The sequence below is a fragment of the Photinus pyralis genome, unplaced genomic scaffold, assembly GCF_008802855.1.
Source record: "Photinus pyralis isolate 1611_PpyrPB1 unplaced genomic scaffold, Ppyr1.3 Ppyr1.4_LG2, whole genome shotgun sequence".
Classification (NCBI taxonomy): domain Eukaryota; kingdom Metazoa; phylum Arthropoda; class Insecta; order Coleoptera; family Lampyridae; genus Photinus; species Photinus pyralis.
The window spans coordinates 39,459,754-39,524,224 of record NW_022170403.1 but is presented as its reverse complement, the minus strand read 5'-3'; the positions used below and the strand labels follow the sequence as shown (position 1 = coordinate 39,524,224).

Here is a 64,471-nt window from a genome sequence, read left to right as displayed (position 1 = left end):
GGCTGGTTGAAATAGAACTCACGGCGTTGGGAAAAGTTCAATGAATATCTAAATCAGTCCGACTTTTTTGAATAACCGTAGAAAACTAGATAGTCAATTTATGATAGCATTGGTCTGAATCGATACGTATTATTGAACATTGCATCATAGCATACAAATATAAACACAGGTAGGTAAGGGAGCGGCCCCAAATATTCTCTCCGAGCAGCCGCAGAATGACAAAAGATTCAAAATTATCTATTGTTGCATATGTTCACGTTTTAAGCAATTTCAACTCCCAGTTTTGTCATCTGCGTTTATTTCCACGTATATGCTAATACATAGAAACACAACCTCTCACTTACATCAGTAATCACAATCGTGAAACTGCGAAAGAACTAAAATTTGTTTTGATATCAATCCCTCCTCACTATTGATTTAGGGCGACTGCGTAATTATTTAGAAATGTGACTTTTTGAAATATGTATTAAAAATTTGCTTTCTTTTAACCAGTTCGTTTTTTCATTGCCCTTCTTGTAAATGGCCGAACGTATGGCGAAAATTTTACTCGATAGGTGTTTCAATGCTCGGAGCAAAACCGTGTCGAAATGTTCGTTTTTAGCGCATTTTCTAAGCAAAGTTGGGTGGCTATGGGCAGCACTTTCTTGTCCGTCCGTCTGTCGTCTGTCTGTCTGTCCCAGGCTTAACTACTCCTACAGTGTTTAAGATATTTTAGTTCGTTCTTTTTCCATTCGGTAGTGGTATAGCTCTGGCATTTGAGCCAAGGAAAAATTTGAACGACTAAACTGGCGTATGTCGCAGGCTGCGCAACGTCAACTTTCTTATTTTGTGGGATATTTGTCTGATAATCTTACCTCACAGATGCTTTTTAAGTAAAAGCTAAAAGCAAACGTATTCATATTGTAATTAATAATAACAATGTATATACGTGCTTTGCAAAACAAAATATACTTGCATTAGTCCAAAAACAACAAAACCATCAAAACATTTAAAGATAACTATTAGATAAGTATTGCATGCCCAGAATGCCAATTATCAACTGTCTTATTTACCAAAAGATATCTTTTGAAATTTGAATGAACAGAATGTTTCTGTTAAAGGAGACATATATGATATTGCCAAATTAGATTGCGCATGCGCAGTCAGTGCTATCATTCTATTCATGAAGAATATTTCTTTGGAAATTTAACCAGAAATGCCTTCCAGTATATAAAAACATATCAACATGTAGTAAAAGTCAAGAACTACAAATTCATTAGCAAAGCAAACACATCGCCATAGTAAAAATAAATGAATGCATAGCACTGTAAATGTCAACTTTTTCAACTTATGACTCTCTCTCTAAAGTTTAGGCATAGAAGGCTTCTAGTAAAAACAAGCATCGCATATAAATAGCATGCGCGAAACTGCGCACGTCACAATTTTTTATTTATGGAGATATTCCTTTGAAATTTTAACGTATATGTGCGTTTAGTAAAGAAAAAACATAGTGCCATACATATGGCCTATGTTTTCTAACAAACTACTGGTCCTTCTTTCCTGTCCCTCTTAATGCAAGTACGGGTGGAGGGGAGGGGGAGTAGTTTTATCGGTATATCCTCTTATACGTCAAGAACGGATCGTCGAAAAGAGAGTATCACAAAGGGCGATGAGAGGTCTGCAAGAAATATATGGCATTTGGTGAGTCAAAACAAAAGCTATTTCGGTTTAAAAAAGCGCTTTATCTGCACAAGATTGTGCACGCAACAATTATACTTTGTTATTAATCTTAAAAAAACGCTAAAAATTATATTTGTCATGTTGTCTTTGCCATTTGGATATAATGGATTTATATAAATAGATGCTGATACAATAATTTTCAACGTGAAATTAAGCTTTTTGCAGACATGTGGTCCCTAAATTCTTTACACAATTTTCAGTCCACAAATTGAGGTCCTGGTTTACGGCCATGCCATTTAGCCGTAGGAGTTGCTTCCTAAACCTGTTTGCGAATGAAGAGAATTGCAAGATGTTTCCTGGAAGGCAGTTCCTTTGAGAATTTATATTAGTTTTATAAATCGTAGTTTATTGTCAGCAATCGCCTGCAAATCCCAATCGGACGCAAACGATAAGTATCACTTGCGTTATCGTCTATATAAATTGTGGAATTTGCATGGGATAATAGACATACAATGCATAAAAAGAGGTCCATATGGACCCTCTGAGGACATCCAAAGTTCAATTCTCTAAACTAGCAACACTCCTGTCCATGTGTTGACCGCCCTGCATTCGAATTTGAAAAGATAATTATGGAAGAGGTCTACAGCTCGTTGTGACAATCTATAAAAATGCAACATCTCTAATTTTTAGAAAGCCTTAACTAAAACCAAGTAAGAATCAAAAATGTCATCGGCTTTCAATTGACCTCATCTGTGACTTCAGTAGTCTGTTTGGATTGCTCATGGGAAGTATAATTAAACTTGTTTAAATGCGAACGAAGTTGCTCATATCCATATCCTCGTCCAGTCCTTTGAAATGTGGGCCATTCTTTCCACAGGGTTTATCAACTTTGGGAATAGGGGTGATAAACGCCACAAATCCGAACACAAATCTCGTAAATGCAGAAGTTGTATATGGAGTGATTTATTTTTGGCAGAATTTTGTTTGAAAGTTTGTGTTTTGGGTTCATCAGCGTAAAAGTACATGTATGTACATTTAGGTGGTTGTCCTAATTGTGGATGATTTGAACTCATTTAAATTAGGGCGGCGTATTTCTTCCCACAAAACTGTTTTCCTTTGAAACGTTGAACCTCAAGTTTTCAGTGCGTCAGTGCATTAATAGTGTTTTCTCTTGTTTTAATGGGCAGAGGTCGCCCCTATTGGTCAGGAAGGTATCTTCTGATAACACTCATTTTAACGACTGGTTTATCTTACAAATCTGATTTCCCCTGTGGGGAAAAAGAAAAATTATCGTTTGTGAACACCCCTATCAATTGCTTCATTATGACGGGTGCAGTTTTAATATAACCAATCAGTCAATTAATGTCCAGACATCTTAAGTTCCCATTCGCGGGCGTGTCTTCTTAGGAATCCAGAGGAAGGGGAAGATTTGAAAAAAGAGGGATCGCGGTTTGTACGTGGAGCTGATAGCACGTACATCGAGAGATTCGCGGTTTGCTACGTCGTGAGTTGCGCACGGCCTTTAGAAAAAATAGAATTCGCGGGTGTATGCACGGTTGTTAAAGGGTAGTTTACAACCACAATCAAAATAATTGTAGAGAAAATCTAAGATCAAAATTTCAAAACCGGATGTTTACACGATGGAGTAGTTTTCAAATTTATTAACGTGAAAGTTGAAAGCAGGAACATGTGACGTTGCATCCCGACGTCGTGTGCGGCGGCCGGATACCAGCAGTCCAACGCTGTCAGTCTTTCATATTGTTGTCGCTTCCTTTGAAAAAAAACAAGAAAACCTTACTGAAGTATCATCGAACATATTCCTCATATAAATTTGAATATTTGTAAAAATATTCGTACCCAGCTCAGATTGGCATACCTAGTCTTCAGAGGGTTTGGTGATTTGATTGTTCTTCTTGATTGTTGCATATGTTTGATGTTGAACGTGTTTCTCCATACGAAATTGATCGTTTACAAGCACAGATAAGCAATCAGACACAAATCTTACTTTCTATAGATAAGTGATGGCGTTTTGTAGCTTTTAATTAGGGCCTTTTTTCCTGTGAGATGTAAAGAAGGGATTGGCATAAGTTACCTTCTCTAAACTTTATCTGATAGGTACAGGGTTCCTTTCCTTCTTGTATCTTCAATAAAAATTCATATTTAAAGTGACAACTGCAACACGACGTGACTTATGACCTACTATATCAAGCGTTTTTCTAATTTTCCAGACTTTATTTCTGACACGGGTCCTTCTTTTCTAGGGAAAATGCAATGGAAACATTGCTATTTTCAAAATTATTTGCAGGGGAAAACAACAAATGTAGATACTGGTGATCTAAACATCTAACAATTTAGTAACGACATAAATACTAATGAAACCCTTTGACTTAATTCATTCATTCAAATGTATCAGATATATAATACTACCCAAACTAGAAGTTTTCACCAACAATTAATTACACCAGCAGTTCTCAATAGGATTATGTTATCAGCAAGCGTACCTCATATTTAAAACAAAAATTTTGACCCGGAATATCTGACTCATTCATTGTCAAACTCGTTAATAGTCGTTGCTTCTTGCGGATTAATTAAGAACACACCAACGACTATTACCTCACTACGTATAGAATAATAGAGAACGGTTCTCTTCTAGATTTCAAGGAACTGCTTCGCAGAATTCCAATTTAAAAATCAATAATCTAACGTCAATCGCCTATTTGACAAGATTGTCTAGGAACGTTGCTTTGTGCGTGTCGATATTGCGATGTCCAGAAGAAAAAGGAATATTCCAACTCTAATAAAGGTGATAGAATTCCTTCTCTATTAGATTTGATCAAAAAAGGCAAACTTTTGCAGAATTTAAATTTGCTAAAGATATACGACGAATCTTATTAAACGATAACCAAACCTTAAAAAAGAGAATAAAACATCAATAATATTGGAAAAAGAAAAATTATTACAAAAATTTAATCAACAATCTCATCTAAAAAAAAAAAAACTAATGCTGGACTTAGTTAACAAGTCAATGTAAACAAACGAATACAAAATAAAAAAATAAATTATAAGAATAAACTTTAACTGTTCGAATTGATATGGCTGCAGCTTTTGGCCAATATTATCAAACAGAATTTCAATAAAATTATGATCATTTTGGGTTAGTAATTTAATAAGAAATGTACGAATAAGTGAATCTGCACTCAATCAATGTTTTTTACATCAGTCTCAAAGTGACGAAGTTTAATCGAATAATAGTTAGTCTGCCAAATAAAACTAACTGGTTAGAACGGTTACCTGTAAGCGCAATCAAGTATGTAAAGAATTGATTGCCCTCATATTACGAACATCATATTAAATTGTTCAATTAAGGAGGGCCAATTTCCCATCAGCCTTTAAAATTGGCCTCCGTGAACTTTACTACAATAAAAAAGTGGAACCCTAGCGATGTCGCAAATATCGCCGATTGCTTTTTATAGTACAGTTTCTCAAAAATAATAGAAAAGGTCGGTGGCAAAACGGATTTATCGTATTAAACAAATTTCAACTAATAACAATGGTCAGCAACGGTTTAAAATGGCTTGTTCAACAGAATCAAGTATTGCGAATACATACAGTTCTGTGACACAGTAAATTAGATGTCGTAGTGAATACGTGTGTCTATCTTTTCATTATATCTTCGAGCTTTGACAACTGTAAATAAAGCATTGTATCCGACAGATTATAACCTTGGAATCGAGGATCCATTAAACAACTGGTTCGTTGTCATTTTTGAGAAAACGAAGAATTATGTAGCTGTCAACAAGCTTTCGGATGAATTAAGTTAGATTTAGAAACTCCACAAGGTAGCGTTTTGGGACCACTTATCTTTCTCTTATACATCAATGATCTTCCTAATTTTATTACACATGGTAAATTGCTCATATATGCTGACGATACGTGTATGATCATATTTGACCCTACAACGGCTAATCTAATAAAGAAAATTAACGCATGTTGGAGTGCATTTTCAAATTGGTGCTTTAGGAATTATCTAATAATTAATCCTGCAAAAACATTGATTATTGAACATCACAGCATGCGAAAAAAATCATCTTTTCACCAGTTTTCTTTTGACAAGAGTATAGTCTATACGTCTACATCAGTAGAGTTTCTGGGAATTACATGCGATAGTGGGCTCTCCTGGGACACTCATATCAACAACGTCTGCAACAAATTAATTACTTATTGACCACGTTAAAATCAATGCTGGATACTGAAACACTTTTAAATGTTTATTATGCATATGGATATTCAGCTATAGCGTATAGAATTATAGTATGGTGGCAGGGTCGAGATGTTCAAAGGGTTTTTGTATTACAAAAAAGGATAGTAAAATTGATCTTTGGTCTTAGTGGGAGAACATCGTGCCGTGAATTCTTCAAAAGCAAAAAAATATTGACCGTGGCATCTATATACCTCCTCAAACTACTATGTCACATTCACTTAAATAAGCACAACCTTCTGAGGAATTCTGACATTCATAGTTATAACACCAGACACAAAACCGATTTTGTAAACTTTAAAGTGAAGAACAGTTATTGTACTAAATCACCAAATCACGCCGGTGTAAATTTCTTTAATAAGCTTCCAAGTGATCTGAAGACTATTCAAAATAAATTTATATTTAAGCGAAAGTTAAAAACGTTGCTATTCAATCATTGCTTCTACACTGTGAAAGAATTCCTCACTCTTACTGCACATCCTTAGTCTTAGTGTTCTTGTGTTTGTGTTTAATATTGTTCCATAGTGATCATTAATGGCTTTAATTTTTATGTATATTTTAATAGTTGTTTGTTTGTTTCATGTTATGTTTATATATACACATACACACACATTGTAAGTACCAAAGTAATTTTAAGACGAGTGCAAAAATTACTATGTAATTACTTAGCACAATAAATAAAATGAAAAAAATGAAATGCATGTTTGAAAATAATGCAGATCACTGACTACCAGTCTCAAATTAACACGTCAAACGTCATCGAATCCATATACGTCACAACGACCGTTTTTTACGTTCGACACCTTACCAAATGGTACCGCAAGTCGCTACGCCGTTTCGTTATTAAATAATAACGAAACGGCGTAGCGACTTGCGGTTTTCACCTTTACTCTTAGATATTTTCAATCTATCTTTAGACGAAAACATGAAATTTGGGTATACTGCCCCTTTAACACATGCCTCAAAAAACGGGTCGTTTTTTAGGCGAACAGATTTTTGTTTAGTATTTGAAATTAGTGAAGTGAAGTCGCGGTTTTGCATAGCCCATTTTCGTTTCCAATCTCGTGCCTTTGTGCACCCCAAGTTTAGACAGTGTCTTTCCAGAAGAAGGATAATTTTGGATATCAGTGTTCCTATTTTGGATGCAGTATTATTTTGGATGCAGTGCCATTTTGGATATCAGTGCTGCAATTTTTGGATTACTGTGCCCGAATAAAGTTTATTAGTTCACGATCACTCGACAGATAGGAATTGAATCGAGGAAATTATTATTTAGCTCATCTACGTTAGTTAAATGTTCAGGCTTTAGATTTACTAATATTAAGCTTTTTGATTTCAGATCATGCAAGATTTGAACTCATATTTGGGAATTTAATTTTGTAGTAAGTCTTTCCACGAATGACACTAATGACAGCACTATTTATAGCATTTCGTAGCTGTTTATATAATGCCAATGAACAGGGTAACTTGCTTATAGCGATGCATTGCGAAGAAACTATGAGTATGGTAAATCAAGGTTTACGTTAACGAGTGAGGTTAACTGCCGAAGCGTAGCTGAGGCAGGAATTTGAAACAAGTAACTTAAACTGATTTAACATACAAATATAATGTAAAACATTTTATTTGTTACTCAGTTGTAAACGTTGATTAACAAGACAAAAGCAAAAGGGTAAACGTCATCTTTAAACGCTACTGACTTGTAAAACTGACAGCTGACGTGTAAAAATTTGACAAGTTAGTAATCTAGTAATTTATAATAATAATAATAATAATAATAGTCATTTATTGGATAACGTACAGAGAAACAATACATAATTCTAGTGAATATTAAACTCATTTTATTATACGTTATACCAAAAGGGCGAAGTTCAGATATGTAGTACAAACTACAATCTGTTCTACCACTTAACCCTTTTAATAATTTATTGTGCTAAGTCAGATAATGGCAAATAATTATTCAACATAGAACCTAGTGAGTGTACTTATCCGAATATGGAAAGAAAAAAAAATGACAGTGATAATATTTTTTTTTTTTTTAACACAGAATAAAACTGAAAATACCGAAACTGAAAATAAAAAATAAAATTAAACATATTATCTCAAGTGTGTTTGTTGCTGCTCAAGAAGTTTTAATCTAAGGTTTTCTCTGAAGCGTTTTTGGGAACAGGAGTGTAAATGACAGGAAAGGGAGTTGTAGATTTTCGGGACATTGTAGCTAAAAGACCTTTGATAAAGGACAGTTTGATGTTTAGGAATTGATATAAGGTGCTTTGTTCTAGTATTAAGATTATGTAAATTATGTCTAAATTGAATTTTTTCGTACAGATAGGGAGGAAATTTATTGGAAATAATTTTATGAATAAAACATGCGTGGTTTAGCTTTCTACGATTGGACATATTGAGCCACTTAATTTCGACCAATTTATGCGATATTCTATTGTATTTTCTCAGGCCAAATATTAGCCGAAGACAGGAATTTTGCACACGCTGAACTCTTCCGACGTCAAAGGCATCCAAACATGGGCCATATACATTGTCGCAGTAAGTAAATTGAGACAAAACTAGAGATTCGCATAGCATAATCTTAAGTTTACGGTTTAAAACATGCCTATTGTTAAATATAGTTTTTAACTTTAAGTATGCTATGCGTAAAAGTTCCGACACATGCTTCTTAAATCGTAATGTACTGTCAATTGTCAAGCCCAGGTTTTTGACGCTATCAACATTCGGAAGGAGCGACTCCCCAATTTTTACATTAAGCTGTGGCGCATTCACGTTACGTGCTTTAGTTCTACCAAACAACATCACGAAGCTTTTGTGCGAATTTATTTTTAGCCCGTGCCTCTCCGAAACAACTATCAAATTTTCTAGATCTGCATTCACATTGGTACATGCCTTTTCTAATGCGTGTGCCGGAAATTCGTAAAATAATTGCGTGTCGTCAGCATATAGGTGATACCCACAGTGTTGCAGTACACTCACCATATCCAAGGTGTAGATAATGTATAGAAGAGGCCCTAGAATAGATCCCTGAGGGACACCAAGTACCACCGGACGGGTGTCAGAGGCATCGCCATCCAGCATAACATATTGACTTCGGCCCGATATACAGGGTGTCCCTAAAAGGTCTGTACAACGCGCTACCAGGGGTTCTTGGTATCAAAATAGGACGATTTAAACCAACTTACCTCTATCCAAAAGTGCCTCGGTAAGGCGCTATCTGCCGCCAAAGATTTAAAAAAAAAATCGTTATTTTTATTTTATCGGAAAATGGTTTTGCCGATTAAAATGAAATTCGGGATGTGAATGTCTAATGTAAAAAGGGTCTTTGTGATATCATCGTTTTGATTGTAGTTGCTATGTAGGTGGTAAAATACTGACCATCCACATCTGAAGAGGTCTAAAACTTTTTAACTACATTTTGACGGTTCTGAATTTTTAGACACTGATAGACAGTTTACTTGCAAGCATTTTTTGTCTCTTGATGAATATCGCTATCTGTGATGGTTTACGAAAAAAAAAAAAATTTAGGCATGATGAATGGCATGCACCATACATGCGATTGTTTCTAAAAAAAATCAGAAGATGGCTGTGAAACCTGAGAGTGGCGTAACGTTTGTTTGTTGTTTCTTAAACTTGAACAATTTACGTTTTGCTTGAAGACTTAAAATTTCATTGTTAAAATTGTAATATGAGCTTTCAATACAGTAACGCAGAGTTAACTGATATGCTATTAGTGTTTGGATACTGTCGTGGAAATGGTCGCCAATGCGTTAGGGAGTATACTCACAGGTTTCCAAATCGTCATAGCCTACTTCTTGCTTGCACTTATGGTTTTTGAGGAACAATCGCATGTATGGTGCATGCCATTCATCATGCCTAAATTTTTTTTTTTCGTAAACCATCACAGATAGCGATATTCATCAAGAGACAAAAAATGCTTGCAAGTAAACTGTCTATCAGTGTCTAAAAATTCAGAACCGTCAAAATAGTAGTTAAAAAGTTTTAGACCTCTTCAGATGTGGATGGTCAGTATTTTACCACCTACATAGCAACTACAATCAAAACGATGATATCACAAAGACCCTTTTTACATTAGACATTCACATCCCGAATTTCATTTTAATCGGCAAAACCATTTTCCGATAAAATAAAAATAACGATTTTTTTTTTAAATCTTTGGCGGTAGATAGCGCCTTACCGAAGCACTTTTGGATAGAGGTAAGTTGGGTTAAATCGTCCTATTTTGATACCAAGAACCCCTGGTAGCGCGTTGTACAGACCTTTTAGGGACACCCTGTATAGTTATTAATTAAACTAGATGCGCTGCCACTAAAACCTATGTGCTTTAAAATAGCTATAAGTATATTGTGTGAAATCCTGTCAAAAGCTTTTGAGTAATCCAAAAGAACAAGTACAGCCAGGTTGTTGTTATCAATGGCTCTCATAATGGCATCAGTAATATACGCAAGGGCGGTATTGCAACTATATCCGGGCCTGAAACCAGACTGCATTCGTGGAAGTATATTTCATAGTCCAAATAAGTTCTTATTTGAGACGCCATAATCTTTTCTACTACCTTGGACAGGCAAGGTAAGATGCTTATTGGACGGATGTCTTTAAATTCTCTAGGATCGTTTATCTTGGCTAATGGTATAACTTTGGCGACTTTCCAGCAATTAGGAAAAATGCCATCAACTAAACAGGAATTCACAATATGCGTAATAATGGGAGCCAAGTAAGGTAAGTATAACTTCCACATACACAGACTAATACCATCCCATCCGACGGAATTACTCTTAAGATTTAAGAACGTTTTTAAAACATCTACTTCAGTAACGAGACTAAAATTAAATTGAGTGGATGATGTTCTGAAAGCATTACTTGTATAATATTGAATAAGTGCGTTTTCATCAGATGTAACCGTCTCAGCTAAATTTATAAAAAAATCATTAATTTTATTTGCATCCCGAAGTTCATTGGGAAGTTCACGTTTGTGTGAGGAACTGATGCCAAGTTGCTTTAATTTTTTCCACATAGCCTTGGGAGTGTCGTGTCCTTGTTGCAGCTCGTACTCGAGGTACGCTTTTTTACCCAATCGGATTGCATTAGTGGTGAAATTGCGTAGCTGTTTATAATAACTCCAATGAGCGGGGTTTTTTGTCCTTTTAAATTTCGTTAAAGCTTTGTTTCGAAGGGATATCATTAGTTTAATGTTGTCTGTCAGCCAAGGTGCCGGGGGCTTAGTAATTTTTATTCTTCTACATTCAGCATGCTTATCGAATAGAGCTAATATATTATCGTTTAAAAAGTCTACCTTATCGTTAATATTAGGTAGAGTGTATGCACATTCCCAATCGATAAATTTAAGATCGTTGTCAAACTCAGTCAAATTAAAATTCCGAAAGTTTCGATAGGTATAGTAGAAAGGCTTATCAATTTTAGAATCATTTATAAGAAGTGTGCAGTAAACTAAATGATGGTCAGAGTAGTTATGCATGCTTAAAGTGCCCCATCTACTTACTTTAATGTCTGAGGAGATCACAATATAGTCAATTAGTGTACTGCTCTTTTGCATACACGTGTAGGTTCATTAATTATCTGTTTGTGATCAAAAATATGGAATAACGACAACATTTGCAAAGTTTGTGAGTCAGTACTCTTCAGATAATCAATATTGAAATCTCCTGTATAGAGTATATGGTTACCGTGGGTCATTAAAAGCGAGAGGGACTCCTCCAAGGCCTCAAAAAATCCAGCGTACGCACACTCCTGCCTTCTGTATATCACTCCCGTGACCAGTGTGAAATTATGTAACTTTAATACAATCCAAAGTTGCTCAAGGGCAATATGTAAGTTACTAGATACTGATTCTACAATTGAAAATGTTATCCCCTTTCTTATGTACATACCTACCCCTCCACCTCGTTTCTCACACACACGATCAGAACGTACAAAGGTGTAACCAAGAATATCGACGGCAATTGTGGATATTCGGGATGTCAACCACGTTTCTGTCACAGCAAGAACATCATATTTTTTAAAAATTAGCATCTCCTTCAGATCTGAAAAATTTGCCATTAGTGATCTTGTATTTAAATGAGCAATATCTAAACATCGAGTCATATCAAATCAATATCAAATCAATATACCCAATATAATAAACAGAACAAGAATCAGATCAGTAATGTTACAAACAGAATAATGTGCATAACAATTGAAATATTGATACATAAAATAAAGCAAGATTTCAATGTGCATTAAATGTTGGTTGGATACCTATATAAAATAAAAATAAAAAAAACTCTAATATTACAATATTAATACTTATTCTACAGACAAAAACAACAGAAGAGTAAACACGATCGTAGTCCATTTTTAAAGCGCACCAGATTTAACGCGAGCGATGTCACTATCCGAAGTGATTTCCGCAACTGGGCACTTTTCGTCCTTTCTCGCATAAATGTTTCCGTTTTTAGTCCACAGAAACTTAAATTTTAGATCTTTTTGTAACTGTCGCATTTTATACAGAAGTTGACGACGTTTCGGAGTAAGATTTTCGTTGATGTATATTACATCAGCAACGGTGAATCCAATATCTATAGCTGATAAATTCCGCATTACCTTGCGTTTGATTATTAAGTCATCTTTGGTGTATCGGTTCACAAATTTGCAAATTATCGGCTGGGACGTGTTAGACGATCTAGTGGGGAGTCTGTGACAGATGTCGATAGCATTCTTAGGAATATGCATGGATAAGGCTGTCCCTATTTGCTGTACTAATCCATAGACGTCTTCTCCTTTAACGAGGGGTACACCATGTATCTCGATAGTGTTGCGCCGTGTGTATTGTTCTAGCTTATCTATCTCAAAAACGCAAGAGGAAAGATTTTTGCGCAAATTACAGTTTTCATTTTTGAGCTGCTCAAGCGAATCGGAGTAAGCGTTAAGACGTAGGTTAATTTTGTTTAATTCATCACTGTTGGCGTCTAGTTTCTCATGACAGTAGTTAATTGATTTATTTAAATCATCTTCTCTCACTTGTTGTTTTTGGATAAAGTCTTTAAGTAAGTTCATTATATCGGAATTGGATGGGTCACCTGGGTTTTTACTTGCCATTTCTAACCTCTCACCTTGAGAACAAGTTGCGTACGCCATATCTGCGTATGAACTGTTTACGCCGTGTTTCGAGTTAGATTAATTTTAATTTTAGGCCTTTTGAAACTGCTTGCAGCCTTCTCTGTTGAGAGTAGATCCCAAATTTGAAGTTCAAAACACTTTAATTAATTAAATATAAACTGGATACAGGCCTTATCACACAAATTTTACGACGTACACACTTCACAAACAACTACTCGCGCGCCATATTTGATGATGACAATGATGATGACAATGATGACAATTTCATTGGCCAGAATTAATGCGAAGTCTCTGTTACATGGATAATATAATATTTTAGACATTTCTTCAAGATCAATTTAAGAACTAATTATTTACGTTTACAAATGAGTAACAAATAAAATATTGTACATTATACGCCAGGTAATAGTTTTTACTGGCTCTAGGAGATGACAGGCTCGCCTAACGGCTCGCCAGTTAACTTCTCCTATCGCCAGTAAAAACTCACTTACCTGGCTAATAATGTAAAATACTATTATTTCATATTGCGTTTTTTTCTATTAATACGATGAAATTGGAAATCAATTTTGATTAGAATGTTGTACACATTCAAACAAAAGCAAAAGTGATTTGTTTGATGAGATGTAGGGTACATATGGTCTTTCCAACTAACAGAGGTTTTAATGTAGGTAACAACCAAGGAGTTTACTTACATTAAGCAACTTGTTTTATAGTGGTGTTTGAAGATTTAAGTAAAAGTCCAGTAATATGCTCTATCATGAAACTGCTTGGAAGAGGTTTTTTGACGGTTTAAAGCTAAGTCATTTTTGGACAAAAACTGTTGCGTTGGGTCCAGTACCTGTGGTAACTTATTCGACATTACACTTGTTTCTGTCTATACAAAGAAAAGTGAAGTATCTACAATATCATCAATATCATTAATATAAAGTGAAAACAAAATTTGCCCTAAAACACTTCCTTGGGTTACACCTTTTGATATACTTAACTCATAGTAACATATTGTCTCCTATTATGCAAAAACGATTTTATGAGACATAACGTTTAGCACATTCGGGAAGATGTCACTCTTTGGTATCTTTGCTAGCACAGTATTTGTTCCATTCTGAGATTTAACCTCGGATTTAACCTTAATTATTTGACTGGGATGCATTGGAGTACATACTGTGGGACTGTAAACTAAAAGACAAGTTTAGATTCAAAATTCTCTATTTTTACATGGACGATTCCCAGCCGCCTTTTTGGATTTTGTGTAGGAGTGACATTTCTTAAACAATTTTTAATGCATGTTAAAGTATTTCCCAATCACATCATTCACATTCACAGTGATCCAACAGATTGATTCCGTCTGACAGCATTAGGCATTCCAGTGGGATGTACCTGTTTGGCTAGTCGCAATTTCTGCAAAACGTCTTCATACCGATACGTATTGATTGCGGTGCCACACTCAAGGAGATCAAAAGGCACAGGATCTCTGAAGTTATCGATGACTCCACCCGAAGTTGTGTGAACAGCTTTCACTTAGGCTTTCTGTGATTGAGAAGATTTGAGACGTTTTCATTGCAGACTTCCGTTTGATCTTGCGCTTGAAACGACGGCACCTAGTTCGTTTTACTTAATTTTCCCGTTTATGAAATATCGATTTACAGATTCCGTGTTACCCAATTATCAACACCCAAAGTTTAACTAACAAGCTATCTGGGATATTGTTCAATAAAGGCCTATTACAGGCGTTTTTATAACCCGATCACTTAATTGACGTATAAAAATGCATCCAAGCTAGTCGCGGCCATGTAATTAATAGTAGGTATAATACCTAATATGATGTGGGCTATAAAATGTAGTTAGATGACGTGCATCTACTAAACTACTAATTGCATTCAGGCACGCAATTATGCCAATTCGTTTTAATTTAATAATTGCCAATGCCACTTATTTGACACAGTGTATAGAGCTTTCGTATTTAGTAGTAGGTGTTCGGAAGTAGTCAGCCTAAAATTTGGTAGCTCTGCTGTTTTATGATAATTGATACAGTTTTAGATGTCGACATTTGAGGTGCTTAAATAATTGAAACTTCGCTTCAGTTCGAATGCAACCAAAAGATTGGTACCACTACGATTGCTTTTTTACTTTATTTTTAACTGCTAATGTCTAAAATTAGGTTAATAAAGCTATTAGAAGATAGCTTCAGTATACAAAGTAGTTATGTAACAGTTTAGTCCGATTCCGTTGCGTATGTACAACGTTGTTAAGGGATTTTAAATATTGATGAGTTTTGCTAAAAAGGTCAACATTTAGAGCACATTAAAGTACTTTAAAAATATGCAGGTCTATGTATTACACGTTAATGAAAAATGAAAACAAAAGTTTATTAGGGCTTCATGCTCGTCTGCCGCGTTGAATATTTAACGTTGTCCGTTCACCCAACCGTAAAGTTGTCCGTCAAACTTCGAGTTTCTAGTTTAAAAGAAAATACCATCTCGTTGGAAGGGAAAACGTGATGAAGGTTGAACTAAGATTTTTTGTGTAATTTATAGAAAAAAAGAAACCTTTCTACTTCGTCGCTGAAACGCAATTTACTTCAAAACGTAATTAATATCTAGTTATTTTTTGATCGAAATGATGGCCAATACAATTTACAAAGGAACTACCAACTACTTAGATATATGCATGGTAGTTTCTTTAAGTCAGTATACAGGGCGTTCAAAGTTAAGGCGGTAGGTACCTATAGGTAGGTACTATGGCTAACTTGCCACTTAGTTATTATAAGAGATTAAGAGATACCAGGGCGGTTAAATTTGAGAGCTAGTGTGTTTTTTACGCTAATTACAATGGTGAAAACAGAAAAACATTGACAGCCGCATTCTCAAAATATCGACCAAATCGCACTTTTTTCTAATCCAGTTGTAGGCTCGAATAGAATGAGCACTGCTGTGTCTCGTAACTTTTATGAGTTGCTCTTCGCCGACGTCCTGCTTTGCTAAATTGTTAGACCGCACTTGCTCTAATCGAATGATTGGTAACTTTAACTTTCTTTATGTCAATTCCAATCTAGCGGAAGCAGACATCCAGGATCCTCTCATTCCGTCCCACAGGCAAGTTTTCATACCATCCTCTAGAATTCTCATTTTACCAATTAGGATTTGATGTCAAATCAAAAGCAATTTTTTGCTTGGAATTAACTTCGTTCTTCTCTCCCGGAGTTTTCTAAATATTCTATGTACAAAAAAGAAAGAACTTGCTGCTTTATTAATATTATCAAAAAGATTTCAGTTACTTACCTAACTGGACAAATTTCACCCAATTTCTCCTTGGTTGTTGACTCTTCCAGCTTGTACTTCTATTCTTCGCAAAAGCTCGAAAACTGGCTCCATACCAAGCATTTACTTCGCTTCGTATTGGCAGGGACGGTATGGTCTATTGCTTCGTCTAGATTTTGAAAAGATTCAGTACTAAAACGTGATCTCAGATTTATTTTTATTTAACTACTTTGTTTATAAACAGGTTTCCTTGGATTTTTTTCAACATCAACTTGATAATTTCAAGCACATAGTTTGCTAAATATTTAAGAACAATTAATCAAAACTACTCATTTTCCAACTTTCCTCCCCCCTCTCAACGAAACCCGACGCTTGAAATGGTGTAACTTTTTACCAAACAATTTGTGGACTGTATAGAACAATTTGCAGTTGGAGGCAAACTTTTACTTAGGATGTTGAGGTTTGGGTCTAATTGCACTGTACTCTCGACTCGACTATCATTTCAAAATCTATGAGCGAGTTATTTTTAACAGACTTCTTTTTTTTTGGGACATTTTGTTGAAATTTATGGAAAAACTTTTCTTCTTTCCTTATTTTACAAGATTGTGATATTCTATTTTTAACGTATTAGTCAATGCCGTTTGTCTGTTTTGAAGAACGTGTTTCGCCTACTAGCGTCTGTCGAAGGAATCGAAAAATAATTTCCAGTATTTTCTCGTGGCAACATTTATAAAAAAAATTACCCCAACGCTTTATACATTAGATTATAGATTATAATAAATAATCAGTAATTATTTATGCATGTTACTCTTGGTGCGTGAACGCCGAAACGCCATCTGCTTTGACCCCAACAGAAAATGAATCGTAGCTTGTAAGCATTCCCATAAATTAAACATGCTCATTTTTATTAGGTAGGTAGGTACTATTATGGTCTGACTGAATCTTCCAAAATAAACTAAATGTAAAACCTAGAATAACGTTGTTCGCATGTTTCGTAGTGCACTGAAACTTAAATCAAGCTACGGATGTTGTTGCACGTTTGAGCTTTCGAGTCCATGACTCTGGAATTATTTAGTTAGCCTCATCTGCTTGTTTGTCATATCATAATTTGAAAGATAATTTGAAACTTGCTTTAAAGTTTAAAAGTTTTGGGGCAGAGTTGTGTAGGAGTAGATTATTACGTATAAGCGTCAAGATAAATTCGTGAATTATGAAAGTAAATCGTGTAAGCGCAACAAAGTAATTATCTGGCAGTTATTTACTATTGATAAATATGTGTGTTTTAGATAGGTTCTGAATTTCGCATTGCAAACGCGTTTGTTTCAGTTTCATGTACTTCACACAGAAACCAGAGAAAAATCGAAGTAGCTAACCTAGTTGTATAAATAGTGAATATTTTGGTAAAATATCTTTATTTAAAAATCCGCAAAGCCATTCATGGAGGCTTCTAAATGTATACAGCGAAACGATGGTTGCCAAATTGCCAAATTACTAGGACGATATTGTTATCAAATATGCAAAAAGCCTCCAGTGTCTCTATAGTAAGACAAAATAGAATTTAAAAACAAAGTAAATCATAAGTTGTATTTGTATGGTTTACTTTTGAAAGTAAAACATGCATTAATATGTACAGAGTGAGTCAACGATTGCGTGGAGTTACTTAATGCCTTGAAGATAAGATTTTTCGATAGAGTGCTTTTGTATTATGATATGGTTGAATATTCTCTACATTTTTAAAATATTTGGAATTATACAGGGTGCGCCCACAAAGTGGGGCGCCAAAATGGTACATTTTTTAAATAGAACCCCCTGTATTTGAATGCATTTTTGAATTTTACGTATAATTGTACGCCTTTTTTATTATATGGTTAATATCCGAAAAACTAGTAGTTTTAAAGATAATTCGATTTGTAAGAAAAATTGAGCATTTGCAAGCGTCAGTATATTGTCAAAATTATTACTTAAATTTTGATTCCAGGTGTTATATCTTTTATCCTGGGTTAAGTAAAAGTAAAATAAATACAAATAAATAAATTAAATAAGTTATATGTAATTTACATAATAGTGAGGTGACCATGCAAAAAAAGGAAATTTTTATCTGCATCGTTCAAAGCTAAAATCATATTTATTAATGCATTTTTCTAACAATTCATTTAAGTCTATAAAAACTGGAGAATAAATTTGATAGTAAAAACATAAACAAATATCTTTTTACTTTTTATATTTTACTCTGAAATAAGTTCTAATTTACATAATAACGAGGTGAATATGAAAAAAAATCTAATATCACTGACTGGATAACATTAGGAGTTAAATTAAATTTGCTTTGTAGTCAAATGTGTTTACTTATTCTCCGGTTTTTGGATTTAAAATAAATTGTTTGAATAATAAATTAATTGATATGATTTTCGTTTTGGACGAGATAGATAAAAACTGCCTTTTTTGCATGCCCAAAAGTTGAAGGTTTTTGGAGGAGCTAAATGATGACAGAAAAATATGCAGGGTGTTCCATTTAAATAAGTGAGATTTTTTAATATGAAGTTTTGCAACTTTGGACCTACCAAAAAAACACCCTGTAAGCTGTATTTTTAATGTTTCATAGTAGATGTATTTATTTGACTTTTACTTAATCCAGGACAGGACCCAGGATAAGATATAAAACCTGGAATCAAAATTTAAGTAATAATTTTGACAATATATAATGACGCTTGCAAACGCCCAATTTTTCTTAAAAATCGAATTATCTTTAAAACTACTAGTTTTCCGGATATTAACCATATAAGAAAAAAGACGTACAATTACACATAGAATTCAAAAATGCATTCAAATACAGGGAGTTCTATTTAAAAAAATGTACCATTTGGGCGCCCTACTGTGTGGGCGCACCCTGTATAATTCCAAATATTTTTAAAATGTGGAGAATATTTAACCATATCATAATACAAAAGCATTCTATCGAAAAATCTTATTCTCAAGGCATTAAGTTACTCCGCCCAATCGTTGACTCACCCTGTACATCAGTAAGTATAGGTTCTTCCCAAATTCGGCATGTTATTTTCTTAGTTTTGGGCCAATGTATACGAAAAGTTAATTTAAAGCTTTTTGGTGATAAATTAGGAAATGACTATACGAGGGGCAATTTTTTCCACCTTCGCAGAGTATAAAAGACAGCAATGTATATATACCAAAATAAACTTACTTATTACCAAAAGATACATGCATTTCAGGTTACTTTTCAACATAAAGTGTTTTTCAATATGGACGATCGAACTTTGACAGCGCATAGCAGTCATCTTGGTAAAAGCGGATTTTGTGCAGAAACTTTGGTTTTCATCCATATAAAGTTCAGTTCCCTAGTCTACGCAGACAAACCACAGTCAATTGCTGCCCTAAAGCGCAACATAACTCGCGTTCTTCGTGAAATTGAGCCCAGTTTATGCGAAGATGTCCAAAATTGGTACCAGAATGCAACATCTACAGCGGAGTCGCGGCCGCCATTTGGCTGAAATCATTTTCCATACATAATGCGATCGAATATCCTTTAAAATACGTAAAAAATTGTGGTAATATCACTTAAACATCAGTTTGTTTTATTTAATTTCAAAGTTCTAGTGCTCCCTTTACTTACTGTTTTGATTGATTTGTAATACCGGTGCAAAAGCATTCCAATGGCCTCTTCAAGGAACGTGCTCGCTAGTGCGTTGTGAAGATGTGCCTTCACAGCGTTTTGAAGCTCGTATACGAATACGAAAGTCACCCCAGGTTTCAGTGGGAGATTTTATATCATCAGCTTATTGGCGCGACAGAGCGTTGAGTAACTTTCACTTTTACCAGAGCTAAAGAAGTAAGCTAGAAGAACAGACATTCTAAACCGACACGAGCCTCAAGATGCCGTGAAAACCCATTTCAGTTACTGGCAGCAACTTTCTTTTGAAGAGGATATTGCAAAGCTTGTTCACTAGTATAACAAATACCCAATCAAAACGGTAATTATGCTCAAAATTAATTGAGGGTGTATGTAATTTTGGGTAATAATTTTATTTTATTTTACACATTATTTTAATTTTTATAGCTTACCTATCGGAGGTAGAAAAAAAAGGACCCTCGTATATTATTAATATGGTCGTAAAATTGTTGGATTGCAAGGTGTTGGGAATTATCTCTGAGAAGAATTCATATTGTTTCGAAGAATTTACACCAAATAGGATTTAAACCTCATAAGTTTAATTGTAACAGTTTAGGTAAATTGGTTCCATTACTTCCAATGAAGCGAAACATGTAGTTTATAGAGAAACAATAAATCACTGTAGTTACGTGAATGGATTCATTATTTGTCACAAATAGGTACATAAATAACCTCTTAAAATCAGAAAACATACAATGACTTAAACTTTGTGCAAATGTGATAAACTTGTTTAACTCTGAGGATAACCACAAGACCACCAGAATCATGAAATTAATAAAAATTATTTCGACCCACACCTGAAAAACTCCATTATTATTATTATTATCGTAGTAATTGTTACACCTAAGCGATTGAAAACCGAAAAAACCATTTTCCACATATACCTACCGACAAAGTGAGTTCATACCGTGTTTGCAAGAACCACTATGTATTCTTGTGCTGGGCTAACTACAACTGACTAGCATAGACCAGATGTATCCTGGACCTGCACTGATTGCACAAACATGAGACTAGCTATAACTGGACTGAAAGCTGTTATTGTACGACTGAAGGAGGAAGTTGCTAACGTTAAGGCTAATTTTGGTGTAAATCCATCGATAGTTACGCATTTGAAGATATTTTACAAGAATTAGATGACCAACATAGACGCAAACGAAAGTTTTTGGAGTAGGTTCCGACCTGCACAGGACTGATCGTGCGGTTAAAGACACCGCAACAGTAAATTCCATTATAACTCTCCTGTGCCCAACTCCAAGTTCCTACACCAAAGAGATAAAAATTATTTCGTCTTGGTAAGTTGGATGTTGGAAGATCTCGTTCTAAATCGATACAGAATGTTTTTTTTCTAATGAACTGCTTGTAAGTTGTAATAGCATACGTAATTCCATTGTCAATGTCAACATTTCGTCAGATAAAACTCCCAAGCAACTTGACTATTATAGACTGCTTAAATAGTTATTTATATAACAAGAGCGCGAAGTTCAATTTCGCGCATTGAGACTGAAGGTATTTTGACGAGGCGAAGCCGAGTCAAAATATCAGTCAAATGCGCGAAATAACTTCGCGCTAGCGTTATATACAATATTTTTTCTACAACTGAACCGATTGTTAATTAAATTTGCTGTTTAAGTTCAACTTTGTCACGTGCGCGAAATACTTTTTTCACTGTTGACGATTTCGCGCACGTTGTCAATAGCAACCTTACTTATTAATTAACCGTTTAAAAATCTAGTACTTCGCGTTTCGAAATCCGTCAGAAAATGACAGGTTTTTTTGACAGTTGTAGAAAAAAATAATTGAATGAATGAATTATGAATGAATTCTCAAAGGAGAACCCAATCTGAGAATAATAGTATATTATATACCGCGGGACTGAAGTAGTATTTTTAATCCCGAAGGTAAAGTTTTAATTTACCTGAGGGATTAAGACCACTACTTCAGTCGCAAGGTATATACGATATTTTTTCTATTTCGATGTGGAAACAATACCGAAACCGTACTTGATTGGCCCAGTTTGCGTGCGTTTCTAGACAGAAATGATGCCGAAAGAAATAGAAACGCATTATTTTTTTTATTTTGTTGGATTGGTACCCCTCGCTTTTTTGCTGTCAACGGTATCCGTCAAATCAAAACTAAACATAACCTGTAAAAAGATACATACACGTCAATATTTGTCGACCAAACGAAAGCGTTTGATTTAGTGCCTCATAATGTACTGTTAGGAAAACTACAACTTTATAATTTTTCTCGTCAAAGCACACAGTTAATAGGGTCATATTTAAATAATCGTAAACAGTTTGTGCAATATAATAACATAAAATCAAATTGTCGAAATATCACATTAGGGGTTCCGCAAGGTTCCATAATTGGACCTCTTTTATTTTTAATTTATGTAAATGACATCTACATGTCAGACCGGAATAGTATCTTCACGCTGTATGCCGATGATACAACCATCACAGTTACATCCACTGATCCTACTAAAAGTGAGGAACAAATTAATAATGCACTAACCGCGGTAAAAATGTGGACTACTGCCAATCGATTGGTAATAAACGATAGTAAGACACAAAAAATTCAATTTTCCTTAAGAAATATTGGTAGAAAAGACATAGCCTCCATTAATTTTCTAGGGGTGCAGATCGATGCCAGGCTTTCCTGGAGACAGCACGAAAATAAAGTTTGTGCAAAATTGGCATCTGTTGCGTATATGCTAAAACATTTGTCAAATTCAGTTTCTGTGAAGGTTCTAAAGTGCGTTTATTATAGCTTTGCACATTCTATCATTAGTTACGCCATCATTGCCTGGGGTCATTCTACAGCAATGAAAAGAACGTTTGCCATGCAAAGGCGCTGTGTGCGGAATATTGTAAATGCTGGCTACAGGGAGGACTGTCGCAATATCTTTAAATCGTTGCAAATTCTAACAGCTCCATCACAATACATTTTTGACTCAGTTTTGTCCGTTCATAGAAATAAATCAAATTATATAACGCATAAAAATGTTCATTCTTACAATACTCGGAACAAAAATCAAATATATAATGATAGATTACGATTAAAAACGTCGCAAGCGGCACATAATTATTGGGGCCCTGTGTTGTATAACCGTTTACCTTCTTGTTTCCAATCTCTAAATGAACAACTCTTTTCCAAGAAACTTAAAACTTTTTTACGCGAAAATCCAATATATAACATCCAAGAGTTTTTAGATAACGACCTCAAGACTTTAACGCCTTAAGTTTTTTTTTTGTTGTTCATATTTTTTTTTGTATTTTTTTTTGTTTGTTTGTTTGGTTTAATTGTTTTATTTCTAAATGATTTTTCATGTTATTTAATATTGTTCTATATGTCTCATGTATTTTATGTGTTTTATGTGTTATACGATTTCGACGGACGAGTGTAAGCATTTTTTAAATGTATTAACACAATAAATTACTTACTTACTTACTTACTTACATACGAGGAACTTGACCGATTGTATTAATTCCGATTAATTTTGACTATATACTCCAAAGGGTAGAACTTTTTTTATTTTTACTTAGCGTAGTAAATATGCCAACAGTACATTCTTGCTTACTTTTTGAACTCCCCTTCTCGGCCAGCCAGTTTTCAAAAATTTTGTACTCCTCGTACTTTACTTTCGATTTTACAGGTAGTAAATTTAACGTCGCTTCATTGGCAATCTCTTGGATCTCTGGTGGGGTACAAGAGACGTGTTTGTCATCCGTATTCATCATAATTCATAACTGCCGCAAAATGGAATTATGACCAAATAATTAAAAGTTTGAAGTTTGAAAATACAGGAATCAGGTTAGCCAACGTGAAAATAAATGAATTGTGTCTATTACCAACATACACTGAATGATAGTTTAAAATTACCTATCAACGCCTAAAGGCAATATTTATAATTTGTTTAATTTATTATTTAAAATAAAAGTCGAAATAGAAAAAATAGTATAAAGCACACGTGTCATTTGTCTACTTGTCGCACTCGGCTTTTGCCGCATTCGCCGCTACGCGGCTTATGCGGCAAACTACCTCGTGCGACAATCTTCGTCAAATGACACTTGTACTTTAATATACTATTTCGTACTTCCTAAACTGAAACACTTAATATGTATTGAGTTAGAGAACGCGTTCTTTCAAAAAATCGCTGCTTAACACGTTACTATAGGAACGTTGCGTCAGTACACCAAACCCTATGCTATGGTAACAAAAATAATTTGGAAACTGTCATTGCTAGTGTCATAATTTTGGTGGTGGGTGACAAAGGTGTATTTGATATTGATAAAAAGCAGCCAAAGTAGGTAGGTAAAGAATTGATACCACCGAAATCCAAAAAACTATATGAGCAGCAGTACGATGCGTTTAAGAAGTAGTGCCGCATACAAAATGTGAAACAACGTACTGAAATTGCCTTGTTAGTAATTTCATCCTGCCAGGATTTTCGTCCAAATTTAATCCCGGCGGGACAAAAAGTGACACTTCAGTACTTGTCATAATGGAGTGAAGTTGTCACTTTAGTCTCGGAAGTACGAAAAATATGTAAACGATAGTGCGATTATTGTATCGGAAAACTAGTATAATCAGTGTTATGTTATGTACAAAATTTCCATAGTCTGAGATCTGAAGTTATTAGTTGTTATCCAGAAATTGTTGATGCAGATTATGACATTATGTGCTTTATTGAATCGAGCAGTGAATTTTTTCCCAGTACTTATAGTGCATCATAATGACCGTAAATTTGATGAAGTGGTGGTAGCGTTTTGGTAGCAATTAATGACACTGTTAATTATGTGGGAGTTAACTTTGTTACAGATCATGTCTAATTTGTATATCTTTTGAATGCCCCTCGTATAGCTTGAAATTGTTTGTCGTAAATAGGTAGACTGGTTTGCAAGATTATAGCGGGACCTTGGGGATATTGTAATCATTTGTGGGTTTTCGAAAGGACATTTTAATTTTGCTGTGCGCATCGTACCGATTATGTCGAGTACCTATAGTATTTAATACGAAATTAAATTCGTTTTAATTATTAACAACGTCATAAGCCGTTTAAAATAAAAAATCGGTAGGCAGGCCGCTGTTTGTGCGGTAAGTTGGTTCAAACCAAAATGAGGGGGGGTATTAATAATTCGAGGGTTTAATTTCCGTTTTATTTTAGGCCGTAAAGTTTGAAATAATTATTGCCTAATTCAGTTTGGGAAGCATCGGGCGTGATTTCGCGGTTTGCCAAACAACCGTAGTTCTTTGAAGGTTTGCCGCCAGTCACTGTCAGTTGGGGTTTGTAGAAACTAAGCACGGAATTGGGAACCAGGAAAAGCCGTAGTCGCCGGAAGGATTAAAAGTATTAAAACCCATCAGGGGACTGTCAAGTCGCTCACGTGACGATTCGGGGTCTCGTCCATTCACTTCCAACGGAAATCTACACCTTGGGTTCTGGTCACCACCACTCTCAAACCACATACGAGAGTAGCACCTTTAACGATATCTACTGATGGAGAGATACCATTAAGTTACAGACAGCTCGGTATTGTAAAAGCCTGCATATTTAGACTTTTTGTTACATTGAAAATAACCGCCAAATAGTTTTGGGGCGATATAATTCTTGAATAATTTTCTTTGAATGTGGGTCACTTGGTGTTTTGCATGCAAGGGAAGGGTGAATTGGTGAGTGTGGTATCGTATTTTTTTATGCATTGTCTTTTGTGTACTAGAAATAAGTATAGTTATATTTTTTCACAGTTATCTATATATATAAATTGTATCTGGAGGAATGTATCGTTAGGCCTTATATTGAAAACGCTAAAATCTATTAAACATAATTAAACATTTCGTGTACCGAAATTTATGCGTTATCACCAGGTCGGTGATAATACATAACAACTTAACATGTTTCTCTGATTCGCTATTAATTGACATCGTTGGATGCAAATTAATCCTTATCCTCTCTCTTATAAGAAAACTTGACATTTTAGGACTGAGTGATCTTTTGATAGTTATATAAGTTAGTCACATCGTATTTGTCTAATCGTCCACAGCGGGTCATATACAATCAGGTATACAATGGACACTTATCCGAAAGTGTTATTGTCACCTCTGGAGTTCCCCAAGGTTCTAATATTGGACCATTTTTATTCATAGTGTTTGTGAATGATCTTCTGGACACTTACTGAAAAAAATTTTATAAATGCAAATGACCTTAAGATATGTGCACCAGTTCCATTGATCATAAGGATTGTATTTTATTACACTCACAACTAAATTTTAGTCACATGGTGTAATAACAAACCTTCACATGAATGTTGGGAAAATGTGTTTTATCGTTCACCCGAGTAAAAGAGGTGTGAGGATTTAGGGGTTAATTCAGTTAACACGCTATAGAATTTCATAACAAACATGTATTAAAATGCATTTTTTTAAGATTTGTGAGACACACTTCCCTTTTTTTGTATTCAATTGAAGCATTTATTTTCAACAGAAGACTAATACAGTGTGTAGCAATTGTGTTTGATTTTGATAGCTCCTTATTGCTCTGGGAGGTTTGCGGAATCATTACATCCTCCACTGCTGATAGCATTTTGCGATCAATCATGTATACCTACGTATACGTATACATATGCTCAATACTCCGTTAATAAGAGCTAAAACAGTGTGATTCCGTTCATCTCTATAGGACGAGTGACTTATAGTAACACAGATTTAAATATCTGTGGTAGTAAGTACGTATATACCTAACCATTATTTTACATATATAAAATGCTCCAAAAACTTACAAATCGATTTATAATGTGATTAGAAATGAACTCATATTGCAATGTGTTGAAAGAAGGGGAACGTCGTATTTAGGGTAGAAAGTGTTACATTCGTGCACCTCAACATGCATGAATTTAGTTTATTGCACGCAAGCAATAAGTACTAATTTTTTCTTGGCACTCGAAATGTATCACATTATGTAATACTAAATATTTGGAATAACTCCATAGCCGTTCTCTTTGCGTTTCCAGTCTTTCTTTCTAAAAATTCATACAACGATGGATCGGTTTAAATGTTTCAACTGAGTTTGGTATACGCGAGAGTATTTTATATCCCCATTTTTGAATATTTAAAATAATAGGTTCCGTTTATTTTATGTGTATTGAGCTAAAAAAGTATAACAAGCGCGTGGTAACGCAGACGGTAGCTGTATAAAAAGCGGAACGTCTCCTACGGGAGTCATGCGGGTCCCCTCAGTACAGGCTCAGCTTCTGGGACGTCGCCCTCGGATTTTGTATGCAAATAAATCATTGTCAGTTGTAAATCACTTTTGAAATATACTCGTTTCTTTCTGCCATCTGCAGAGCTGTTTAGCCTTATATCTGTGTAATAAAGTTACAAGCCAAATTATGGAATTTGCTTCATACCTATTATTCATTCTTTAACGCCGCGACTGCTTCACGGGAGAATAGAATATACTTTGCATAATATTTCCCAAGTTGTTATTAAACAAAGCTGTTCCACAAAGCATATCTTATGAGTAGTTTCCATAACAAATTATTCCACTTCTAGCTAGGGTAGGCAGAATAGATAGGTACTTTTAAAAATGGATGTAATATCGCAGAATACGTAATATAACTGCATAGTGGTGGTCTAACTATCTACCGTTAACCGTAATAATCTCCACTATTTACAGACGATATCGTGTTATCGAAGTCAAACAATGGTAAATCGGTAGAGTAACAAAAAATATTATGTTCGTGCTTGCTGCAACATTTGCTTGTAATCGTATTTTATTGAATTTTGGTTCCTTTCTAATGTTTTATGATGCAATGTTTGACAAAGTGCCTTTAATACACATGTAGGTATAATTTTTATTTCGATTTGTTATAATGGATACGTTCACATGAAACTGCCCTAGAAGAAAGTAGGTAGCTCATTTCAACACAAAACCGACATTGATCACCGGAAATGTTGATTATCATTGTTTGTAGTCATATTAGAACAGTGGAATCCATTAATTTGTACTCCCATTACAGTCTCTTCAGTCAATTCCCGTGACTGTCTAGCTCTAGGACGTTATGCTCTCTTCTTAAAATTAAATTACTATGTTGTACTTATGAACTTCGATCGATTTGCGCATCTTTGGATTAGAGCATTTTCCAATTCATTTTGAAAGGCGCTATTATGACCACTTTCTCCGTCCGCTCAAACAGTTTTCAATACGTTTAGTATGGGCAAAATAAGGTTTTCTACAGATAAGTGATAGGTACATCACTTCACAAGGCTGAATACAAGTGTCACACAATAAAACTACTGTTGAATTCACGAAAGGTGGGCCCCGTGTCAACTTTGTGAACCAATTTTCAACTATTCCAAGTTGTTACCTTCTCTTTCAACTTGTAAACTTGTCTTTGTATAATCATAATGTATTATCTTTGAACAACTACAACGCTTCATTACACTTCATTTCAGTTGATCAAACAATAATAATAGTACAACAATTATTCAATTAGTTTGAACAATGATACATTTTTACTAACAGTTTCCATGACAGTACGTGGAATTTACCAGTTGCTATAATTACGACGACGCCAAAATTACTTACCGATCTAAAATCAGAACAGCAATAGTTATTTACATTCAAGAAAAGACATATTACTGGCGAGGAAATATACATGAAATACAAGGCCCCTTTGGGGCCGAGTACTTTAATTTCAGAGTCAAGTAATCAACCCGTCCTGCTCATCCAACAGTGCTTTTCTATAATTAAACTTAAAATTTTGAAATTTTCGAGGTGATATTAAGCTTGCAAATGAACTACTATAGGTACATTTTTGTACCACCTATACGATATTTCTAATTATAAGTGGAATAAACAAAGGAAATCACGAATGCTATGTGTAAGCAAAAGTACAAACTATTTTCGTTTTCGGGATGAAGAAGTTTCATAGGAAGCAATTTGGTTTAGCGTGGACAATCTAAAACTGAACTATAATGATCTTTTACGCGTTTATGCATGTCGTTCCTAGGTGGTATGATTTTCATTCAGACGGCGTCGTCTTCCTTTTCTTTCGTTTAGAGCACATTACTTTCCTATGCGTCACGCTTTCAATATATTTCATGCATTATGAAATCAGTCATCAACTAAGAAGTAGAATATTCAATTCGGTAACTAGACTTGATATTCTCATACCTTATCTCATGATTTCTATTATTTAGCCACTAATAATGAGCCACCAATAAATTCTAGCATTCTATCGACGCGAGTGGCTTTTTGAAATTCCATTAGGTGATAGTAGTAATACTAAGTAGTTAAGATGAAATATAAAAGTTTATGGTTACTTTCAACAACTTGTTTTTATTGGAAGATAATAGAAGTATAAGAGGATTATTAAAACGTCACAAAAGTATTAAAAGAGTAAGTTTTGTGAGATAATAAGTAAAGGTTTTATACAAAATTCTTTCATCTTTGAAAACAATGATAAATGTGCCTCCATGCTCCGTTGAGTCTAATCAGTTCATAGAATCTTAATTGGAAATAAAGTTCTAATCTAGATAGAGGCAAAGTTTTATTCATATTTTTATCTTTTTTATGGAACCATTCTGAATCTATAAAAATTGCGATGCTTAATACGTCATAGGTTACATTTTATTCGCTTCATTAGGTAATTCTTTTTGAAGTCACATTCAGTGGAAAGTACTGCGTTTACACAGTGTATACGACATTTTAATTAAAATGTGTAGGCAGACGGATTGAATCGCTTAATACCACATCGTTACTCGGAATTTTATATAACGAAATTATTCATAAACTTCATTTAGTGGGGTTTCAAGTTAGTTTTGAGAAAATAACAAAGAGTTTCAGTATGCCCTTGCTTCATGAAATGGAATGTTCGCCGGAGTACGAGTAGGTAAACATTCATACCTACTTCTATATTAAGTACCTAGCTTTTATGGAAACTATTATCTGTACATCCAACACATGCAGTTAAGCTCCTCTCAAAAAAATCCCGGCAAATTTAAATGAACATTTTTAATTGGCCGAATTTTCAAACTGTATGAATTTAAGTAAAATAGAAAAATTATGTCAATGAATTTAATTAGTGTGAGAGAGATAAAGATACCACCAGTCGTCTGAATTCACTAATAATATGCTTGTTTCCCTTCCAGTTAAGAGTATATAGTTCAATGCTTGCAATCCATGTTGTATTTAAAGCACCCCAATTCTGTTAAGACTCGCTGCACATCCGCCCTTGACCTGTGATGTAATCTTTTTTGACTACTTAATAAAATTTTTACCTAGTGACATAATTGGTACCAATTGTCTGTTTAGAAGCTGCCACCATTATTTTAACATAATTTCTTACAAACTATCACTAGCCCTAACCCCATTTAATTAGAAATAGCTTCACTAGCGCCTGTAAGTCTAACGGGGTTCTACTTTCGGGTAACTCGAGCCGGATGACCAGAGATCGAAATTCGGAGTAATTTAAGACTGTTTAATTAAATAAAAAAATTATAACAATTTTTATACGTTGATGCATCCCACGCCACGGATTGTCGCTATCAAATTGAATGGCGTCAAAATAAACGAAATTTTCCTCGTGTTTTATTTCCGGAACGTGGTGTTGAACGGGCGGCTAATTAGCTGTAATTATAGAGATATTCAATACTAAAAGGAATTGTTAACGCCGTCTTATTTTGAATTATTAGTATGTAATAAGTTAGATCATAGAGTAAATTTACTCTATGGTTAGATGGAGTAAGTGTGGCGTTGTTAATGTTTTGAGAATTTGATTGCGAAGAGTGGAGTAACGAACGACAGAATTTTGAGCAATCTGCATCGAACCGTAGTTTGAAGTAAGTTAATTTTTGTGTATTCGGTGGTGCTGGACAATAACAAAAACCATTCCTTCTTGCCCCCCTTATTACCTCATTCCACTAGTGTGTTACGAGTTGGCGCCCAGTACAGCCAGGTGCCTATAACACAGACCCTAATTTACTTAGACGGAATAGAATATTGCCTCTGGTTCCTAAATAAGATCGAGATCGGCAAGGATTTACCTATAGCGACGGCTCGTAAAAGAAACTTCCATACGGTTGAAGCGACTCCTCAAAGTGAGTTGAATAGGACGGCAATCACGAAGATTATGATACTTGGGTTCAAGTCTCATCTATCGACCGAATTCATGAACGCAAGATACCAGTGCTGTATCAAGTAGTGTAAAACCCGAAGGGTTTTAACCCTACAATGATTAAGGATACTATCAGTAACACTACCAAATTCCCAGGTTTCGGGAGTAATAATGAAATAAAAAGCAAAGCTCTCTGTAAATGAAAACAATAAAAGGAATTCTGGGATGTAATATAATGCTGGGGTACGGAATCTGGTTCTGGTTTCTGGTTGGTAAGAGGTGCAGGAATTAAGCTTAAACGTTCAAGGCGGTGTTTTAGTAGCTATACGCACAAACTCTCCTCGTCAACTCCACCTTGAACGAAATTCTGCTAATCATAACTGAAAACACAAAAAATATGGAAAATTAAATACTTATATAGTGAAAATTTATCCATTTTATTTATTATTTCATAACCGCGAAATTAGCTCACCTTCAATTATGGATCTGGGCCCCCAGATCTTCTGTACGGCCCACTTCCCTACCCAACACAGTTTTGATATTTAGTCACATAAATGTGAGGATTAGTTTAAATTTTGATCAAAAAGATAAACACAGCGATTTTTTTCCACCCCAATAAACCGTATAAACCTCCTTTTCGCACATATTAACTCCGTCCCGTGCATCGCAGGATTGTACACTTGTGCGTGTTTATTGTTTCAGTGCTTGTAATACACGTTGGCTCGAAAGTTAAAATTTTGAGTTGCTTGAGTCGATACAATTTGTTGAAACCGCTTGTATATGTACTGCGACAATCCGTCCTAATCAGAGCTGTCTTTAACCAATTGGGGGCCCTGGGCACAAAAATGCATGGGGCCCCTTTGTTTGGAAGATACGGAATTCAGAAAAAACGATCTCATTAAAATCAATAAATATGTATATCGACAAAAAACGTATATAACGTTCCTGTCACTTTTTCTATATTCCTCTTATATTTTCATATTGATGAGCAGCATCATAGCCACACTTGCGACCGGTCTGGGTCTATTAGAATTAGACCAAGAGCTAGCGTATAAACGTATATCGTACATCTGTTGGGCGGTCAGCGTCAGTTCTATTTTTAAGTAAATTTTCAAATTTTAACAAGACAACAAAAGCGCATTTTTTTAAATCGAAATAGCTTTTGTTTTCACATCACCAATGGATGTATTTCTTGCAGACGTCTTAATAGCCCTTTGGGACTACCCTCTTCTGACAATCCGTTCTTGAGGTATAAGGGAATACACACGATCACGATAAGAGGTCGAGGAGGAGGGCTCTGGTTGATAGAAATTAATTCCTTTCGTTGAGACCTTTCATTACAGTACCATGAAGGATATAACTAGTTCCACTGTCCCCCTCCCTCTCCACACCGTACTTTGATAAGAGATAGAATTAATTTTTAACCCCCCCCCCCTCCCCTTCCTACTGCAAAAAATTCCAGGACTCTAGGACCATTCCCCTAGAAGTCGTTCGAAACGGCAGAAGTGGGTCCGGACGGGCAAAACGCAAACAATAGCACATTTTTTTTAATTCTTAAAGAATGCGCTAAAAGGTGTATTAATAATCCTATGCCATTAATACAATTAATGAATACTTTTGATTATTTTATATTGACGCAATTTTTTCACTTTTTGAAAAATTACATAACATATGCTACCAAGCGAATAGACAACGAAAAAGTCTGTCAATGTGCTAGCGCCCTATTATATTTTTTCTCCAAAGTTATTTTAAAATTGATGGCAGATGTTTAATAATAAACTTTTGTTTGTTGTGCGGTCAAAATTAAAAAAATTAAATAAAAAAAGAACTAACCGCTCAACAGACGTATGATACCTATACGCTAGTTCTAACCCACTTAAAGAGAAAATTGCGGTGACAGACATTTACTAAACATCGCAAAAAATATGTCGTTATTCTCGGCCTATATGCAATTTTTCAGAAAATGAAGCCTCGTTTACGGGGCTGTACGGTGTACCTACTTTGAAAGAGGTAGGAACTTGTTTGTTGTTAACTACAGTTTAAATTTACAAATATGGACAATGAAAACCTCTAGGAAAACCTACTATTACTAACTTGTTTTAGTTACATTTGGAATTTGTAATTAAGTAAATAATCTAAGGCTCGTCTCGTCTCGGGGGCCCCTTAACCTGCGGGGCCCCTGGGCACGAGCCCACTGTGCCCGTGCGTAAAGATACCACTGGTCCTAATATACGCTGAAATAATGTCCAAGCCCAGATTCAAAGCAGGCACTCTCTGTGTGGTAATCCCGTAGTTTCCCAACTATAGCAAGCGTGTCAATATCAATATCGTAATGTATACGATTACATATTATATACTAACATTTTCTTTACAATCATCTTTAATAAAATGAGCGATAATTTACTTAAAGAAAACGAAAATGCACAATTTACCGCCTAATTAATGCTAATACTTATTGAATGACTAAAAAGTTTTTTTAGGAAAGTGTTAGTTGAAAAGTTAGTCGTTTGTTTAATGAATGTTTTTGTTAATCTTGAATATTTTAATAATGCAGTTTTAATTACACTTGGTAACAAAGTTAGGTATGATGTAGTGGGTATTTTAGCAAGAAACTTTTATCATTTAAAGTAGGTCAATGTTTTTATAATTTCCTAATAGTAGTCTGGCATTACAAATGATTATTATTCAACTCGTGATACGCTCTTAGAGGTTTTGAAATTGTCATCGCATTTATATTAGTATAAATTACCGGCACCTAAATGGAGAGACTAAGGAACTCTTTCAGAAATGACATTTACGCGATGTGAATTATTTAGGCGAGAATAATATGCTTGCAATCGAAATATTCATTTCTATTATGTACTGGAAATGTTGTAGATAGGGGATTCTTAGACAAGTTTTAATTTCACCTATTCATTTATGAATTTTACAAGAAGAAAACGTCAGTTTAAAGTAACTTTGTTTAATACGTCATCAATGACAAAAATTTAAAGAAATTATAAACTGAGTTTTAAAACTTTTACTCCCATATCCGCATGTTAAACTTAATTAATGCTGTAAATAAATGATTATCCCTAGAGCTACCTGCTGTAGAAGTAATAAAGGATTCACATGAAAAACGCATGGCAGATCAAAATGCACTAGAAGGTTTAGAAAAAGGTATCATTAACAGTAACCAATTGATGGAATTATTTATACAACCTGCTCTCATTTTCTACTTTGAAACGTCAAAGTATAAATACCATGATGCATTGCAAACGTATTGATTTTAGTTGGTGACAAATTGATATAGGTACATATCTATTTATTTATTTATTATCTTCAAGTAACAATTATATCGCCAAGAAAACCATTTATTAAATACAACAGTGATATAAATAATTAAATGTATTTTGTTATTATAACGGGTTTACATTTTTTCCGAATTTGAGTACCATTATGAAATAAGGAAATGCGTAATGGTAGTGAGGCCCCAACTTTTTTTGTTGAAACTATGCTAAGGGTCATCGCTTATACACTGGCTAGGCGCGTATTTGTGAATTTCTGTTGCAGCGAATAGTAATTGCGAAAAAAATAATTTAGGCGGGCACATGGCGACTATCGCAGTGTTAAACGAAATTCCGTCGAAACAACTTGTGTGATGGCTTTGTTACAATGAGCGAAAGATAGAAAACGGCGTAATAAATATTGGGTGGACCCATAATCAGTAATAAAGTGTAATTACATAAAATTCATGGTGATTTTCGAAATTATCCTAACAAACTTATACAATATTATCAAATGAGCAGGGTTAGTTTTATTGAATTACTTCACATCTAATCACCAAAAGTGTCTAAATTTATGGAGCCAGAATGAAAAGATCTTTGAACTTTCCTCTTATCTTGCCTTACTTATTATACCTACTTGTTTACCTTAATTTTTGATGTGGCAGGTCAGTAAGCCTTCGAACTAAGTCACAATGAACGTAGCCACCAAACTTTCAAAATTCATTGTTTGTGCATTGAAAGGATGTGTTTATGCTCGACGACCGTTCATAAGAACCTGAAATGAGAAGTAGTAAGTGAACTTTTCAACGGTGACCAACAGTTTCCATTATCATCACTGTTCTAGGTGAAAACCTAGCGGTCAAGTCTGTCAAGTCAATTGGGAACGCTGTTCCGAACAATTAATACCTCCAAATGAAAACGTACTAAATCTTGAGACCTTAACTGCGGCAATATTAAATACTACAGTCTGTTCTATACCAAAATCGAAACCAGGGGTGGCTACTAGGATGGTGCCATGGTGAACATCGGAAATAAAAGAAATTAATTAAAAAGACGGCCTTGAATAGCTTTCGACGTAACACCACAATAGGTAATCTTATTGAATTTAAGAAGTGCAGAGCGGAATACCGTCCAGCAATTCTTGGGGCAGAGAGAAGGGCAACAATATCTGACAACTAGCATCTAGCGAAATCTAGAAAAAAATAGGATATCGGGAAAAATCTGTCACAACTATCCAACATTTCCTGAAGGCTGGACTGTTCGGTAACTAATAATCTGCCTGAAATATCAAATATCGTGGTAAATCAATTTTATAGTCAGTATCTCTTGAAACTATACTGAGGCTTTCCGGGAAATAAAATCTGAAAAGAAGAGATAACTTCCTAGTTTTGAAACAGGCGAAAGTTTTGATTATAACTTACCGTGCTGACTAGATGAACTAAAAGCTGCCCTCTGTGCATCTGGATTTGATAATATATAATATAGCACAGGGACCATACAGGATGACGTTCAACAAATTAGAGACAAGCGGAAATTTGGCAAGGTATTTTGTTTTAAGGTATTAAATATCCTCAGAAACCCAGCGCCGAATGCGTTGAGCCCTTCACACCAAAAGCACCCCATAAGTGGGTCAAAATCCACCTTTTTTGAAATTTTATAGACGTCATTGGTGCATATTTCAGCAACTACTTAATCGAAATACTATATTATTTTGTAATATTCCTATAAAACGCAGGAAATTGTTCACTTAGATTACCTACAACATGATTAATTCAATACTGCATGTAGTAAGGGGGTCTGCACTACGTATTTGCAATTGTATTGACAAAAAAATCGTGTAGTATTTTCAGGTGAGTATTGTAAAAAGTTTTATTGCGTATAAAAACACGTCTAGCGCGAAATTCACGTCATTCGTTTGTCACGCTGCAGACAGGCGGCCAGGGACGCGTCTGGAAAGGTTATCATACGTTCCGTATTCGCATAACATCCTTTCTTTACAGTACCATAAACTAGCAACAGTGGTTTTAAACTACCCCTTTATGGGTACAATAAACACTACAACTATCGTTTTAGTTTTCCAGTTTGCAAACGCTATAAAGTTCAATTGTTAATATATCCACGAAAGCAAAGTATATAGCGGTCACATAAAATGATATATAGAAGGAAAAACTATTTATACTGAAATCTATCTTCTATAATAATTTGAAGAAGAAAAAACGTTATATATACAAACGTATGGATTTTCAGGGGATAAGAAGATAACAACGAACCACTTTAATAATGATTGGCATGTTTCGTAATAATAACCTATCACGTAATAGCGCAGTTCCAATAAATTAATGTTACCTACGTCACTTTTCAATATTTATACAAGGTTACAACGTCCAGACGTTTTAAATGTTGTACGTGCGTGCGGCTAATAATGTAAAAAATGCAATGAATTGAATATATCATTCTAGAACTAATTGTTCGAAAACGATTAATTTTGTAAACGTGCCAATAGGGGGAAAAGATAATGGGTATGTAGGGAGTAAACGTGCGGAAGCCTCATTTTCCAAGTACTCCTTTATGAGCAATAAGAAGTTATAGATATATCCTGTAGGTTTCAGCCTTTCCCTCTAATCGATTTTCTAAATTAAATCAGATCGTTATTATTTTACGTTACAACTTTATTCATTGTAGGTGATTAAACCTTCAAATTGGCTGTCAATTGTAGAAAGCCCGATCACTTTTGAAATGAATGAAAACGTTTATCAAGTGTGACGTTTTACCAACTCCAAAAATAATGGACCTCGGTTTTATTTCTACACATTTCGAAAGAAAATACACATGCGTCAAAACGAAGCGTTTTCAGAATAGGAAAAAAACCATTACAAGCGGTAGTATAATCTCATTTAGGTTAAAGCCAAGTGCAACTTACTGAATCTAAGAGCTTTAGCTATATTTCTAACTGCGGACGTAACGCGGTTTCACATTGTATATGAATGGTTATTCTCTGCGACGTTTAGCACCCCGCTATCGCCAGCTAAGCTATAAAACCCAAATAACCACTAACAACGTAACTTTGTTCATATTCTCTATAATGTAATGGTATGGATAACGTGAACGCTATAAATTTTTGAACTGGAAACGACGAGTTGTCCTGAATAAGAAATAAATAGGGCCATGCAGTAATGACTTCATATTAAATGTGTATTCGTTGCATTGCACATTCACAGTAAATTCTCAGAGACAAGTTTGAACTTTTTATTACGCTACATCATTTTTCCGTAGTTATGCACCTTATCAATTTTGTGCGTAGGTATATCGTATTATACCTATACAGAAAGGGTGCAAGCTCGTGCTTTTCACTGACAGATGACAGTGGCGTCAATATATAATAATTGTCGATTCCCTCTCATTGCGGACATACACTTCTTTTATTAATTACTCTCCTAAAACTGTTAATACGTAAAATATAAAATGCAATGTATCTAATATTATAGGGTTGCATGTGAACTGTATTCCCTTATCTCTCCAGAACAGATTTTCGAAATATAGCCATTGGTCATGTGAAAATATCTCGAAAACGGTTTGGCGGAGGAAAGTACTCACAAAGGCAAAATCTGCAGATCGGAGGATTTTGAATGTATACCAGGCGGTCTTTAAATGTTTGTGTGTAAAGAGCCTGTTCCCCTTATAACCCAACCATTTATGCTTGTATTATTAACGAGCTTCTAGCGAGTTTATAATTTTGTGGTGTCTGTCCGTCCGTCCGTCCGTTAGCACGATAACTCATAAACGAATGGACCGATTACGATGAAATTTTGCAGGTGGATTCTTTATCAAATTTGTAGATTGGAGTGAATTGGCAATGTAGCTCAAAAAATAAAGTAGGCCCTTTTGACATCTCCGTTAGTTATGAACCGAATTGCATGAAATTCAATATGCGCATAGCTTTAGCCATATAAAACACAATTCCAAAAGTTGAGCCTAATCCATCAGCATTCACAGTGCCCTTTGCGCATCTCGGCCATTTACAGACCGAATTGCAAACTTTCTTATTTATGAAGGTTATTAAATGAAATTTGATACATAGCCACTTGGAATAAAAACAAATTTAACGCCAGTTTCAAAATTTGATTTTGCGCATGCGCAGTGCCAATTTTCTTAACCCAAACCCAAAACCAGTCAAATTCCATTGGGATTTCAAAAAGATACTTGCCGGAAAAAAACTTGTTCTTACATTCAACATTTTTATGCTGCCGATTGAACCAAATCACATTCCACCCATAAAAATAATTAGAACATTTAAACGGTATTTAGCAATTTCCTTATTATACACAATCCGGTACAGATTACCACAGTCGATTGCATTTGATGATCACTGTTCAGCAATTTAACTGTTTTGACAACGAGTGAGTAGAACTGAAAATTGTTGCTGCGTTGATTCAAACATTCAGTTTTATCTACCTACCTTCTAATATGGTACTAACCCTCGCACGCACGAAAAGGGTGTGTCGTAACACCCTAAGCCTCAAACATTAGAAAAGCACTGTTGTTTACAACATGTAACGCAACCTCGGAAAGAATCAATTTGAATAACCTCAACAACGCTTCTATATTGAAGGGATGTTTCCAACCACCTTCCATCATACCGGAGGTGGTTATTTTCACACGACATGCTTGAAATCTTACTTATCCAGTAGTTTATTGATTAATAGCTCTGTTGACCCCTCGGCCCTTTGTAGCTACATTAGAAAGTCGTCTTTTCTTTTTTCGAGGCGGTCAGCAGTAGTATATTGGCATCGGCCTTTTCTTTTGTACACTATGGCATTCTTCACATGCGCTGCAGTGGTTATAGTGGAAGGTGGAAGTGGTGTCACTGTAGTAGCAGGTTTGGAGGTAGCTGAACCAGCTTGTTCCAATAAGGCCATCGTCACTATCTGATGTATAGCTTCTTTTCAGAACAACCGGTCTCCCCTATAATATGTACCTTCCCGACAGGTAAGTCGAGACGGCTAAGGTTCCAGAGCTACTAGGAAGATTTACTTTTCACAGATGACAGTATGCGGACTCCTTAGTTAATTATATAAACCAGTTCAAATAAACTTTTACTTTTCATTTTCATTTATTTAATTGAACGTATAATTAAACAATAATTAAAGAACTTTATAAGAAATACAACCATTGAAATGAAAAAATGTGACTAAAAAGTATTAAAAGTTTGTCTGATTCCTAAGGATTCATACGAGTATTCTAAATGTTCTTTTGCGATAAGATTTAATAATATTGTTTGGCGTGGTAACAAATAAAATTGTTGTTAGACCTTGGAGGGTTAAATATTACATATTTAACTTTGAAAAATAACGCAAAGTTTGCCAAAAATATTTAAGTTGAAATGTATAATAAAATGGGAATGTCTAATAAATCTGACCGATTTCGATATATGTGAGCGACTGAACCAGAATTTGAACTTAAAATTCGATTTATGTGCGGATCTTAACTGCCGATAAATTATGATAACAATTTCCTTTGCTAATAAATATGTCAAATCCTCCTGTCGATTCATAAACCTTCAACATGTGTACTTATGAACGTTGACGTATTGGCATACCTTAAGCAAAGTTTAAAATTTAACGTGCGCAAGGGTTCACGAGACACTGAATACTTTAAAATTATTATTTACGAAACAGAATCTGAAAACAGTCAGCTAACAGATGCATACTTAATTTATGAAAGTAAAAAAATTATTACCGTCATTATACATACCTTATATCCTTTTACGACTGTTCTTGTTTTACGTTCTGTAGTCATTTAAAATTTAGATATTTAGAAATCTGGGGAGACCTTTAAGTATCCATTTCCTAAAACGAAACTCTCTCGACAAAAGTTTTTTAGCAACGTAACTTCATAAGTTTCTCGTTTAAGCAACTCCCGACTGGATTTTTGTTGCGGGTCTATATTTTCAGGTAAATATCTTTATAATTTTTAGTTAAAATGAAGGATACAAGAAAGATGAAAAAGTTCACTTTATCACTGAGGATCAAATGCGGGAACAACGTGACAATTTATTAATGGGCAAAGTATCCTGGCAAATATTGACTTACCTCATGTCATTTGTATATCAGTCCATGACATGGGTAAATTGTACAGTTCTTACGGGAAAGAAGTTTGACGAAATGTGACACATGTTTTTAGATTCTAAATAATTCATTTCGGCTGCTGCATATTTGTCATACAAATGTCATAACACTAGGACGTTCATTTATCTCCTAGCAGCAGCTTTTTCAGCATTTTTTTTCTAAAAATGTATTCCATTATTCAAAGACTTGAATACAAAATTATTTCGAAAATTGAATGTTTTATTTATGTTGATTTATTATATTGTATAATTAAGCGGCGAATTTAGATGTGGAAAAATTGATGTAATATTTCATTTCAGATGTGTATAAATCGAGTAAAAGACTAAATAAACTATTATGTGATTGATTATTATACCTATTTTTTTTGCCTTGGTTACTACTTTTGGCTCTAGTTCTGGATTAACATTGGCATACTGCAAATGGTACTATAATTGAACAAAAGGAATTTAAGTCTTAGGTATCTACAGACCGCGACCTAAATTCATGTTGCAAACGTCATATACTACAGCTACACTTAATACAATTCGGCGACATTTCCATAATAAATAGAAGCATATATGTTTCGCATTGATAATAGTGTATAACGAGATAGAATTAAGATCGTTTCTTTATTGCACTTGATGATTTTATTAATTAAGCGCTGCACGTGTAGGTCATCGCTAAAGAGACTACTTACTGGTACATATTGATCCGATCAGTTTGATGCTGTACTTAAATACAATTGGAAGACATGAGCTACGAACTTGGCATCGTTTCCGATAAATAAAACCATTCAACCTATTCGCTAGCTTTCTATGCAAGATTACAAGGGCAGAAACGTCACATCACTATTTTACTATTAATTATGCTTGTAGGTATAAAAGGTTGTAATGATAAACTAAACAGATTAGGTTGAATACTCGTGCTTTTCGAAGGTTTAGCATAAAGTGCATTAACAACATACTACACTTCTGTTGTTGTTCAATATTAATTGAAATAATAATCAAATTCTCATCTCATTCATTATAGAGCGCCATATTTAGGACCACTGCTAGAGGTAAGAATCCAGATTTGTGAGCATTAAAAACGTGTGGAAATGACGTGGTAGAAGAAATCCATGATTTTTATGTATGATTTAAGGATAATAAAAAACTTTTGTTTTTCAGGAAGAGCACCCATAACTTTTTTCATATACATTAAATTTGCGACAAATATTATCATGATCGTTTCACTTGGATAGCAACTTTCTTATTTTAAATAGAACACCCTGTATTTTATTACAATTTCGAAATCTGCATGGAAATCTAGGTCTGATACCAATTTCCCCATACCCAGCATCAAAGGTTTCCAAGTCATTCAAGATTTTTCAAAATTTTTGACGTTTATCTGTTTTTTTTAGGACCTCAAAAAGTCTTTCAAAATCAACAATACTGACTTAAAAAGTTCTCAGCAATTTGAGCTTAAACAATATATTATATGATCCAAAAAAATGCACTATTGTTGATTACCCATGTACGACCCCTTTAAAAGGAAAAACGTATAGTTTTAAGTTAGGGGTTGTTCCTTCCGAATTGCCACACTGCCAATATTGACAAGGATTACCCGCTTTTTCCATTTAAATACAACGTTGCATCTGAAATACACACGTATATAAAAGGTTTAAGAGGTAAAAATTTCATTTATATGTATGCGATAGGATGTCGAAATAAATTCAATGATAACAAATACACATGTCTTAATAAAATATTACTTAAATTGTTTGACAAGAGGCGTTTATAGATGGAGCATTTTTAAACATGTATACAGTGAGTTTTTTTTAAATGCGAACATAGGAGTTTGCATGCAATGTAATTTCCCTATGTTCGATTAAGAAAAAAATACATCAATCTATGAGGTGTGCGCGGTTCACATTCCCACCAGCCAAACGCGCAACTTGTGTGACCATGAACAGCAACTCTATAGTCTTGATGATGAAGAGCTCTCGGTAAGATTTTTTTAAAGAAGCCATGTGAGGCCATAGCAACTTTAGGATCAATTTTTCTTAAACTTACAATAACTTGATCTCACAGGGCACGCGCTGACACCGCACAACTCATTATGAACCAATCTTCAATTATTTGTAGGTTATGTGCACCTGGTATTCTACTAATTTGATCTATTCAATACATAAATGAAAAAAATAAGAAAATAAATAACGAAAACAACTACAATAAATGTTCGAAGTGTCCTCCTTGACATTCTAAGCAATAACCTAACCGATTTCGTAATTAAATTGGACGGCGGTATTTTTAAAAATGTGACAGCTGTCAATTGTATCAAGTAGGTACTCATTTGAACTACTCAGATTGATGTGTTTTTTAAAAAATCGAACATAGGGAAATTACATTGCATGCAAACTCCTATGTTCGCATTAAAAAAAAATTCACTGTATATGCCATTTGTATAAAGTATGACGCAGACTATACCTGTAAATTTAATAGGTACTGAAATCACACATAGAGGCAATACCTGCTTGAATAATTTACCTTGCAACTATTTTTCCTCTGTCACGAGCTATCTGGAGTATTTAAATCTGTGGTGATACCAATATGTTCGACCAAAATAGCATGCTGGTTCTTAATAAACTTACCCATTTATTATTGATGGTTGTATAACGACATCTTGTATTTCTTGTTCGATTGTTCATTGATAAATGCGCAACTGCAGGCCTTTTTAATCAAAGTGCAAGCTCAAATCTAACTTAGGCGGCTCATGTGCCGCGCAAGGCGCAACACGTGGAAATATATACAGGGACAGGTGAAATAGTTATATACAGAGCGTGCTAGGATAATTTCATTGAAGGAACTTTCAAAGGAATAACTAAAGGATGATAATCCTAGTTTTGGGACGCATCAATCATTTTTCTTAAATTTTTTACAAATATGTAAATATTTGGTACACAAGTATCATTAAGAATATATTGTATAATATTTCTTTTATACGCACAATTTCTCTAATTTCAAAATACAAGCCATTATGATATTTAACCGCATTTTTCTTTTCGTTCTGATAACTTTTGTTGGAGGGGGATGGAGAATCGGTTTGAGCCTCCATTGACAAAGACATATGCAATTACTACAGATCTTCATGTTGCCATTTTATCTACTTAGGTGACAATAAAAATGTAAGAGAAAATTAAATATGTATTAAATTTGCTGGTACATCTAAAATTGTCGTAACTGAAATGTAGATGCATGCCTTAATGTCCTTTTTTTCTTTGCAGGTACGTTAAGACACATTCTCTCAATCAAGTGTTCATTGTCCATCGATAAAAAATATAGGTTATTACGAGGGTTATTATATTGGGATCATTAACGTCTCCTGTTCCTGTAAGTACGTTTAATTTAGTTTACTTTCTATATAGTTATTGAAATGACCCCAAAACCGGCACGTCGCTGCAGTTTAGAAGCATATATATATATAGATTGGAGACAATTACCTACCCCAATCCAGTATTAAATTGAATATAAATAAATGAGAACTATATACGTTGATACACATTGAAAAAGGAAAGTACGGTACGGTAGTACGGAGACTGACGGTACTTGTTATATTTGGCTTTGGGTATCAGTACGGTAGTCTCTTTTTTAATTTGAAGTGTGTTAAAGGGTGACTTGGTATACAAATACATTAGGATCTGTCTGTGTGCGACACTCCTGAACCGTCACCGTTTGAATAAAAAATCTAGGAATAGCTAGAAAGTGTTACCTATATTTATTAGCATTAATGATGTGTAACTCATTTCGTGCAAATCATTTCGTATCTTGGATTTGATCTGTATTATGTGGTGTCACACTATCCGTTTTTACCGCTCCTGCTAAAACGGATGCAGTTTGACAGCACATGATGCGGTTGCATCCTGTTGGTGCGGCGAAACCGCATATATGTGACTGGTACCATTTAATAACGTGTGATATTATCATTCCGTCAAACAGGAGCGTTTTAGCGGGAGCGGTAAAAACACATAGTGTGACACCACACTTAGATTCTTTACAGTAGCGGATTAAGGCCTTTAGGAAACCGAGGCGCAAGCTGATTTTGCCGCCCCATCTTTGAAATGTGTGTAGGTAACTGCCCAACAGGCGCAAAGAACTTAATTATTTGCAGTTCCAGTGGTGATTAAATAATAAACGAAACTTTTATTAAACTGCCACATTACTAATATTTTTATTATCATTAAAAAATGAAAAATTGAATTGTACATTTAAAAAATTTGTGTAAACTATAGATATACAGGCTGATTTACATTCGAGGACCACCATGGAGATCTCGCAAACTGTAAGAGATAGGTATAGGTAGTTTAAGTTTGGCAAAGTTGCGTATTTTGATGATTAACATAATGCCGTTTTGAAACTGAAAAATTTCCGGCTACGTTCGTAAAAATTCGAAAGTTTGCAAAATGGTTTTTTAAATTTTTTTCCCCTGTACAAGATGCTAATTTTAAATTTTAAGTCTGACGTTTCGTTTCCGGTTAACCATCATCAACCTTGTTTTTTCTTATGGAAGTTATTCTCATATTGTGTCATTTGATAGAAATTTTTTTTCAGATATCAAAAATGTAAATATCACTATTTTTTAATAAGAAATGGCACTATTAATTCGTAAAAACGCAAGAAACTACGAACATATACTACCCAAGTTTGCCAGGCAAAAAAGAAGATAATTTAACAATATTTAAAAAATAGGTTTTTTTTTCTAAATCATGATCTAAAAGTAAGTGATTATGATTTTTATTATAATTTTTCCGCCCCCATTTGGATGACACTGGGGCGCGCGCCTCATGCGCCTTATGGATAATCAGCCACTGATTCTTTAGAATTTTTTTAGCGAAATGCTTAGGAGCTTTAATTTTAAACCTCGTTGGAACAAGCATTCCGCAAAATAGAGCTGCACTTAAAAAAATAACTCATTGAGATGAGGACGAGTAACGTAATAAAGGATCAAGGGATAGTAATTGCCGTTTGTGTCAGATCAAATTAGTCACATTACATGGTTATGTGCAGAAAACGTCAATGTTCCTTATAAATAAGCTGATTCATACAAATGATCAGGGGTGCGTTTCGGATCTATTTTGTTAATCATATTCATTTTCTATTTCGCAAAGTACAATGCGATCAAGAATGAGTTGCTGTCGAGTCAACTTTGGAATTTTTGTTTAGGTACATGGGAAATCGTACTTACCTTGAATGGCGACTTGACCGCCACTCATTTTTGATCGTCCATAATAATATATTTAATTTGAAAAGAACTGAATAGAAAGTGTTATAACTTAATTCTAGTGTTTTAAAATTTGGTTAATCTATCCTTTCCTATAAATATCACGCTTCTTGTATTTTTTGGATCGCTTCTTTTGGTCTCTTTTTTGCTCTTCACACTTTTTGGTGTTTTTGTGTTTCAATAAGTTGTGGGTGCCATTCTTCATTTCATAATACGAGTAGGTATACATGTTAGGTTTTAAAAGATCTGTCAATAGATAATTAATGGACCAATATTCACTTTAATTTCGTTTCTGAACGCTTCCTTATTCAAATAAAGCTGTCCATTCTACAAGTAGAGCGTTATCGAAAGGACATAAGAGAAGACACATATATTCTCTCCTACTTATCGCATTAAAAGTAACCACCAAATTTATATAAATAAAAATAGTAGAAGTGCAAAACAGGTCGGCAAAATATTAAAAATACATTACTCGATATAACGCTGCACGTCAATTACGCTTTGATCATAAATTGCGCTTGGTAATTGTAAATTTCCTGTTTGATTCGGTAGAATAAAGCAATAGGTATCTATCGGCTACCAGGTACTGCATTCATTTAAAATGGCGAGCAAATGAACGGCACTTTTTGTACTACGTGACGTAGATTACATAAGCAGAGATAAAGAACAAAGCATAGCAAATTTCTCTTTCGCACAATACACCGAAACTGTTTCAGGTAACCCAGAATTGAGTATTCTCAAAGCTACACCATTTTCCCGTCAACCACATCGTTGTCTCACCGAGTGGCCTCTAAGCCCTTCATAAAGTAAAATGTTAATCCCTCTGAAAACAACCATAACTTGCTTTCCCCCTTTGCAAACTTCAACAATCGAGTCAACCCTATGCAACAAAGGCGTCATTGTGCTAGCGTACTAATTTTATTAGCAAGAAAAGGATTTCTTCTAAAAATCCATACAAATTTTCTGGCAAACCTCATAATTTTAGTCCTTGTAATTTTAGTTTTGATGCAATTAATCAACTTATTTACTAGCAGTCTGGACGCCTAACGGTGTACGATGGATCAATTAATTAATGTTATGTGTGTAAATAATTCAGCTGTACTGCGTTTTGGTGCGACCTGCACTCTTTAATTTTATAATCGATCGTTCTATGCGCTGAGCTTTTAATTAATATTTTAAAGTAAACCTTTGTTTAAATAACAACGTGTTGACTTTTAATTATTCTAGAATTAAACCGATCTAGTTATATACGAAATGTTTCGGTGATGTATGGTCACTTTTTGAAAATTGGCTGTGATTTATAAACGAAACTAGCGATTCGGGAACATACTCGTTTGAGTCGTGAATAACAAAATTGGTTTTATGTACCCATCTTTTTACTTTTACATAGACGTATAATGGATGTCCCAAATGGACATGCCTCGGTCTCAGGTCGTTCAAAAAAAAATCGTAAAAAACCACTTACAAAAAAGATCCTTCTTCATTAGAAAAAAATTCATAAGCGATGGAACTATAGCGATGTTTCAAATATGCATCATATGCAAATTTTAGATCTTTTTATTGATTATATGTTCTAATCACTAGTCTGTTAAATTATTTTTACAGTATTTATTCTATTCTATGATTCTATTATTATTTCAATGTTATATGCACATGTAAGGTTCGTGAACATACATAGCTACGTACCTATACAGTCTGTTTCAAATGAAGTCGGCACTATGTTAACGTTCTTAATTGTAGAGTTAGAAATAAGGCTAAATGACATAAGTAGAAAAGAGGAACTATGCGCCATCTTGGATTGGGTGATGTCACAAGACCATGACCTTGGGGTTTCCCCGATTACGCCACAAGGTCGTGACCTTGGGATTCCAAAAATCTTGACCTTGAACTTTTACCGTACATCGCTTCAGATTATTAACGGAACAATGTATCACAGCTAACAATGAATGTAAGTCAAGCAAATTGTAATTAAACTTATTTTTTCTTCGTTCGTGTAAAAATATACCTACACACTAGTGACAGAAGTTTGTTCTTTCATATTTTTGTCTTTTAATTACTGTAAAAGTACTGTACTGTAAAGTAAAATACACCACTATGCGTTAGTCCTTAAATATATCTACCTAAAACAGTTGTGCAAATGAGCAAGTCGATTAATATTTCTCATCCATCCGTTTCCGTTCATTTAATTCAGAACAGTTAATCGAGAAGCGTCTTGTGATATGATTTGTATAAAACGTGGTACTTAGTTAAACCAGCACAGAATCATGGGCTAATTAAGTCCTGTGATGAATCATATAAAAGTCCTATAATTGAAATACACATTTTGATCAAGACTATGACCTTCGCTTCGGCCGGCAAACTACTCATATTCGCAACAGTCATATAGAAAAAAGTATGCTAGCATAACGAAAAAGTCGAACATGTTAAAGGTTGACAAATGAACCTTACCTACATAATTTTTCTTTATAAAAACATAAATTCGGGCCCGTGGAAAATGTATAGCCTGTAACACGTGCCAACGTTTGCTCGTGTAGAATATGCCTCCATTTTTTAGAATCATAGAAGACTGCAAATGACATTCGTATTTTTAAATTGCTGGTATGTTAGCAAGCTTTTACATCGGAGATGCCCTATAAAATGCAACCTTTACCATGACGTTTCAGTTAAAAATATAAGATCAGATACAGAACGATACAAGGTGATTCCTTCGATTTTCCGTGAAAGGTGACGAAACTCATAGGGTAAATTAATATTTTTACATATGGAGGTTATGAAATGGTACGAATATTTTAGTCACTCTCAATATCAAATAAGATGAGAATGAGCGCTTATGTAGCGAGATTCATAATAACGGGAATGGGTCCAAAAGTATCACAATGATCCTAGATATTGCCTTAATGGTTTTACAATAAAGTGACGAAACTTTTCTAATCAAAGTTTAAATTAAAATTGTAACTTTACGTCGACCGTGCGAGTATAAGGGTGAAATTAAAATTACATAACAACTTTTGAAAGCTCCATTATGTACACCAAGGAGGTAATGTGTTAATGTATTCGTCGATAAAACCTAAAAGCCATTAGTCATACCAGGTAATCAATTGAGCTGCATAGGTACTACGTATTCAATTAGGTAGCCATATAATTTTCACTGTGTTGACTGAACGTAATCGTCATCCTACGTTTGTTTTTTAGCTACTGATTATTCATTACCTACTAGAATACTTTTTTTTGATACGATATTGAACTGCGCAGAGTGAGTCAATCGTGCGAAAAAAATTATTGTTGGAGAATTGAATGGGATTTCTATAGCACATGAGAGAGTAGGGTTCACCCTCTTCCTAAAATGAAAAACTGGAAATCTTCTTATAAGGATTTTTTCGACAACAAAAAGTTATATATGTAAGTACAGAACCTTTTTTGTTTTGTTTGAACGCTTTGCCTTTTCTTCTTCTTTTTCGTAAAATTTGAAATGCCTTTGTCATTTCTTAAAAATTGCGTAAGTTTGCAACGTATATAATGTGGAATCCAAGATTTCGGCTTTAGCTATTCAAAACTTACTTATACTAGTTTTTATTTGTAATAATAATAATAGTCATAAATTGGCCCGATTCCCAGTTTTACAAATTCAACTTATTCGATTGATTGTGTATTTTTAGGAACGCCTATAACTAACTACATAGTTTCTAAAAACTCATTTTGGCTTAAACGATAAATTTAAACTCGAAAATGTTTACAAGCTCTGAAACGTATTTCAAATATCCTCTTAAAATTTAAACCTCAACCTTTTCGTTTTTTTCCTTTTTTCAAATTTGAAATGCATAATGTAAGATTTGTATTTTTTTACGAGTAGCTAAGGTTTGCAATATCGTATATCTCTCTCTCTTTCTCTCTGTCTCTCTTTCTCTCTCCTCTCTCTCCCACTTCCCCTCTCCCCCACTCCCCCTCTACCGCTGTACACTAGCAAAAGGTAGTAATAGTAAACCGGATAGCCTAAAAGTCATTATTCAAAGTCAAAGGTAATGCGCAATTGTTAGTACATACCGTAAACTTCCGCACTACTTGTAAATATATGCGCAAAAACGCGTATTCTATGACGCGAAGCACTTATTCAAAAAAGAATCTCCATAGAGATATAACGACCTCCAAACAAAATCCCTTTTACAGGTAATGACGCAATTTGTTAGAGCAACTGAATGACGACGTGTACGTTCTTATAAGTAATAATCGAAGCTGTTCTTGTACAAAGGAATGCGTGCGTTACGTCGAAAAAAAATCATGGATGACCTCTAGCGGCAAACTAAAGAACTATCAACAAATATACTGCAGAAATAACATATCTTAAATAAACGGGTTTAAAAAGGAAATACATAGATGGCGTAAGAATATCAATGAGAAATCGAAGAGTTACTTAAACAAAAAACAACGTAACATATTGAAAGGCTCGTAGAATTCTTGGTATTTAAAGTAAGTAGAATCAAATAATAAGTTAGGAATTAAAATTATTGTATAATGCGCCCCGCTGATTGCGATTGTAGGAAATTTGTACAATTATGGAAGAAATTAATGGTTCCTCTTCATGGATTAAAAATTATATATCTAAGATCCAATGAGCCAGTATAGAACAGTTACCAACCCTCGTATCAGTTCTTAGTAATCGGGCGCCATTCGAACAGCAGAGCATGAGTAGTCTATAAATAGCTAAGTAGTTCCATTTATTTACATCGCTCCAGAGTAATCGTAATGCGCTATATAGATCGGATCGGGTCGGCTAGTATTTAATAATGGCCTATAGGATTACTCTCCTCATTCAAGTCGGCTACTGTTAACTCCATGCCAAGTCAATCGTGATTATACAGATAATCGGAATGAACCGACCATTTAAACGGTTATACTAGATTTTTAGTGGTTGACCAGTATCAGTATCAAAAATGAGTGGAGGTCGAGTCGCTTTTGGAAGTTTCCTATGTACACAAAAATGCCAAAGGTGACACGACAGCAACTCATTTTTGGTCGCATTCGCATAGTAATAACGCATACACCAAGTACACCTATAGTACTTAGTCTAAGGATGGACTATACGACATACACTTAATAAAGGCGAGTTAAAGAAAATATTGGACGATTAATTAATTTGCGCTTGTGTTACCACTACGCAAAGAAGAAATAATAACAGACATGGAAAACCTATTGGTGCTCATCAACTTACCTTGTCATAAAAGCCAAAGTTCACATAAATCCTTGTATCAAAGATTTAGATAAATTGCTACCCTAGAACGATAGCGGGTAGAATCTTCTACTGAATCTCACAGTTTTCCACTTACTTTACCGATATTCAGCGTAAATTTTGGTACTATATTCCCATGCAGAAAGACAAGGTGTGCATTTTGTCAAAAATTTTAATGAACTTTGTAATTGTAATTAATTTTTTACACAAAGTTATACGATGCCGAATGTAAAACACCCTGCACTAGTAGGTCGTCACCAAATTGAAGGAAGGACAAAAGACTAAAAAGAATTCATTGGAACAGCATCAATTCGTCTTATGTCGGTTATAAATCAAGGAGAAAACGATAGACAGCAAAAAGCAATAGCTCTTAATAATGACTAGATCTACCCGAGAGTGAAGCGCATGCATAGTACATATAAAGAATAATTGATTTTTTAATGGCTAATTAAAGTTTATAGACCTTTGTATACGCTAGTTTATTAGTATATCCCTTTATTCCACGTGCACAATTTAAAATGTCGAAAGGAGCTTTATTGATACTAAATCTACTCGCCTAAACAAAGAAGTCAGGATGGTATTACAAACAAAAGCTTCATATGAATGGGCAAATCCAATTTCCCTTCTTGATTAAATATGTGGTTAGTTCTGGCTTGTCCTTACCGCCTATAAAGTACACTTAGGAGGTATTTACATCTTTGTACTTGGCATGTATATTTAAGTGACTCAGACATACTATCATTGAGATCGATAACAGCTTGGGTTTGTAAGTTACGACGGGCACTAAGGTCGCTGGGCTGTTTATTGCCCATGCACTGGCAATGTGTCCCTCGGGCGGTCGCAAACTAAGCACGGATAGCTTATCGACATCGAGTCATTTCTTATAGGCCATTTTGAAAAACAAATCGCAGTTTCACTTTAGAGAGTTTGCGTTTCTTAATTTAGCAACGTTTGCTTTATTAAAAGGATTCAGTATTATAGCTTAATTTTGTATGCGAATCGATAACTGCTTCACGCCCAATTTATTTGCAAGAAAGGACCTATATTTCACTAGACACATTTTATATGGAACGGATGGTATAATTATACATTGTTAGTCACGGATGTAATATAAGTAAACGACAGCACAAGTGTTCTTTTCGGTTTCTTGTTACTTTGGGTATTACAAAGTAAACACGTAATTTTACATGAAAATTTACAGGCGCAATTTGATAAAAGCTAAGAGTAATGTAGGCACACGTAATTTATGTTATTATTATTTCCATGCTATACAGCTCTGGCATATATCTATTTCAACTTTGCTTTTGTTCTACTCGTTGACCTGAGATAGGCATTGACTACGCTTTATGCTTGTGTCTATTCATATGCCCCCCCCCCCCCCCCGTCTGTGTAAACGTAGGTAGGTACTCTTATTTTACAGTTTTTTAGGTTACGTGCATTTTGAGTATTTTGACAAATATACAGCTAGATTCAAATTCGAGGGCCACTATGCGGATCTCGGAAATTATAAGAAGTGTAAGATATAGGTAGGTACTTCAAATTTGGCAAAGTTGCGCATTTTGAAGCTTAACAAAATGGCGTTTTAAAACTGAAAACATTCCGACTACTTTCGGAGATATCCTGAAAAAACGAAAAGATGGTTTTTATTTTTTACCGAAGTTATTTAAAAACACATTTCAAAATAAAAGACACTTCATTATGGTCACTTTTCCCTCTACAAGATGCTAGTTATTTTAAGTCTGATATTACGTCTCCGGTTAACCATCATCAACTTATGGAAGTCATTTTTACTTTTTGTGTCATTTGATAGAGCATTTTTTTCGGATTTCAAAAATGTAAATTTTTTTAATAAGAAATGGTGCTATTAATTTCTAAAAACGCAAGAAACTACGAACTTACACTACCCAAGACAAAGTTTACCACGCAAAAAAGAAGATAGTTTAAAAATATTTAAAAAATAGTGATGTTTACATAGGGTTGGGCTACATAGCGGGACCGGAGGTCGGGTGTTCCAACCTGGGCTGAGGTTAGAATTTTTCTGTTTTCTGTGACCGAGATGGGAGTTTCCTTAGAGCAGTTTCGAGCATCCTGCCGGCTACTCCGAATTAGGTTTTCCTGCAGTGTTCCTAATTCGTAAGGTAAATACCAGAGTAGTATAGAACCACTTAAGACCTTCTGCAAGGGACATCTAAAAAGCATTACGCGGGTCACTCTGTAGTTGGGCGCAAACCTGTTGAGGAGTCAGAGGGATAATAAATAAAGAAATAAATAATCAAAATCAGACCAACCCCACGCCGGCCTATTATATTGGTTACTACTTACGTCTTAATGTCTGCCAACTAATCAGATTAGACAGATTTTGTGTTATTTTTGTATACAAGCGAGATTGAGCAATTGAAGATTCAATTGTACTTCACCGAATTATAGACCCATTGTACTCATTTGAGTACAACGGAAGAAAATGCATTTGTTTGCCATCTGTTGGCAGTAGATGAGCTTTGCACTTTTTAGTAGGCGTTGTTTTGGGCAGATCTATTTATTATTTTCAGCCCATTTCGATATATGCTCGTTTGGAGCTCTATCGTGCAAATAACAATTAAGTGACTGTACATAGCGATCCAAAATGGGTGACCATCTAGTCACCTTTGGAATTTTTGTTTACATGGGAAATCGTACTTAACTTGCACTTCCAAAGACAACTCACTCATTTTTGATCGCCCGATATAAAGACTGTGTGGTAATAATGGTTCATGTCGACTACGTTTTTTCCAATTTCTCATTTCGCTGATTGGTTAAACCGAATTAGTAGATTTTGGTATGGTTACAATAATGGTGCCACAATTGCGTTCAGCAAGATAAATTCATCACCTTGGTTTCTAAGTTAATTTCCACAAATCCGGTGTATTTGGTCAATACATGGCGGATCTCCCATTGAGAAACTGTAAATAACAATATTCCTTAGGTTAAGGAGTCGGGACAATTACAGGAAAACAAAATTTGTTATTCAATATTTTCCGGTTTTCCAGCGGGCATACCGTTTCTTTTAAGTGTATCGATTGAGATTCAAGCCAAATGTTGGTGAAATATCTAGAATTCGAAAACCCAGGTTACGTGTCATAAAATCTAGGTGTACTCGTTTGATTACAGTGGGATAAAGTCGTGTAAATACCGTACTAAATAATGGTTATTGTTCACACTATTGAACCTGAAGAGTTACCAGGCAAAATCGCTACAAAATTTTTATGGTATATCGCTTTGCACAGGTCTTGCATCCACGAATATAGATAATCAGAATGACGTTGTCAACATTGCATTGTTCCTTTATTTGTATGTTCAATCCGTTATCGTGCATTTAAGGCAAAAAAATTAAATTGTGTTGTCACAATGTGTTAATATTTTAATTTGAACCCATCTGAAAATGACGAACATATTTTTATTAAGAAGAGTTTGGTTTGTAAAAAAATCCACATTATTTAAAATTTAACTGATTTAACGGTACAATATTATAATATTGAGTTGCTGCGCCGCTTCAATAAATTAAGACGTTAGTAATCATTTGCCGCAACAGGCCTGGTGCACCAATACTAAAACATAACCTTCAAGTAAACTTTTGACGTTTAACCATATTTAACCTAAATCAACGATTTAACCACCTTGTAAGTTTCCAAATTATGTGGAACTACACGAATAGCAAATTACTACAAAAATTGAAACGATTTTATTTCTTTTACAACTCGTTAATATCGAAGTAATTGGGCAAATTACATGCACACTATAACAACTGTTCGAAGTGCTTGCCACCATTATTAAGACAGGGATCCACTCTTTTCTTCATGTTTTCGAAGACGGCATGTAAGTGCTGTTGCGTAATGTTTCAAACGGTAGCTTCTATACCTGCTCGTAATTCGGCAATGGTGTGTAAACGGTTTCGAATACGTTGCCATCTCGTAAATTTGCATGCAATAATTTACGGTTACTTTAAAGGATAGAAGTACAATTTTCTCCAGGCAATAGCGTCACACGTTCCGTATGAGATGCCCGTTAGTGGGACACATTGTCGCAGCTGCTTTTTCCGACTTTGCTCAAGACGAGCAAGAGCATCTTTTACAACCTCCTTATTAGCAATCACTAAGCGGCCAGGTGACTTCCCAGAAGCAAGACTTCTAGTCCAGTCAACTTGTGTTTTTAGTGGGAAAAAAATAGTATAAAGCTAATTTTTTCCCCATCGACTACTACCATTTAGACAAGTGTTTAGCCAAAAGTCCCCGCCCCTACCCCCCTTGCTTCCCCCCCTGTGCCACCCTAAACATGAAAAGTGTAGGGGTTTCGTAAATCGCGTCTCTCTCGATTACTAAACAACATATCGGATTGCAATTTGTTTTATTCTCTTTGCTATAACATTGTCTACAAATAAGTTTCAGTTGACTTTCGTCGTAACTTTTACCGTTTGTTTGTAATTCGTATGAAAAGGTAAAAAGTGGTATATTTTTCGGCACGTATTTTTACTTTTTGTAGCAGAAGTTTCACGCCGACATTTTATCAAAAAATGTTCCTACAAAAGTTGTAGCTCCCATTATTACCTTTAAAATGATATGAAATAGTACTTACTTTGTTTAAGAGCCTGCGAGATTCAGCCGGTGTAAGTACAGAATGCGTACCCAGTCGTGGCGGGTTCCGTCGAGGTGGGCCCGGCGGCGCGGCGTTGCAATGCTAATATTGTTGTATAGTGGGTGTTTTTTTAACTTTAATGTACACTATTGCATTTTCTCTAAACTAAACCCAACGAATCTCAGTCAAACCTAAATTCCACCCTTTTTAAATTTGTGTCAAATATTAATTAAGTCCTTGTATAGGTACAGCTATAAAACGTATTGTAAATAGTTTTTTGTTTGAAAATGCATATTTTGTTTATGTTATTTTAGAAGAAAATAATTGCGGTATCTTAATTTGAAGTAACAAATATTTTCTGATTATTCACATTAAAAACTAAATTGGTGTTGACCATTTCCGATTTCCTGAACTTCCATGACAAGTTCTTCATTTTCCTCGACTCCATTCCATTTTTGAATTTGATAGATGCTCGATTAGCGTGTTGTTCAGCAGCTCCAGATGTTGCAGGGAGGGATGCGATGTTAAATTTGGATTTTAATGACATTTTTGCAACAGCTTTAAGTTACATTGAATATCTACTGTCATTCAGACATGCAGACCTTGTGCATCGATATAGTTTCAAGAAAAAAGCCTCTCCTACCTCTTTGAGAATATTTGTGTCTGCCTGTTTTTCATAAAACTGTTAAGCTTTTGTGCGATCATTTGATGAACTTAGCAATTTGTTCTCGTTGATTTTGCCTTTGCCGAATAAAGAAGACCTGGTATCACATTCTGCGATAGTTGTACATTTTGGCACTGTGGTAGCCCTAAGAATAGAACGAAAAGATCTGTATCCTGTCCGACAACAACTGTAGGCCTCACACTTTGAATATGGGAGACACTATTGCTCTTCCAAAATCAACGCGTACAAATTGCTAAGTTCATCAAATGACAGTTTTATGAAAAACAGGCAGACAAAAATATTCTCAAAGAGGTAGGAGAGGTTTTTTTCTTGAAACAAATATGGATGCACAAGGTCTGTGAATGACAGTAGATATTCAATGTAACTTAAAGCTGTTGCAAAAATGTCATTAAAATCCAAATTTAACATCGCATCCCTCCCTGCAACATCTGGTGCTGCTGAACAACACGCTTATCGTCTATCGAGCATACTATCAGATTCAAAAATGGATCCTGCAACTGCAAAAAGGCTTGCAAAAGTAATGGCAGCTGCTTTAAAGCATCACTTGTTGCACAGAAATGTGTGGGAGCTGTGGCGGATCATGCAGTAATGTAACTTTGGTTGAAGTCAAGGAAAATGAAGAACTTGTCCTGGAAGTTTAGGAAATCGGAAATGGTCAACATCAATTTATTTTTTAATGTGAATAATCTGAAAATATTTTTTACTTCAAATTAAGATACCGCAATTAGTTTGTTCTAAAATAACATTAAAAAAATATTACATGCATTTTTAAACAATAGTTATTTACATAAAAGTCAGGAAAATGATACATTACTGTCGAGGAAGTATTGAAGTGCGAGGTCCCTTTGGGGCCGAGTACTTTAATTTCCGAGTCAGGTAATGTCATTTTACTGACGAGGTTTGTATTAAATTTTACCCGAAATCGTATTTTAATATCAAATTTCAATTTTTATATAGAACTTTTAATTAATGTCAATCTCAGTGATGACAGGAGTGTTTATAGACATTTGGAAATGTCACAAATGCGGCCGGTAATTGGTAAAGTGACGGTGCGGCCGGTAAAGTGACAGTTGCGGCCAGTAAAGTGACAAACGGCAGGAAACGTAGTCTGCTCTGCCTCTGTCATGGAAACTAAAATTTCCTGACAGAAAGTAAGCATGAAAATGAAGGTTTCAGGACGATTTTGGGTAATAGAAAACTATTTAAAATACGTTTTTTAGCTGTACCTATACAAGGACTTATTAATATTTGACACAAATTTAAAAAGGGTGGAATTTAGGTTTCACTGAGATTCGTTGGGTTTAGTTTAGAGAAAATGCAATAGTGTACCTTAAAGTTAAAAAAAACACTCACTATACAACAATATTAGCATTGCAACGCCGCGCCGCCGGGCCCACCTCGACGGAACCCGCCACGACTGGGTACGCATTCTGCATTACACCGGCTGAATCTCGCAGGCTCTTCAACAAAGTAAGTACTATTTCATATCATTTTAAAGGTAATAATGGGAGCTACAACTTTTGTAGGAAACATTTTTTGATAAAATGTCGGCGTGAAAATTTCTGCGACAAAAAGTAAAATTACGTGCCGAAAAATATACCACTTTTTACCTTTTCACACGAATTACAAACAAACGGTAAAAGTTACGACGAAAGTCAACTGAAACTTATTTGTAGACAGTGTTATAGCAAAAAGAATAAAACAAATTGCAGTCCGATATGTTGTTTAGTAATCGAGAGAGACGCGATTTACGAAACCCCTACACCTTTCATGTTTAGGGTGGCACAGGGGGGGAAGCAAGGGGGGTAGGGGCGAGGACTTTTGGCTAAACACTTGTCTAAATGGTAGTAGTCGATGGGGAAAAAATTAGCTTTATACTATTTTTTTCCTTCAACTGGTGTTTTACGACACAGGTTGACTGGACTATTCCTGTATGTTAAACCGCTCAAGTAAACGATGAGCATTTCGGCGTATATTGTTGTAATCCTCGTCATGGTTGACAATCATTTATCGAAACTCCTGTATACACAAACGTATCGAGTACTCCCAAACTCCACTTTCGTCTTTAGTCCCATTACGGAAACAGGACAGCAAACGGATCTTATTCTCTTCTAAAGTAAAAGGCTTGTCGGAGTAAACCTATTACCTTTTACACGCTACAACTAAAAAAACGTTTGTTTGTAATTTACAAGTAATTTACCCACCTTGTAAATATTCGAAAGAAACTGGTAGTCTTGAAAAAAAGCCGTTTTGAAAGGGACGAAAGTATTCTAATAGGAATCACAAATCATAGTTTTGGTTTGTGAAATTATAGGTTATGTTTTGTATTGGTACACATATACCTGGTTGCGGCAAATGATTACTAATGTGATATTTTATAAGAGCGGCGCAGCATATGATTATTGATCTCCCTGTATGCAGTAGGTATTTTAACTTACAATGTAACAACCGTTATAATTACTAGACCATCGTTAAATATATCTATAACAATTCAATAGTAACATGTTAGATGGTTGAAGGTTATTCTCCTAGGCAACGCAAATACAAAATCATGACGCAAGACCGACACACATACGAAGGAACCTTTTGTAACTTGAGTTCTGATAATGTGATTTACATACCATACGTAACTCGCGTTATCGCCACAATCATGGTCATGATCAATAGAGTTGTTGACTTAGAAGAACTATTTTTGAGTTAAATAACTTCGAATAAAAATAATTAATTTGACATACCATTGCGTAACACAATCATTAACATACACAACTTGCATAACCTAAGCAGCTTATTTACGCTTATAGAGCCGAATTTTAGGTGTAGTATACTCGTATAGAAATATTTTAACACACTTTATTTGCTTGCATGTGAAATACCTTCCTGTGTGATCGTATGTTCGGCCTTCTTATAGCGTGTCTGTCCAGTTGCTTGCCAATTTTACTTTCTTTTCGTGCCTTAGAACCATCTAATTTAATGCAATCTGCTGAAAAACAAATTCAGATGTTGTAGGGACTACGGTAATTATAAGTGTAATTTTATGGCGCAATTCCCTTTTAAAAAACACACACTGACTCCGTTCTATTAGGGCTTTAAAACTAATTCACCGCATTTCGTGGTCTGCACACACTTTAACTTAACTAAACGATTCTTGTTTCATAGACGCATGGGACCCAGTGCCACCTTTTAATCTTTGAGGGTATAAATCTATGAGGGTATATTTCCTGTTTTTGAAAATGTATCAGAGTTGCCTTCAATATATAATTTAAAATTCGAAATCGTTTGAAAGCCTCATGCGCTGCCACGAAATACTATACCTTCAAAATACTCATGCCGATTAATAATGTATAAAAGGATTCTTAAAACGTAAATAAATTAATTTGATCTTAATGAAAGGAGGCGATTTTGTGTATAAAGTCCGTTTACATGCGGAATGAAAATCAAAAGTGAAATAACTTTTTGCTAATCAACCTAAAAAAATATAGGTTAGATGACACCTTTCATAACTTGTTTAATTATTTAATTTCAGCACCGACAATCGCCAAGATTTCACCAGAAAATATTTCACTCAATAATTTGCCTTTACCTCCGTCAACACAAAGGACCATCCAATGACACAAAACATCGTTAAATTTTAAATGTCCAGTCTTAGAGTTGGCAGACCAACAATTGCAGCTGAAAGTGAAACATTTCATGTCCAAATCGAAAAGTTGAAAGTTATTTCACTTTCAAGAAAGGCATCTATTGCGCATGCCTTTGGCTAATAGAATTTCAACTTTCATCAAAAACTTATTGCATGTAAGACTTGAAATAATGGGCGGAACCTGCACCTGCGTCCTCCAACTAACAATAATAATATATTAACCAAATTTTTTATTAGCCAGTGATTATTGTCATTTTTATAGTTTATTTTAGGAATAGGTAATTCCTGAGTTTAGGTACTGTAAACATCTTTGCATTTGCCGAATCTACAAATACTTGGGACGTTAATTAGGGGTTAATGCGATAATGGGTTTATTTACTAAAAAATAACAGAAATGCGAAATGGAAGTCTTCCAATCAATACCTTTTGTAAAATATATGCTTTAGGATAGAATGATTTAGAGGGAACGCGGAACTCTGACAATCGAGACCTTTGTCCTGTGTTTTATTTATGATAAAACAGAGAGAATCCCGGGCATCCTTTTCTATGCTCGTTATTGATTAGTAAATTATCTACGTCTAATATATAGAATACGCGAACGTGTCAATTGTGCCACCACAAATAAAACCTAGTTATTTGAATCGTGGAAAAAATATTTCGCAAGCTTCTAAAGTTGTTAGTTTTCGGTGTGATATTGCGAGGGTCTCCATGGATATGGTAAAAAGTAGCTTCCCCAGGGTGCGTCTCATCACACAGTTAGTCACTGCTACTTCTAAAGTCAGAAATCGGACATGATCCCAACGCGTGGGTCACTGTGAGTATAGAAGTCTGCCCCGGGCAATCAGCGGCCGCTTCCCATGCTAATTCTCGGATTTATACGACGACCGTACAACTCTGACCCTGCATTCTAATTTAGCCGCCGCTTTGGTTAGAGACAAAAATAAATTCGAATGAAACCCCCTCGGGATTTTAGTTCTTGCAATAAAACTGATTTTTACCTGGAACATTTCTCTTTTTGGATGTCGACGTTTGTTAGCCCAAAAGTAATGGGGACAATTACGATGTTATGAACTTGTCCATATCACAGAACTCGTGAATATCTGTTATCGCAATCGAAGTCCAAGATAGTCACGAATGCCATTCTTAGCGCTTAAGGCCACTCTGTCTATCTTTCGTGCATCTTTTGTGTGTTTGTGTGTGTGAGCAAAGTAAAGTTCCATTTTTCACGGTACTATCTCGATTACCGCGACAAAGCTTTTACATCACGCACATCGAAATTGCGGCTTTTACATAAAATTTATGTACGTTGTTAACATCTATTGTCAAAAATTACGTGGTTTTTCTATTATATTAATGTAACAAGAGCCATCCTATGTTACGGTTACGGTTACGGTTAGGATGGTTTTTTTACAGGATGAACAATAGAATGTTCGAAGTTGATATGTTTGTTTCCATTGAGACAAACCTATACAGTAGGTTCGCGATAGCAGTTATTCTTTAAAAGGATTTTATTTATTTATTTATTTTTTAATTTGTTGCCAGTACGTTCGGTAAATAACAACACGTGGGTACGCAAAAATGTGTCAAATGGTTACAAATTATAAAAAGTAAAAACACACAATAAAATCTAAACATGGACATACAAATATATAAAATTTTTGGACATAAACAAATAAGGAACAATAATAGAAGTAATAAAAAACACATAAAAGACATAATTATATTTTTCTTAAAAATTCATGTAAGTGATAATTAGTCTGTTTAAGCAAAAACAGTTTAAGTGTTTGCTTAAATCTTTGATACGACTTGAGTTCTGTAATATTACAAGGTAAAGCGTTAAAAATTTGGCAGGCACGAAATAACAAATGTTTTTGAAACAGCGCTGTCCTATGTTGACGAGGGTTCAATAACGTCCTATGACGGGCATTGTAACTATCTTGAGTTTTCATAAAACATGCTCTCCTTTTATACGCATAGCAAAAATCTCCAAAATGTACGTACATATCTACTACTGATAGTATGTCTAATTCTACATTTTAATTCTTTGTCTAAATTAATTAATTTTAGGAAAAAATTCTCTCCCCCACCTCCTATACGAAATTCGATGATATCCCCGCTAGGTGGCAACAACAATATTTGGACTCCAAGGTGGAAAACGCAACCAACAAGCCGAAAATGAATATCAATAATTCTTTAAATGGAAGATCAAAATCCAAGATGATTACGATTCTCAAATAGGGAGTGAAGGCCTCCTTAATATTGTGAAGCGATCGATATGTTTTCTCTCACTTCACACGCTTTTGTGATTGCAAAAGTAAATCTTGTGATGTGAATGTTTCATTCTCCTCATCTCTCACATTCAATGTCCCCACTCATCACAAGTGATATCGTCGCCACTATTTGCTAACTAGAATCTTCATTGTCGCGTGGAGAAGATAAAATTGATCCCAAGCAACAACACAGTTCCGTATAGAAAGCTTTTGTAGTAGACTAAAACTCTACGTGTGAAAAACAGTAGGTATACTGCTGTTGAGTAAGTATAAATGTTCGGCGGATATCGCATATTTTTGTAGGAATATTATGAGTTTATTATTATTCCCATTTATATACGATTTATATGCTTTACTGAACACGTTTACTGAATTCGTTTAACATGACATACTAGCTTGTTAATTTTTAAGTCGCCAACTTGGCGACACCTAGGTGTCGGGTCACCTACCGTGTTTGCTGGTGTGTGAATGGAGAAGGTAGAGATTTTGAACAATCCAAATAGTCCCATGTGTCGTGTGCTACTATTATGTGGTAGTATAAAAAGGATAACATAGAGACGTTTTTTATTGCTGCTATAAGAGTTCCTTTGCCGTTGTCAGGTTGGTCCTCAAATGACATATCACAATCTTAAATTTTCGCGAACTGATAAGCGATGGCAAGTTCTCAGAAAATCTCAACAGGACGATGTGCAGTGACAAGGCGTCTTTAGATGAGTGGGACGATCAAATATTTTTGCCATATCCATTTTGTTTTGTTTTATAATAGGCACCTACAACAAAAATTTCGATCAAATTGCTCCACAAATAAGAAAAAGCAGCAAAGTTGTCTGTTGCGTATGCGTGGTTTAGCCAGGGTGGTAGCTATAGATTACAGCGATCACTCTGAGTCACCACCATACTCACCAGACCTTGCGCCTACAGAAAACAAGTTTTTAAGCACCTAAAACGGCAAAATGTCGTTTCTGTTCGAATTTTACTTCAATTATCTAGTTAACTATTGCTCTAAGCAAAAAAATGAGAGAAATTGTTTAGAATCGAATTTTATATATATTTATAATCGAATATAAGATACATCTGGTATGAAATGTTCATTTTCAAATGTTATTGTTTTTGATGGAAAAATATAAAAAAAGTAATCCCGAAAATTAACAATTTGTTATTCTTACATAAGTAAAATTCATCCGATCTTTTTGAAAATCCGTATTTGGTCACTTCTTTTGATAACTGTACAATGTCACAAACCTGATCACCGTAGGTTTTATAATTATTGCATAATTAAATAAACAAATTTGCAAAACGATGCCTGGTCTTTCAAACTGAGTGACTCCCAGAGCGTTCTCAATTTTTTTACAGATGGTATCCTAATACAACCAAATTGCGAAATATAACAAAAAAGGTAACTCTATAATAGGCCCTGATTAAGGACTCTGATTAATAAAAATCATACATTTTTGTCAAATAGAAGCTGAAAAGAAGTACACACTTTAAAGAATTGTTCGATGCGACCCAATTCGCAATAGCTATTTTTGGTTGTCCCGAAAACAAGCCTAAAATCAAAAGCTGAACTATTAACCGGATTTGGATATATATTTTTTTAATGTAGGTTTTTCCGAGAGTTTTCCATTCGCCTATTATAGATTTATTTTGGAAATTATTCCATTGGTTAACTAAGAAAGTTCTTCGGATTTTGAAAAAAATTTCACATTCCGTCGATTTGCAAGAATCATCGGCACAAATGTTGAAAAGGTTGTTTTGGGGTTCACTACATGTAAAAAAATTGAGAATGCTCTGGGAGTCCCCAGTGCATCGTTTTTTTAATTCGTTTATTTAATTAATCAACGACTATCATACCTATGGTGATCGGATTTGTAATATTGTTTTGTCATCAAAAGAAGTGGACCAAATACGGATTTTCAAAAAGATCTGATGAATTTTACTTAGTAAAAACAGATTGTGAATTTTTGGGATTCCTTTTTTTATATTTTTCCGTAAAACACAATAATATTTGAAAATGAACGTTCAATACCAACTGTATCTCATAGAAAATTCGATTCCAAACAAATTCATTTCTCTTCATTTTTTCGTTTAGAGTAATAGTTAACGAGACAATTGAAGTCAAATGCTAAAAGAAACGACATTTTGCCATTTTTTCTTCGCTTTTTGTTTATACGTTTATATGACTGGCAGTTTCCGGCCAGGGGGACTATGATTTTCGGATTCATCGGTTTTTTTCTATATAGAATACACTTGGTCTCGTTGAGTGACAACATCCAGTTTAGACTACTTTTGGAGCTAATTTGACAGA

General features: G+C 34.8%; 2 protein-coding genes and 1 long non-coding RNA gene across 3 annotated transcripts; all 3 read right to left on the bottom strand.

Moving 5' to 3' along the window:
• Window positions 1-5,513: 5,513 nt before the first annotated feature.
• LOC116164468 lies at window positions 5,514-12,168 on the bottom strand. The gene is made up of 2 exons (XM_031478656.1): window positions 11,626-12,168; window positions 5,514-5,859 (listed from the first exon to the last, which is right to left on the bottom strand). Exons 1-2 carry the CDS (start codon window positions 12,041-12,043, stop codon window positions 5,795-5,797), a joined length of 483 nt encoding a protein of 160 aa, XP_031334516.1. The 5' UTR covers window positions 12,044-12,168; the 3' UTR covers window positions 5,514-5,794.
• Window positions 12,169-12,295: 127 nt separating this feature from the next.
• On the bottom strand, window positions 12,296-13,075 carry LOC116163995. The gene has a single exon (XM_031478123.1). It carries the CDS (start codon window positions 13,073-13,075, stop codon window positions 12,296-12,298), a length of 780 nt encoding a protein of 259 aa, XP_031333983.1.
• A 2,247-nt stretch (window positions 13,076-15,322) lies between these two features.
• LOC116164469 lies at window positions 15,323-35,863 on the bottom strand. Its single transcript, XR_004143907.1, has 4 exons — window positions 35,804-35,863; window positions 35,028-35,743; window positions 16,336-16,483; window positions 15,323-16,270 (listed from the first exon to the last, which is right to left on the bottom strand). It is a non-coding gene; the product is annotated as an uncharacterized LOC116164469 (long non-coding RNA).
• Between the last annotated feature and the right edge of the window lie 28,608 nt (window positions 35,864-64,471).

Coding starts and splice junctions, on each gene's coding strand:
- LOC116164468 (XM_031478656.1), bottom strand. CDS start 12,043: ATGACTCGATGTTTAGATATTGCTCATTTAAATACAAGATCACTAATG. Junction 5,860..11,625: donor CTCGCTTTTAATGACCCACG/GTAACCATATAC, acceptor AATTTGTTGCAG/ACGTTGTTGATATGAGTGTC.
- LOC116163995 (XM_031478123.1), bottom strand. CDS start 13,075: ATGGCGTACGCAACTTGTTCTCAAGGTGAGAGGTTAGAAATGGCAAGT.